Source organism: Clarias gariepinus, chromosome 10 (genome assembly GCF_024256425.1).
Source record: "Clarias gariepinus isolate MV-2021 ecotype Netherlands chromosome 10, CGAR_prim_01v2, whole genome shotgun sequence".
NCBI classification, from domain to species: Eukaryota; Metazoa; Chordata; class Actinopteri; order Siluriformes; family Clariidae; genus Clarias; species Clarias gariepinus.
The window spans coordinates 21,724,184-21,796,272 of NC_071109.1; the positions used below are offsets into that span (position 1 = coordinate 21,724,184).

General features: G+C 36.4%; 1 protein-coding gene across 1 annotated transcript; it reads left to right on the plus strand.

The window, feature by feature from the left end:
• Positions 1-24,316: 24,316 nt before the first annotated feature.
• On the plus strand, positions 24,317-26,931 carry nanos1 (nanos homolog 1). Its single transcript, XM_053506530.1, has one exon. It carries the CDS (start codon positions 24,459-24,461, stop codon positions 25,188-25,190), a length of 732 nt encoding a protein of 243 aa, XP_053362505.1. The 5' UTR covers positions 24,317-24,458; the 3' UTR covers positions 25,191-26,931.
• The last annotated feature ends 45,158 nt before the right edge of the window (positions 26,932-72,089 follow it).

Below are 72,089 nucleotides of genomic sequence, written 5' to 3' on the forward strand. Positions count from 1 at the left end.
AAACAGTACAGTCTTTAGTAAAATCTACATCTTGTGGCCAGAGGACAGGCCTGTAATAATACCTTGCTCTGTGGGGTACGGACATACTGCGTTTAACTGCATGGGCTCTATAAAATAATTCCCCTTATTTATCAGGAAATAAGGTCACAGCAGTTTACTGTTTACAGCTGAGCTGACAGCAATACTGTGGTTGTATTTAAACAGGAATATCATGATAAGGAAATACACAAATATTTTTGCATGCACAGGAAGACAGAGAAGTACGGTATGTGCGTCCAGTTTTAGTTACCTGACCATAAGCCATCAACCTGTACCATACAGGTGCCTATAGGGAAATACAAAGATTACATCACTTGCTAGTGAACTGTTAACCCGAGAATAAAAAGCAGTTTCCATTAACGGAGGCCTTCTGAGACAGCAAGGCCAATTGATAGAAATATTTATCTACAGAATGCATGAAATTCTTTCCATTTACAGAAATGGCAAGGTGAAATGTGAAAGCATAATTGCCTGAAATATGAATAGCATAAAGTGAAAAGTGACCCAGTAGCTACATCTGGGAGCTTAGCTAAGATAAAAGTGACAGCACTTTCTGGGAAATAATTTTCTCATTAGTCATTGTCAGTGTGCCCATATTTCAATGGCCACACACACACGCACACACACACACACACACACACACACACACACACACACACACACACACAGCAGAAAATGTTAATTGTTGAATTTTAAGTGCGAAATATATTTACTGTCACCTAAATGATGTTATGTTGCTCATATTCAACATATTGAATTCTGTACTCCATGAGTGCAGGCTACACAAAACTGAATTATGGATCACTAGCAAGAGAACTTTAAAAGTATTCTTTCCTTCTGTCTGTCTGTCTGGGGTCCATCGGACAAAAGCATAGTCTATTCAAATTAAAAAGAAAGTTCGAACGACCAGACATTCCAAACTGCACCATAGGTTTTTAAAAATGTAACTACCTAACATTTTTTTTTTTAAATATATGACATGGATGTCTCTCTTTATTTTCAGATGTTGTAGTGTCCTTTGAAGAACAAAATCTATGTTGATTTCCATAAACCAGTAAATTATTTATGACGATAAACATTCACATGAGTATTTCATTGTAAATGCCTTTACGCATGTTTATTAAGATTATGAAGCTTACTCTCAAAACATTATTTCCTTCAGGCATAATGCACAAATGTTCTGAGTAACATATCCTCTAGAGCATTGTGGTTGACAATTTTATTGCTGTTAATAAAACAAGCAGGGGAGTACTAGGCGATCAAATTGACATCTTTAATTAAAGTGGCAGCTTAATTAAAAATCCAATTATCTGTGAAGCCCTAATGAATAGAAAAATGCAAAATGCAAGGTTTGACCTTCAGTATAAAGAAAGCCATTTATTTTATATCAGAAACAAAACTGCAGTAAATTAATTCAAAATTTGCGCTTAAGATTTTGTCACTGGAAAAAATTCGGAATTTGTTTATCCAGTGTTAAGTTATTTAGTTGACACTAACTTACAAACATGAATACAAATATAATTTTAAAAAGTAACAAAATTTTATTGAATGAATTAAAACAAAACAAAACACAATTTATTCTAATGGTGATCAGAAAATTAGCAAGGCACAAATGCTGCTCAATAAATTATATATATATATATATATATATATATATATATATATATATATATATATATTTACAGTTACTAGGGGTGTTCAAGTCAAACTGGGACTTTTGATGCAGAATAACCAAAACTGATATAAAAACTACAGTTATTTTTCTAAATAATCCCCTGCTACACTAATGCCTTTATTCTAACATTTCACTAGTGCTTGCTTGACTGCTTCACATTTAAAATGCAGGCCTCCAAGGAACTCCTTTAATGGCCCAAACATATGGAAGTTGCTTGGGGTGAGGTCAGGATTGTACAGGTTCCTATAATGTGCAAGTGGTGTTCTTTAATGGTTGTGTGTACAAATCCCACAGATAGATGCATCTCTTCCGAAAGTTGATAAAAATTTATTTTTAGATTTTCAATTATCAGGCGTCCCACTCACTGAATGTTCATGGGAATGATGGTAATGGGCTCTGAGCCAGGAAATACGTCATTCCTCAGCCAGGATCATTCGCGGAGATGCGGCCTTCTTTAAAACGCTTGCACCATTTCAATTTTTATGCTGCAGCTCATTACCATACTGTGATTGAAGTCTACTGTAAATGTTAATCAGTTTTACACTTCAATTCAAAAGAAATTTCATCACAAGCTCTGGTTTTACTTGATCGCCGCTCATACAGTACATACACAAAAAATAGACATTTAATTAGGATATATAATCCCATGCTGTTCTTTTTTACGTATTTATGTATTGCATCAAATTACTATTTTATATACTAGTACATAATCACAGAATAAATACACAAAACATTGCATAATATCTACTACATATTCAACCATTGTTCTTAGAGAGAGAAAGCGGATAACAAAACGTCTCTCTTCACTCTGCTGCGTTTTATCTAGACAGTCAGGGCCCAGTGAGTCCATGGAGCTTTGGGACAGCAGACTCTCAGAAATAGCAGTGGAGAATCAGGACCCTGAGCATCTGCATTACTATATTCACTGCTGTAATTATTTAACTAATGACCCTGTTAATTGTGAGCAGGGTGCTTCCCTGGACACTTGGAAAGCTAATATCTCTTCTGATGCATTACTGATCAACGGTAAAACTTGCTTCATAAGCATGACATCCATCAAGAGCTAAAATTGAGTGTCTGTTCATTAAATACCTCTCATGGGCATTAAAAGAAAAAGTTCTGTGCTATGGGAAAAAAAATACACTTTTGGACTTCCAAACAGTCAACTTTCCAGAAATATATCACTTAGAATGTTTTAAAATACATAGATAAATGTTACAGTGTCACTGTGCTTTATGTGATGATACACTCAGGGGCCACTTAAATAGACACACCTGTTTAACTGTTCCCCTGATCTTCAGGGCTGCACAGCAGCCTTTCAGTCTATAACAAGCATGTACATACAATTGCTTACCTTATATTGATTTATATTTTTACCATTTTAGAAATGGTTTTGGATTCTCGTCTCTGTGTGCATGGAGTTTGGTTCTCCCCGTGGTTGGTGGGTTTCCTCTGGGTACTCTGGTTTTCTCCCACAGTCCAAAGACATGCAGATTAGGCTAATTAGCGTTCTTAAATTGTCCGTAGTGTGTGAATGAGTGTGTGTATGTGTGTGTGCCCTGCGATGGATTGGCACCCTGTCCAGGGTGTACCCCACCTCGTGCCCTAAGCCTCCTGGGATAGGCTCCAGCATCCCAGCAAAAGCTAAAAAAGCGGTACAGACAATGAATGAGTGAGAAATGGTTTCAAGAGGCATTCCTGGCTTGTACAGTATAAATCAAACATCCTCTTTCTTAGATCTGCATTGAGCTCCTTGAATCTTGTGTTGCAAGTTTTTTATATTGACAGAGAGGAACTACCAGCTCTAGTTAATCATTATTAATGCTCTGTGGGTGTGTATACGTATATATAATATTGACTGTGTTGATATGAGAAATCCCTAAATAAATGTAACATTGTGCTCCAAATTCCTAGGGGTTTCTTCTACTAAAGATGTCAGATGTACAATCATTCTTCCCTAGAAAAAATCTACTTCAGAGTAATTATTGAAGCCCAGTATTGCCGTGAAATGCATGTTCATGATGAGTGTACTGTATGTGAAGTTCTAACAGCAACTATGCCACAGTGAAACCAGTCAAAGAAATTTGCCATAATTTAAAATATTTGCTTAGTCGTCAACCTTTTTTGTTAATCTATTTTATGAAAATATTCCGTGTAGCATATGGTTTACATACCACTGAAAAAAAATCCAAAGTTTACTTGCATTGTGCTAACAGCTGACAAAACTCATACTGAACTTTTCCATCCTTGAACAGACCTCCCCAATGCACTGCTCTGTGTAGTAATTTGATTCGCATAGACAGAGCGTAGGGAATTTAATAATGTAGCCAGATAAGCCAAAAAGAAAGAGACTGGAAAGCCAAACATTTTGCCCACAGGAATGCCAAGAACTACATGACCATCTGATGTACTATCCCTGAATCAAAGACTTTTATGTGTATGCTTTGAACAGGCTTAAGCATTGAAATGTGACTTAGAACAGTGAATTATTCATTACATTGTGTATGTTGTTATTTGGTTATTAAGCACCTGAAAAATATCAGATAATTATAAGTGACAGCAAAAGTAGACAGTACTTAAATGCGTTAAAATAGTAATGTGTCACATGAAACGAACATAGCAGAGAAAAGGTGTTGCTTCTTGTAAGTAGGAAGTGTGGTTGGAACATATAAACAATCCCCTGGAGAGGTTGCTCGATGTACGTCTGTACTTTTTTCACCACTACTGAATGCCAGACTAAACTCCAGAATAGTTCTTGGCACAGGTAAATGCAATAAAATTTTAGCTTTTAATTCAAACCATGGACTTTCCATTTAAAGTTAAGTAAATTGTATACACTTTTTGGATTAACATCTTTATTTTGTTCATCACTAGGATGGCACCGATTGTTAATTTTTATTTAGAATTCAAATATTTTATCAAATGTTATGTCTGAGATGAAGTTAAGAAGTGGAACAATAGCAGTTTTGCAGTAACTGCTTTATTCTGTGTATTCACCTCATCCCTCTGGAATTTGTGCATATAGATAATTATAGCTTGGAAAAAAAAAAACAATTAGGCTAACAAAAGCATGCAAAAAAAGACTTCTGATACAAGAATCACAAAAATTATAGCTGATTTACATACCGTGTTGGTGGTCGTTTTAAAACATATTCTGTTTTAAATTCACTGCCCTGCTTATATCAGATTATTGTTGATCTCAGAAAGCATCAGGAGAATGTGGCTATTATGTTCCTTTCTAATTGTGTTCAGGACAATGAATAGTATTTATAAAAAATCTAAGACTCATGACTTAAACATTGTTGCTGAAATAAAATATGATTAACATTGTGTGGGGTTTGAAGAGAAACTTTGTGGCTGTAGAAAGCTGCAGGCTCAGCATTGTTTCTGCTATGCATCAATGGCTTTTTTGTTTGGCTGCTCTATGAACAAAGGATTTGGTTGTCCTTCATCCAATAGCTCCACATTTAATACACTTGCTAATGCCCTTGAAACTAGCATCTTTAAGATTTGGGCTGTAAACTTAGACTTATCTCTCTTAAGGCAGAGCCTATACCTAATTGTGAATATTTGAGAAGTTGAAGGTGGTAATATGCATGCAAGCTCCTCATGCAAATACTAGTTCCTGTCATTCAGACTCTGAAATATTATATTTCCTCATAACAATTATGGCAAGCTATTGAATATGGCTTGATTAATAGGTTTTATATAGTGAAATCAATAGCAGTACCAAAAGAAATCATTCTATGCATATCACATATCAAAGTGATGAGGCTTATGCTGTGTTTATAGTTCTCAAATTCCAGAGACGGGCAGAGAGAGAACTTAAACGAGCTCAACATAAAAGAGTTATATAAGCTAGTGTGGCTCATGAGAAATATTCTCAGACCTAGGTGCAGTGAAAGAATGTAGACCTTGAGGCCATGTTTAATATTGCTGTACATTTGCCTCAACCTAACTCTGAGCTACTTATTGAATTTCCAGTGGATCAGTAAATTTAGTTTCCACATTATGGATACTAGACTGGAGGAGGGAAGAGCCGTAAGTCTCTAAGGGTGGCAGGAAGATAACAAGCCTGTGAAGGGCAGTTTTTTGGACAATCCTGAAACAGTGCAACAGAGAGAGGCCCTTTGTTTTCAGGAACATAGTAGCTTCTTTGCAAATGATTACCAGATTCCTTAGATGTTTGTGTCAGCTTGTTTGAGACCAATGAGCCATGGCTTGGCAGTACGATGAACAAGATGCCTCGTAATTTACCTACCAGCTTCAAGATCTAAATTTACTCCAAATATTTATATGAATAATGCTTTGGAAATGCATACATGCAGTTACAGTATAATACTGTATATAGTAAAAAGACAAATATGTATATTGCCTAACAGCATTTTGAAAATTAAGCTAGAACAATGCATACTATATATGAGTCCTTTTACGCACCACACGTTACACCATCTATCTGGACGTCTTATCAGCAGAATGAACAATTAAATACCAATTGTATATATTACACTATATACAGTAGAAGTTTATTAATTTTATCTGCAGCGTATGCAAAATTAGACATTTCTTGGAGAGGCTTACACTATACAGTTTGATTGATAATTTACATTTTTAAGAAATAATACTAAGCAATTAGCTAAAATGAGTGCCTTAACCTCCTGAGATACAGACTTTACATTTGTGTACATTGCATTTTCTTCTCACTGATTTTCATTATTAGCACATGATATCTATATCTTAATCAGACTTAAAACTGGAAGAAGTTTGCGAAACTAATTATGCTTAACAAGGATATATAGATAATGTAGTTGGGAAACAACAATAATGATGATGATGATGAGGAGGAGGAGGAGGAGGAGGATGTAATAGATTTTTAAAATGTGACTCAATTACAGTTTTCATCTGCCGAGTTTTGGTAAGACTATGATTCCTGTTCTTCACTGATAGGAATGAAACCAGATGTTGGAACCCACCTGTTTCGAAATTTGACATATTTTGTGTTCTGTCATGCTTTTCTGCCCACCACAGTCAGTAAGGAGTTTTCGTTTGAATCACGATAGCCTTCCTGGGTGGAATTTGATGATTACTGCAGAAATTAATATGTTTCAGTTGACAACAATTGATTTAACTGTAAGTGATGCAGTGGGCAGTTTCTCTTTCTAAAACAATCATTTCATAAAATCATAATCCCATAGTTGTGAAAAAGGTATTACTGGCTCACACCATGCAAAGAAATCAACTGAGGAGACTGCTGAAATTACTGGAACTGGTTTAAGAACTGGAGGAATGGTGCTGAATCATCAACTATGTGGAAGAAATATGGTCAGAAAAAAATTATGAATATCCATGATCAGAGGTCATTTAAAAGCTAGGTCACTGCAAGCCTCTAAGTGCCCACTGCATGTCTTTGGCATGTGTTGGAGATCACAATATGGAGTGCTTTGACTCTTCCATCATAAATACAAAATCTTGGCCAAAAACTAATGCAACGCTAAATGGAAATAAATGTTGTGAGCTTTTCAGAGGTTAAGGGGTCCAACAAAATGTTAGTGTGCGTGACGTTGGAAATTTTTCTGTAAAAGAAATACTTAGATAAGACCATCTGGTACCAACAACCATGCTACAGTAAATATTACTGAGATCTCAAGGTTTGCCTACCTTCAATGTTATGTTCTATGAGATGCTTTTCTGTTCACCACTGTTATAAAAAGTAATTATTTAAGGTAACGTAGCCATTCTGGCAACTCAAAACACTCGGCCGATTTTCCTCAGATCTCTGTTACTAATAACATATTTCCCTCCACAATACTGCTGCTTCTTGGATTTTTTTTACAGACTGGTCAATAGATACTTCTTTCCTTTTCTGATGTTTGCTGTGAACATTACCTGAAGCTCTTGATTCTATGCATTGTCTTACTGGTACTTGAATGGCTGACTGAGCAAATACTGGCAGCAGTACAGGTGTGCCTATTAATGTGCTTAGTGAGTGTATTTACAAAATTAGCCTTTATTTTTCAAGATTTTTCAAGCACATCATTTAATAAAAAAAAGATACAATTGAGCTCAAATACTGGACAATCTCAGAGGGTCTTCACAATTGTTGGCTTTTATCAAAATCCCTTGCAGATATGTATGATTGATGATCCTGAAAAGCATCTTGGAGCTTGGTTTCAGCTGACTGATTCTGTAAATGGAATAGCAGCTGCTGTATTACACAGTGCTCCACCAGACTAAATGTGTGTTATTGCAGTTTTACTGAGAAACCCAACACAGAAATTGAACATTTTACCATGCATCCCCAATCTTTGATGGATACATTCATAAGTTCAAGTGTTGTTATACATGTTTGCTTGGTGTAACACCGTTTGAGTGAATGAGGCATTTAGGTGTTGTGCCCTTGTTGTTGATAAAATCCCTAGATTATTTTGTTTCTTTTCCCCTCAGTTACTGTGCCAGTTTTGCCTCCATGTATCAGCAAAACAGGAGCTTCTCCAATTTAATGCACTGGTGTATTTGCATTTAGATTACCCCTCGGAATATAAGAGAACTGGGAATTGAAAGCGGGAACAGAATAAATATGGTGAATAATGCAGCATACATTTTAAATGGATAGAGCACAGGATTTTTTTTCCAAGGCTGATGCAGAAACCTTTCTGATGTCTGAAACATGGGGAATGCTCAACTATGTGACACAGTAGAGAACAAAGTGTTTTGGTATAAATACTGACACCCTTTAGGCTATTATATCTGGTCATTAGCACCACAAACCGATTATACAGTGCATTTTTTTTACACACATAACTAAATGTTTTTTTGTCACATGGTCAAAACAATTTCCGTGTTTTCTTTCAAGAAAATAAAGAAAAACTGTAAAATATCTACTAGTCATTATGCTAATCCTTGATTATGTATTAGTCACTTCTGCAAGGTGCAGCCTATTGTCTGAGAAGAGATACTTTCCATAGTGGGTTCAGGCTCAAGAATGCAGTCATCCTGATCAGGTACAGTACTCATCACATTGGGAAGAAGGAGTGCTCTGAGACCAGCTAATCTCTAATCTGTCTCTTCTTAAAGGGCACTCTGCACACCTAATGGGGTTTTTTCCATTCAACCTAGAGATAGAAAGGCAGAAAAAGTGAGAGAGGAAGATAGGTGCATAGTGCGGAGAGCTGAAACCCCATCAGTATTCCTGTCAGCCTGGAACCTGATCGTGCAGCGGGCAAATACGTCCCTCCTCTCTCCATTCACGCCTCTTCCCTTGTTCCCTAGTGCTCTCCTCTTTCCTCTTCTGGCCTCACCCCTCCTTGCCTTCATGACCCCTCCAGCATGTTTTATTGAAACAAATTGAAGGTCCCTTCACCAGCTGCACGTTAAGCAGTTTCTAGGGGTCGAGGCCAAAGGGAAAAAAAACACATGATTAAAACCTAAGAAAAGGTTGGAGGTGTGTCAGCAAGCACCTACTCAATCAACACAAGCAAAATTATACAGCTTGAGGAGATGCCATTCTGTGCCGGAAAATGGGATAGTGGGGGCATGATGTGAAATCAGTGGAATATTAACAATATTTTGGTCTGATATATTCCATATCATACCTTTTTGTTTTTGTAATCCAAAGTTTGGCAGATATCTCTACTAAAGCAGAAAGCACATCATCAGTTTGATTTAGGGGTCATTTGAGCAGAACAGAGAAGACATTGTTAGGGGCCGGGCCAACTTTAAAAAACAAAAACAAAAAAAAAACAGAAAATAGAACACACCTGCATGGTCCACACCTGTGTGCTGGTCTATTTATATTTTACAGTTGATGTCATAGACCAAGGTGTGTTTTTATTGTTGTGGATAATTTTTGGAACAGGATAACCATACTAGTTATTTGCATTTATTATTTAAAAATTTTAGAAGAGTAAAGGTATATCAGTCCAGAGTAAAACTACAAGCAAAACAACCTTTGGTAAATCATTACCATTAGGAAAAGTCTATGATGCTATTTAGTAATCATTTTCAACAAATGAGTACCCAGTTGGCTTTACACTATGAAGATTGCCATTGTGTTTAAACGATAATAATAGCATACCTATCTTCATAGTGAGTTATTTATTTATTAGTGCAGTAATACTGGCATTCAGAAATATTGTAAATTAAGCCTAATAAAATATAACCTCTCCTTACTGTTTGAATGTACTATTTATCATTTTATTTCTGATTTTATTATGAGCCAGTAAACCAATGTTTGCAATAAATCAGTATTTATAAGTCAAGAATGCAAGACAATTATCAACACAGAAAAAAAGACTGCAAGTTTATTTATAGGACAAACAGAAAAATAGCACAAGGGCTCTTCATCATTTGCACATTTTATGCTTTTAGATTTATTGCCACCGAGACACGGGTGCATCATTGCACTCAGCTGGTTAACTGAGTGTTTCCAGCATCAGAGCACCCTTCCCCCAGTTTTTCCCCTTCATCTCCACCAATAATGGTATGGCCCGTCAACTGGGGCCTGGAGCCCAGTCGTCATAGCAACATCACAAAGGCAAACAATGGAAGGGAATGAAACGAGTGTGATAAGATGAAAAGGTGCCTACCTAAGGAGAGAGCTGATCAGGAAAAGCCTGGTATAAAAAGTGTGACTATGTACTTCAATACGCCCACACAAGAAACACATTTGCGGCATGTTATGATTACGTTGAAAAATTACATTGTACCAAACTCAAATGTAACCATGACGAAGTCAAATATACACCATGTTATTTACAGTTAGGTAATCAGAACTTTATCAGTACCAAAGATTTCAAATATGCTTTAGAACAAGGTTAAATAATTCTGCTCTACTGTGAGAATAAATTTATTTCTGAAAAAAAAAACATAATGCTATTATCTGTATTCTTTTTAACCATGATCTGCAAGCAATTAAACAAATGACACCTACTTATTTTCAGCTCCACACAAGCCTCTAATTTCTAATCTTTTATGATTCTCATGTGTTTTCTTTATTCAGATTAGGCTTTGTCTAATGCTGAACTGCTCTTCCCTCCTACTTTATATTCCGTAATTAACATATGCAAATACTCGCCGTGGAGACATGATTAGTTGAATTTGCACAGATGTGACACTGAATGTGCACTGCATGAGTGAATCCATCATATTCGGAAACACATTTGCCCTCTCCAGTTCACTCTGCCTACATGTCATTCAATGTAGCATAGCCAATTTATATTAATATGAGGTGCAGATTTGTATTAACATTTACAAAGAATAATCCATAATATGTTATGCTCCCAATCACAGCATTAAACCTGCAAATTGGTAGATTTTGCTCTGCATTATGATAGTCATTGCTTCAAAATTGAAGAATTAAAATAGCAATCTTGATATCAATTATGAGGCTCATATTCATTTCTCTCTTTCTCTCTCTCTCTCTCTCTATCTATATAATAATAATAATAATAATAATAATAATAATAATAATAATAATAATATACTTAAATTACTAAACAATGACTAAATATGTTTAGAACATTTTATTATATAATTGAATACTGATATTTGTATCCCCTTTATATGAATTAATAGCAATATCAATAGCTGTAGCAGTCAGCCATGCATTCATATTATAACTAAAAATAATATCGTGTGAGGAATCATAAAGTACCTTGAATATTTCCTGTGTAGTAGGTGAATACAATGTTAAAAATATAAAAATACTTTTCCATGCCTATAAATTCGGCTTAAACTGACTATAAGCACCCTCAATCCCCTTAAGCACTACACAGACCAACCTGTCCAAAACAAGGGTATAGCTAAAGCTTAGTGGACCCACTGTCAATTGCTATTACTGTTATCCACTCAGTCCTGACAAGCCTCAGCCATGATGTAAAACCTCCTGGAGATCAAACGGAAGACCCCCAGTGGGTTGCGTACTGGCCAGATAAGAGCTTCCTATTTACTATGACTGGTGACAGATAGACAGAATCAGACTAAAGAGGCTTGTTTTACTTATCTTTTTTTTTCTTGATTGACAGAACGCAATGGAAGGTTATGCTTAAAAGCTTGCTGTGTAAGACATGAAAGAACCATATCATCGGTTTGCTTCTCTTTTGGAATCAAACATGGTCTTTAATGCCACTTTTCCACAGACCTGCAGGACACAGAAGAACCATGTTTAGATTTAGGCCCAAACAATTCATATGGTGCATTTTATTTCTAGATTTTATTTGAAGGCAGCAATGTTTTTGATGTTTTTATGAAATTAATGAAAAAGACAAAAATTTTAAGTCTTTCAGTCCAATTTTATTAGATAATGCCAGACATCATGTTTAAGAGTAAAGAATTTGCTGATATAGAGTCAGCCTCAATTCTTGCAGTCAAATTTCATCATAAAATAAGCAAACATTTATGTATGAAATGAATATGAGTAACATAAAAATGCTGTATGTCTAAACTCAATATAAAAATTCAAAAATAAAAACAAAAAACTTGTAATTTTAAAATTAATAGCATTAATTTTGTGTACCTTCATCTTAAGAATAAGAGAATGGGCATTCTGACTGTTTTATCTAACAAGTTTACAATTCCATAAGGATCTTTTACACTCTTTCATGCCACTGCTTCAATAATATTTTAAAATTATCAATACGCAGAGAATTTGTCATCACAAATCATTGTTTTTTTCCCAACCAATCTTATGTTGATTTTAATGTGGTCTGGTACATATTATTCTAAAAAACATTAGAAGAGAAGATCAATCAATAAATACTACTAATAATAATAATAATGTATTTTTTATTTATTTTTTAATTGTTTTGTGGTGTTTGCAACTCGTAGTGGATATTTATTAAAGCATATCAATAATACAAACCTAGTTTTTATGGACTTTATTTCTGGACATACTTAAATGTTAGCGTATATTGAAACCTCAGCTACTGACCTTCACACCTTGAAACAAGTCACCATGGGGCTTCCACCTAAGCAGAGGAATAAGGACTCAGGGGGGGAAGCAGACAGGGGGAAAAGGTGTGTGAAATTGAGTTGTTTGAACTGTCAAATATATCAGCACGTGGAAGGAAGGGTAGGACATGATGGTGGTATTACTAGATTGCTCTAGGTGTTGCATAGGGTTATCTTTGCTTGCTACGATTGCTTCTCTCACTCTTCCTGCCACCCCTCTCACTCTCTCCATCTCATTTGTTTTTGCTAGACAGTCTCAAAGATTGATACCAACCTGCTACTCGAGAGCATGTTACTAATTTTAGCACTCACCCACGCTCACATATTGAGCCAGAGATGAATTGAATGCCCCAGAATTCATCTCTTAACACCAGTCAATGAATTCTGTCATTCAGCATGTGTGAGAATGGCACAACATCTATTACACAGCTGTACCAATGTAAATATGCTATTAGAGTAAATGAAAAGGTGACCTGAAACATTTCTTGCCAGTTTAAAATTAGGGTACAATAACAAGTTCAGTACCACAGTATTTGAAGACCTTTGTTTAAATGTTAAAATTATGGGTTAAAAATCCACTTCGCCTCATCCAGTCGTTTACCTTTCAGTTGGCAGTGCTGTCTAACGTGATCAATTCTCTAATATCCAAATGCAAATAAGCTTGGGGTGCTATATTCAGTTTTAGTGAAGATTATTCAGTCATTCATGCATATGTAAGAGCTAATTAATTTAGCAGGCTGACTGACTGGGTTAAAAATGAATATGCAAGACATGAAAAGAAAAGAAAAAACTAGCCACATACGTTGGAAGGAATTGACCACCTGCTTCTAATCAGGACAGAGATGTGGTGGGTAGCATGGCAGAGGAGAGCTAAACTTAAATTTAAATGTTGGGAAGTACACCTGTATACATCTCTATATCTGAACAATGTGAAAAAAAGCCTGAAACAAGGCCAATATCCACATGAAATTTCCAGCTATGACATATGCAAACAACCATAAAATTCCTACCTCACATAAACAAACAGCGACACAGAACGAACAATAATTCTAGCCTCTATTCAAGTTATTGGAATCTACTGTATTCATTATGTCAATTTGTGCTTACTGATCATTTTGTTTCATCATAATAATTACATTGTTATATAAAATGTAATGTATTTTTGTTTTAGGACACATACTAAATGTATCTTTTTTTAAATAAACATACTTTCCCTGTAAATATCGAGAATAGAGGTGTTTTGGCGATGACATCAGCAAGTTCACATCTGCTTGAAGCATTACAGTTATTCACTGAGGGCAGACTGCGACTCTGCAGAAATCTGTATATTAAACCCGGTAGATGGCTTCTGTCAGGGCTGCTTTGCGTGGACAAGGAAAAAAATACCTCAATGTGAAAATGAGTCATAGCGCATGTAATGCTCCCCTTCCCAACATACTCTAATATAACATGGCATGTGTCGGAAACACTACAGGAGCCATGAATATAGTAGCAATGTACACAGCTCGCTCAGGAAATGACTTTTCTTCAGTAATCTCCTTCAGCAGGATTGGCTGGCTGTCTCTTTGAATTAGGTCATTGGAAACATCCACTGCTTTCTTTTTTTTAAGCTTGTTATATTTTCAACCTAAAGTAAACAAATAGCAAAAATGAAAAAAAAAAAAAAGTTTCTCTAGTTTGCAGGCCCACTGTGGCCTCAGATACCTTTTCCTAGCTTGCAGGAGTAGAACTTGATGTGGTCTCCTCTTGTAGCCAGTCTTCTCATTTTTCATGTTGTGCATATAAATACCCAAACATCAGCAGTTTCTGATATGTGCAAACCTGTCAGGCACCAACAACCTTTTGATGGTTAAAGTCACTAAACACACATTTATCTCCCTTCCAATGATTGATGTGAACATTAACGAAAGCTCCTGAGCTGTATCTGCATGAATGTATGCATTGTGCTGTTCCCACATAATTGACTAATTAGATGATGACATGAATGAGCGAGGGTACAGGTGTTTTTATTAAACTGAGTGATGAGTGTGCTTGCTGTTATTTTTAGCCCTTAGCTATTTTACAGTCATGTTTGTTAAACTGGATTCTTACCTGATAGGATCGCATAAATAAAGATTATGAAATTATGTAGTAAAAAGAAGAGTAAGGTCTTAAAGCAGCAGTAACAACGTGTAAGGGGCATTCAAGTCAAATCAAAACTTTTGATTGTGCAGAATAACAGAACACCTTTATTTCTCTATATAATCCTCTGCTTCATTTTTTACTTATTCCAGCATTTCACTAGTGCTTGGATACCATCAAAGTAAAAACGTTTCTCAGCCATGATCAGTCTGCCTGTTTCTGCTCTGAAAGGCTGGCCTCCCAGAACACCTTTAATGGCCCAAACACGTGGAAATTGTTTGGAGCGAGATCAGGATTGTACAAGGGATGTGGCAATAACTCTTAGCCAAGTTTCTGCAATGTGCAATCGGTGTTTGTGAATGATTGTGTGTACATTTCCCACAGACAGATGCGTCCATCCTGAAAGTTGCCAACAATTTATGAATCGCTGAATGTTTATAGGACTGCAGTGGGTTCCGACCCACTTCGGCTGGGATTGTCATTCATGCCTATATTCACTTCTTTAATTTTTTTTTGTATCATTCAAACGTTTTACTGCAGCTTGAAGTCTTCTGTAAATATCGGTTTTATGCCTTCAGTCAAAAAAAAGTTCATCTTAAGGCCCAGTTTGACTTGAATGTACATTGTACATTGTAGACAGAAAAATAAGCTCTTAATCAATATTTTTTTGCCAGTTCATTACATACTGTATAGAGAAACAAGAACCAAATTTTGTGAAAGATTTTTTTAGTAAAACAGTATTCTGAATGAGATCCACAGAGAGCCATAAAATTTTGAGATTATATCCATTAGATAAACGTTTTTCTGTAAAACAGGAAAACGTTTATCTAAATTACAGTTTATCTGAATTACAAAAGTAACAGGGAAATTGTTTTCAGATTTTAAAATATTGTGTTGTCTTCATTACTCTGGTATGTACATTGTGTATACACTATGGTAAATAATGTGTTTCTAATAACTAACTATGTAGTTTTACATGATACTATATATACTGTAAATGTAATCACTGTTATACAATAATAACACATTATGCAAATATACATAATAAGTATCTATCAAAGGTTTGGTTCATCTCCATATATATGTAAATCTTTGTGTTTTAAAGTTTTTTTTTTTCTGTTGTAGTTGTATAATTTTTCATATAATAATCATAACATTTATGTCCAGATAGATCAGATGGATTAATGGATCAATGTACATTTTCTCATATTTTCAACAGTTGAAAGAGACCTGGTGTCCTGAGTAACTGTCAAAATATCATAATCACCTGCACAGGTATTACAAACACTATAGAAATATAGAATTTTATGAATAAGTCAGTACAATACATTAAGATAAGAATGAGTAAATAATAGTACATTACTTACTTTTACCCCTTAGTCAGTCTGTTAAACCTAAGCACTGCATTAAAAAAATAATAATCAAATTACCAAATGTTTTTTTTTTTTCTTTCATGGGAATAACTGGGGTTAAATGACCACTTAAATAGGAACAAGCTCCGGTTCCCACATGGGTAAACCTCATTTTAACCCCATCTTACCCTCTAATCTTTATCATTAGGAATTTGTGACAGCAGTGATCGAAATCCTTTTAACTGTCTGTTGAAGACTGACTGTTGACTATAATATGCACTCCTGCATATTTCAGTCATCTTTAATTTGAGTTGATATGAAATGAAAGATACCAACACAGCCCACATTAATACACACACGCACACACACATGCACACACATGCAGTGTGAATTTTCAGGTTGACATGTCTGGGTAAAGGGTGGACAGGTGGCTCAAGTCTCCCAATGAGGGCTGAGAGCGGCTATGGCTTTGAAGCTGTCCTGTCTAAAATAATACAGCTGCTATTTCACATGAAAAACAAGCTGCTCTGGAAGCTCCAATCAGTCATAACAGCACAGCATGGAAATTCAGTTCTTACCCTCTACACGCAAGCCACATCAGATGTCTTGCTTTTACAGAAGTCAAATACCAGTTTAAAAAAAAATTGGTCTTTTTTTTTTTCCTTTTTATCTAAGCAAACTAACTCAAAAAAGTCAAAAGTTCAAAGATCTGTCTGTCACTTTATTACCTGTGCTGTTAACTTTATGTGCTTTATGTGAGACAAACCAGAACAGGGAGGGGAAGGATGTTTATGGAAACATACTCCTTTTACAATAGTGTGGAACAAGTGATTGACAGGACAGAGACTGCTGTGGTTGTGTGGTATGGTGTGGTCAGGGCCAGAGAAACAAAAGCAATGAAACTCCCTTTTTTTTTTTTGCATTTTGTGAATGAAACCAAAGTAAGATTGTTCAGCTCGTTAATTCCACTGGGTTAAATTTTCCATGAGTCCTACATGTTGCACATAATGATGGTTATCTGTAAAAACTTACACTGTTTATCATCAATATCTATAAGCATGATCAGTTAACTTTTCAGGCAGTCCATATCTGACCTTTTGTAAGAGATTTATCAATACTAGTGCAAAGGTAATTGCGGAAACATCCCTATGGATATAGAATGTAGTGTAAGAGTTTCTATTTACATCAATCAATACATGTGTTTGACAAAGAGGGCATAAAGCTTAGCCCCAGACATGCAAAGAAAATCAACACAGGCATTTTCAGTCTAGCAGACAATGAACAAATTAGTTCAATTTAATTCCCCTACATGCATTTTATGCTTCTAATGTATCCACATACCATATATATTCTATATATGCAGCATCCCAATGCAAGCTACAAAAAATGTATGAAATTGCTGGGGTTGCAGGATTCACAGTGAAAAGTATTTTACTCCCAACACCCCTCCTCCCTGAGGCTTCCCACCTTTTGCACAGCTCTCTGATCAGCACTGCAGTGCCTCAGGTCTTTCTTCATTCACTGCGAGAGAGAGCCAATAGGCTCTGACAGGAACAGGCGAGCCAGCAGGTCTTTCATCTGAAAAAGGCCCTCATTAGAGAGAGAGGAGTATACAAGAGCACTAGCACCTACTCTCCATCCTGCCTACCTCAGTCATCACACACACACACACACACACACACACACACACACATACACACACACATGCACATGCACATGCACACATAGTCAGAAAATGCCACTAGCAACTACATGAGCTCTTCTGAGCACTAACACTGCTTCAGAGTCACCAGGGAGTTTGATTCATCCACATCACACATGCAAAACTCTCCGTCAATGTCTCAGAGTGGACAGTCCACTAATGATGGGAGCATGTTGACAGGTGAGCGGGCATGCTCACACAGCTGGATAACAAGGCATGGGTTATTAGTAAAGCTTTCAGTCATGCATGACAAAACACAGTCATATGGACTAATGGGCCTTTTGATTAATATATCCACTGAGTGCTGAGTGCTGGTGAGCTCTAATGCTGACCGAATCACAGTCTGCAGGTAATCACTGTTTAATGACTTCATTTTAATGCTACTGAGAATGAACCCTGGGAGTGATTTGGTAAAGCAATAAACTGTATCAGTTCCTCGCGAATGTGCTCTTATGTCCTTTGCTCATAACAGTGCATTAATGCTCTGCATTACAGTACAGCTGTCTACAGCTTTGAAAGAACAGGCCTAAGATGGGCTGTGAAGGAAGATGAAAGGAGTTAGAGAATGGTTAGCTCTGCTCTTTTTCCTTTATTAGCCAAGACAAAAAAAAGCGTGTGTTAAAATTGTGTGTTAGTGTCAGGTGCACTATACCAGAGCTGCAAGCCTGGACCAAATACAAACAAAGCATTAAAAAATGCTTTTTACACTGTGCATCTTGCAATCATGGAAAATCGCACTGAATTTGGAAAAGGATTAGGAAGTGTTAAAGCACGGTAAGGAACATGTATAAAGTAACATTTAATAGTAAGGGTTTTCATGCATCATAATTTGCTTTGACTCACCACAGCAGCAGGAACATCAAAGCAGATAAAAAAAGATAGAGCCTTTTTACCTTAAGATGTAAGTACTCCTTGTGAGTTCCAAATAGGTCATTGTCAAGTTCCCACAAATAAAGTCCATTTCACACAGATACATCTGGGCCAATTAGAGCTATTTTAAGAAAAGGTTCACATAAAAGATCAGAGCCCAGTAAAGAAGGATTATGCTTAATTTTTCCTAATACACCTAAGATTTTTTTTATGCTCTAGCACACATTTGATTGCTTGCTTAGAGTTTTCTGGCTGTTAGGGTAGAGAGACTGAGTGAGAGAGAGAGAGAGAGAGAGAGAGAGAGATGAATAGGTTTTGGTGAGTTGGTAATTAATGTCTACTGTATCCCAGCAGCCTGCTACCTGGCATGGTAATCACTCACATTGCTTCTGCTGTGCTCAAGTCTTCATCATCCTCAATATTAATAGTCCTCATTATATGAAAATTAGTTTCATTGCTGAATCACCGGGGGCTTGGAGATGGGTGGTGGTGGCGATAATATTTTAAACAATGTATTAAACGTTATGCATTTCAGATAAGGAATGAGAATGGCAATAACACTGCAGAGGAGAAAAGCAGAGCCATGCACATTAATGTCCAATGCTACATTCTCTCTCTCTCTCTCTCTCTCTGCCTCTGAATAACAAAGAAGTGCTTAGTAGCTGCTTCAACGTCTCAATTGTACATGATTTAAGAAGGAAGTGTCACTTTTTCTTTCTTTTTTTTTTTTTTTACTATCTAAGATGTCTTAAATGGCACCCCTGGAAAAAGCCATTAGTGTAGTACTGGCCATAATATCTGCTTAACTGTGTCTTATGGAAATTAAGCATTAACTCACAGTAAATGTAGCATTCGTCTCCTCATTTCACTTTTAACAGCTACAGAAAACATGGGTGCATGGAGCTGTATTAAAACTCAGCTCAAAAAAAGTGCAGCACAATACAACTGGCAGGGTTTCCAAGCAGTTTCTTTTTTATTGTTTAATGAATTAAGCTGGCAGCTGTAATAGAAGTTCATCGAGGTGGCAGGACTGCAAGACTGGGTGATTGGGATGACTCACAATTCTGTCTTAATATATTGTTTTGTGCTCTCCTCCTCAAAATGATCTGCAAATAAAGTGATATGTGTGTGTGTGTGTGTGTGTGTGTGTGTATTACTGATTTATTTCTTTTATTATTTGCTTCATAAGCAGATACAGTGTTTCAATCCAACAATCAGATATACAGCATACAAAAAAGAATCTATCAGAGAAGCTCACACGCAGTTATAGGAAGCACATTTTCATCATCTAAAAGGTAATAAAGACCCAGACAGGGGACTATCATTCCATATCATTAATCTGCTTTCTGTATTCCATTCAGCACATAAACCTCATAAACTTAGACTCACATCATTTCTATTCAAAGCGTGGTCTTAGCTATCAATTTTCAAATTCACACTAAAAACAAAAAGGCATGAGGGATAAGAGGATTACCTGGTGTGTGTATATATATATATATATTTTAAACTGGGTATGGTACAGTATATGGTATATGCTCACTATTAATTAAACTTACAAAAGATTATTTACATCATTTACATTTCACACAATAGCTGCAAAAATGAGTGCAATGAACAAACAATATTAGTATGTAAATATGCAAAAGAAAAAACTGCAAATTAAAACATTAAATGATCTCTAAATTAGGATACTTCATTTATAGATGTTTTTCTGACATATGACTCTTATTTAAATAGTGCAGGGGAGCATGGTTATAGCATGGTTGTGATTTTTGTAAGTGACTATGCTTTATAAAACACCTTCTGGTGGCAACTAACTGGAATATTCTTGTATCATCTCCATGGACTTATGAAGCAGGCAAAGGCAAGCTGCCCTTTCCAGATCAGATGTCTGAATGCCATTGCACGATGCAATATGGTGCCAAGAATCTATAGCAATCCATCATATTAAATCAGTTTAGCACAATGATTAAATTAGTGCATATGTTCAGGCTCTCATTGCCAGTCTCTTCAATCTAATAGTTATTAAATGCCCCCACATGGTTAGGCACTGGGCTGGGACTCTAGATAGAAAAAAAAAACAGACCAGAAATTACATATGGCTAACAGTGGAAAAATGGGTTTTCCTTCCCAAGTCAAACCAATAATCATCATGACATTGACAATCAATAATATATAACAAGCATTGCAAGGATGGATGTTTATCCAAAAATAAATCAACTAGAAATCATGGTGCTTCAGGAAGCTCAAACATGCATGGGCTTGTAATGAAGGTAGGTGGTATGTGGCACATTTAATTGAATGTAGCATAAACTTTTACTAAGGTTCACATTTTAGTAAATCAAATAAGCAAATCTAGTTAAATCCTGTAATTACATCCAGTAAGTGTTTGTTGGTGGACCTAGGTTTTTTTTTTCTTTTTTCTTTTTCCTATTGGTCAGTTATACACAAATGTGGAACAAGCACAGACATAAAAAAAAGCTTCCAGATACTGACTATAATGATAAAGCTGTGTAGATATCTGAACTTAAAAAACACATATTTATGTGGTTGATAAATCATCTTTCAAAAATACAACATGATTAAGGACTATTCCACATACAGATGACAGACCATGTGCTTGCCAAATGCTAACATTTCACCAACAGTGATGAGCATAACAATATACCTCATTAAAAGTAAAAGTTTGCCTTGGTCAGCAACCTCCCACATCATCACTGTCAGCTCGAACCACTAAATCAATTTGCAGCACTAGCCTCCTCACTGGTGCCATAGATCTTTCAGCATGTAATGTAATTCTGCAATCCAGTAGGCATGAGTTTTCTCCAGACAAGGGGAGAAATTAGCTCTGTTTAATGGATGGGTATTAATCCCTCCAAGTCACAACAAAATTAAGTAATAATGTGGTCATTAATATTTCAGGCTCAAAATTGAGAGCACAGAAAAGGTTCTACAGACTCACAGCCAGAATGCCCTATCATTACTTATGCTGGACATTAGAGGGAGAGAGAGAGAGAGAGAGAGAGCGCTCTGCATTTACATATCCTAAAGCTAACAAAACCTAGCTGATTCACTGATAAAAATGTTGCTGTGAAAACCAACTGAGCCTAAACTGACTTCCTAGATCTGTCTTCATGCATCATGCTTTATATTAAGCAAAACATAAATTTTAATATGTTAGGAGAATGTAAACTAAGATTCTTTTATTTCTTATTTTGCATGTGCACTAAATACTAATACAAAAACTGTAATCATATGAATCATTAGAAAGGACATTTTCTCTGTAAATTTATTCACAAGGTCAGCTGAAGAAAGACAATTAGTCAACTATGGATAACAAGAATGATCCTGTTTATATATGCAACCATTAAACTGAAAATACATAATTGCATAAATATTCAAAGGTCATACTGAATAACCAAGGTCTTGCTTCATTCACCCTGCAAACTGAATGTGAGCTTGGTAAGGGCAAAAGTTCAGCTAAAGTAGTTCTCCTGAGTAAAGAAAAGCTACTAAGCCAAGTGCAAACATACACAAAGCACATCTTCTTTATTAGTTTCCACTTGGTTAAACACAGAGGTATGGCATTCTATTGAATTCCCCTTTAAATAGACTTAATCCTCTGAGCTGGATGGGCTTCAAAAAGCTTTCTTTCACTTTTAATTAGAAATACAGTGCCTGTTGTGGTAGCGATGCTCCGGGAGCCTCATGTTCACATTCCATAGAAGTATAATTCATCATGATAGAAGAAAGTCTTGTGGGCTGAAGGTAGTTTTAGCTTTGGCTGGAGTATGAAACACTATTATCGACATACACATTACTCAGGGCCCATGAGCATTGCTAGAAAGAGCAATAGTGATAAAGATGTCATTACACAGGCATCATCTCATCAATACAATGCTAGAGGTTTTGTCTTTCACTTTGTCCAATTATTAACTCTTTTGTCTATCATAAATATTGTCTTTACCCACCTAAACTGAGTGTATTACAATAAGTGGAGTTATGCGCTGCCTGGTGTTTAATGATGTGCCCCATTACATGCTAAATTTCCTGTATAAATGAGCAGCAAATTTGTATGTGTGTGTGTTGGTTTGTTTTATCATGTCTCTTATTATGTAAATCTTTTGCCTTCTAGGATGCCCAATGACATCATCCCTGTAATGTTATACTCAGCTCACACAGACACCCAGTGGTACAATGATGCCACTGCAAAAAAGGCTGCAATATTTGTGGTCCATAGTCTACAGTGAGGGGGGAAAAGCTGACAATTTTAAATCCATAAATCACTATTGTCTCTATTAACACCTAACACATTTATCTATAATGCACATGTTAGATGAAACCATATGCAGTGAGAAAGAGAGAGATCCTTGGTGGTCATATAGTGTTCAGCTGGCCTGCACCTGTGTCTGTGCTTGTGTCTGTGCTTCAGTCCCCCATCCCACCCACTCTTGGTGTGTTAAACAAAGCACAAAAATGCAAAGCAGTCTTTTGTTTACTCTAAGATGGCTTAATCTAGCCAGACCCTTATTACAAGTTGCTCTGTGGCTCCAGGATTGGTGCCAGGAGCTTTTTGGAGAGAGAACGAGAGAGAGAGAGAGATGGCTCCAGTGCAGTTCAGTAGTATATGCTTGTAGTGAGCCAGGAGCTTGTAGAACAAAAGCCTTCCAGCACTACAGCCCTTCACTGAGAGCCAAGTCTACACTGGGCACAGCATCAAAAAGGAACTGCGGGACCTGAGCAAATCTACTGACATCTGAGCTTAGGCCATTTAACTCCAAATGATACACCAGCTCGGGGCTCGGTTAAGTGCTGTGCTGCAGAAAAAGGAGTGTAGTGTATGTGGACAAGCATCAAGAATCACTAACAGGTGTATGAGTTCGACCCATAATGCCATGATTGCTGCTACAATGAATGCTTTCTTCTCTTAAAAACTGGAAAAACAGCACTAATACACATATAAATATAAATATAGATGCGCATTGTTGAACGAGGAGTTTATGTCATATTTGTTGCATTGAATAGACTGATGTGCGCAGGTGCGATGGCCGCGCGCTCCAAGAACAAAGAGTCGCGCGTTCACGCACATAAGCCCGTAGTTGCACCGAGTTTAGCTGCTTGTGTTTTAACAGAGACATTTGGGCAAAATGTCTCGTCGTCGTTCTCATTTTGTTTTACGGTAAACGGAGTGCTGGCGGCAATAATCTAAAATGATTCTTATGTGTGTGAGGCGGGGAGGGAGAGGTCCGTGGAACGCGACAGAATGACATTTCCTGAAAAAAAGAAATAATAACCTGTTATGCAAATGTGTATTATGTACGTCTCATCAAATGCAGCTGTGTATAATCTGAGAGTTACTGTTCTTTTCCCCCTAACAGGGTTTTGATTAGACCGGACAGGCACACTGCAGCTAAAATGCTTTACGACTGCTTTACATCGTAAAGTTGCAAAGTTGCGGTACCGTTTTCCCCCTTGCGGAATCGTTTCCCTTTTGAGGGCTTTAGATCTTGCTAAAGAAAACACGCTGTTGATCTGCTCCCAAACTCGAAACGCAAAAGAGCCCCGCCCCTCTCACCGCTCCTTCCCCAGGCTTATAACCAACAGCCTCGCGCGCAGCTCGGTATAGCCAAGACAAGCGCTGGACCCGACTACATCTCTTAGCTACTTGCCGTTTCAGTCGGGACGGAATATTTATTATCAGATTTATCCTGCATAGAGAGGCGCCGCCGCGCCGCTTGGGAGTGAAGGGAACATGGATTTTTTAAATCACAGCTACTTAAGCGCGCGCACGTCCTATGACTACACGTTCAACTTCTGGAACGATTATCTGGGCCTGTCCACGCTGGTGACGCAGAGCAGCAAGCGCGGTCCCGGTGGCGGACCGAGCCCCAACTCCATCACGGAGTCTCTGAAAGCCACACTGGGCCTGGACGACTCAGCGCCGTGCCCCTGCGCTACGCACTTGGACTACTGCTGCTGCTCTTCCTCGTGTTGCTCCTCTTCCTCATCGTGCGGGTGCTGCTGCCCTCCCGCGAGCCCGCCGCCGCCTTCCCTTCTTGAGCTCAAGGAGCGCTTCTCGGTGCTCGGGCCGTTCCGTGGTCACGGCGCAGGGATTGTAGGGCATGAGCGCGACACGGGCTTCGGAGGAGGAGGAGGAGGAGGAAGTTTCACAGCTTTCGAGATGTTCGGCGCGGATAGGAAGGTGCGCAAGACGGCGGCGGCGCGCGCCAAGCAGGAACCCAAGATATGCGTGTTCTGTCGGAATAACGGCGCGCCCGAAGAGGTGTACGGCTCGCACGTTCTGAAGGCGCCCGACGGTCGCGTGGTGTGCCCGATCCTGCGCGCATACACGTGCCCACTGTGCAGCGCCAACGGCGACAACGCACACACCATCAAGTACTGTCCGCTCTCCAAGGAGCAGCCCGCGCCCCGAGCGCTCAAAGGAGGCCGGGCTGTGGGCGGTAAGCGCGTCAAAATCTTCTAAAAGAAATAATTAAAAAAGCACCGATCTACACGCGCTCAGTAAATAAATCACCTACATTTATTGCACTGAACCTTTTTTCCAGTTGACTGTTCCAATCGCGGCTTTCCGAGTCTTAACTTGCTAGACTGTAGGATTTATTAAACGAATACGATATCAATGTTTTTCTGTTTAAAACAAATTCTTTATATTTTTATAGATGCTTTATTTCCATAGTTTATTGTATACTTTATTCATAAAAAAATCTCTTTTCCACGTGTTTGTCTTAGATGTTTATCAGTTCATATTCAGTCACGTTTATTAATAAAAGATGGTATTTTTTGTTGTTTAAATGGGCAAACGTCATGAATGTGAGCATAAACAATAGAGCAAAAAAAAAGTATTTTCTTTAAGGTAAGCTAAGCTTACACATTGTGTTATGTATTTTAAACCAAAGTTAAGTTTGCCATTTTGAGAATGTTTCATTTCCAATCTGCTGAAGTTTCCTCTCTGAGTTTGGTTTGGTTTATTTAGCCCATTCCTTTCTTCCTACAGTCCACCACATGCTTTCATTCCCTCCCATGCTGACATTTGATATGGGTGAGGAAGAGAAAAAACACCACGCTTAGAAACACAATGGGGTCTCTGTTGGATGTTATATGGTCTTAGCACAACCTCATAATGAGTAGATGGCCAGCCAAACTGGCCTGTTATGAGCCCTACTGACAGAAATGGGTGTGGGCTAGTCTTTTAGCCAGACCCCTTTCGAGATGTCTTCATTAGGCCAATACAAGGTGCCCTGCTAATGTTTACACCCCAAGAAAGGGGAACACACACACACTGGAGAATGCGTCTTGAGGGGACATGTCTTGCACCCAAACTGCCCTTGGGCACAAAGCTTTCACACTTGACCTTTTTACCCTGAAAACCATCACAGACGAGCTACAGAGAAAGCAGCTGGTGAGTTTTAAAATAATGCAGTCTGATAACTCTCCAAGGGTCAGTGGTGGAACAGAATGGAATGAATGTTCTTAATAAAACAAAAAAAGCTTTTTTTCCCCTTTTTGTAAATCAATGCATTTGCCCCCTTTTTTGCATTATGTAAAAAATGAATCCAAAAGTATGATGCAAAAATGTTGTGAATGTACAATTTAAACATGCAGGACTGCACATGGTCTGACCATTTGTTTACCAAAGGAATTCAATTGTAATGAAGTAAGGAACATAGATTTGCTGTAATGTAAATAAAAAAGTCAATTCATGTCTATTCAGTATTTTAACATTTTAAAAGTGACTTTAGAGGGTGCTACCTCAACAATATTTTGTACTTACATGTAAAATGTCAATAGCAGTTTATTAATATAGCGCTGCCATTTATAATAAGGGATTTTAATAGTATTTTTGATCTTTGTATAACATAATTGTATTTTTCTTTCATTGCATTCCAATAAGCTCTTAGCATTGTTTGCCAATAGGTGATGGCTGAATATAATGACAAAATATCATACTATTTTGAGTTGTTCAATGTTACATTCTTGATGAGTGAAAGATGAAATGGAATATGTTGAAAATTTTAGACAATTTGCCACTTTTAACTAAGATTTGTAATTAAATTAAAAGAGGACTAAAAAGAAACACTGTTGGATTATTATTATTATTTTTATTTTTTTGGATTTATATTCTGTCACAATTTTCCTGTTACCAGCTGTGCACAGTTAAAGGAAATGAGTCCGGTAGAAAAATAAACTCCTTGTCGAATGTATTACTCCATGCAGTCAACGTGTCCTATGTATTTGGAGTGCTGTTTAGAGCAGAACACTGCTAGTTGCCTGTTTAGTTTTTTTTTAAGTCACTGTCACTGCCTACTTTTCTCCTAATGGGTTACTTTAAGTAAACAGACATGGCCAAACACACAGACCAGTGTTGGCTGTTCCACTGATCTAATGCAGTCTCAGAGAGAGAGAGAGAGAGAGAGAGAGCAGACCTCAGGGTTAAGAAAAGCTGCCTACAGAGAAACGAGTGGTGCTGGTTCTATTTTCGCAGGGTGGTTTTGTAAACTTGAGTGTCTAACTTTACTCCCCTAGGAGAATGAGATTAGCTGTCAGCTCATGCACACTTCAGAAGAGAGGAAGTAAAGAGGGCAAAGGGCAGTGTTCTGCTTTCTCTCTTTTGCTTTCTCTCAGTCAGTCTCATCACACCTTCAGGCCTGCTCAGTCCCTTTCCCATCCATCACACACAAATGTGCAGCACCACAAACAGCTGAGACACATCATTAAAAATTAATGGATACTAAGTACAGAAGGGATTTTTATTATAGTGGACAGTAGCCTGATGAGATTTGGTGCAGGACACACACAAACACACATACACACACACACACACACACACACACACACACAATAACAGATACCTCTGCCTAACAGCTTTTATTCTCCTGTCACCAGGGCCTATTATAATACAAATACACCAATACACATATAAACCCACTGTTATTATGGCCAGAAGTATATAGACATCTGACCATCAGCCATGTGGGAGTTTCCACAAAGTAATAAATAACCGCAAAGTAAGTAAAATTCTATATTATTATTCTATATCCATTCCTTTGCTGGAAAAGAGATCCAAACCTGATTGTCCACATGCCCAATGTCCACAGTGAGGTCCATAAAGACCTGGTTTGTCAAAGTGAAAGAAAATGAGTGGCCTGACCACCTTTTCAGGGAATCTACATAAATGGCAACTTTGCACCAGACCTCCTCATCTGACATATACCAATACACATATAAACTGTTTGTATGGTCAGAAGTATATGGACACCTGAACATCAGTTTCTGTAACTGTTACCACAAGGGTGGAAGCTCAGAATGGCCTAGTGTGTGTTTATATTCTAAAATAAGATTTCCCTTTACTGGTATAGAGATCTAAACCTGCTGCGTTTACACAGTGAGGTCCATTGGGGAGTGGGTGGGGTTGATCTGGAATGAAAAGTTTAACAATATTTAAATGTGATTTATCCACACCCTTTGGCCATATTGTGGGCTCTCCACCACCTTATAGTCACAAATGTTGTAAAGGTTGTTATAAACGTTAATAATAATAATAATAATAATAATAATAATAATAATAAGGTATAAGGTAATATATAAAAATGTGTATATTAATATATAAAATGTATTGTGATTTAGTCTTAACAAACTTTTTAACTGCAAAGGCTACATGAGGCAAGAAAACTTGTTTTAAACTAGCTAGCTATCAGTAACTAATGACTGTTGGGTCAGCCACAGCACTGGTTGAGATTATTTTTTCTTTGTTTCTTTGTTTGGTTATTTTTTATCCAGGATCTATTTTAAACCTGCCTATGTCTTACAGTTACTCAGCCCAGAAAACACAGGACTGTAAAGTTTGCAACAGTAACAATATGTTACTGTAGCCTGTTTTCTACACATGCTTAATGCCGGAGGACAAAAATACATAACTATAAAAAGGGTGATACATAACTAACCATAGTTACCTATATTTATGTGAAAATGTAAGATAAATGTAAGATTAAACATTGCAGTTGATTGTGAGCCTTATTATTGCATTTATGGTATTGCCAGAAAGTCACGTTAGATTCATCTTCAGTACCTTATGAATAATAATGAGCACTTTAGAAGTGAGTTTTCAAATTAAAATCAAATTACAATTATTCAGTCATGCATGGGTAGAGATGATCTGTCTCATATGCAGCTTACTACTTTAATATGTGTATGCTGTGTATATTCCTGGTTTTCCTATAAGTTTTTCAGTAAGGTTTTATTTGACACTTGGCTGCAATTCAGTAGAGTTCACTAAAATAGATACTGCAATTTACTTTGCCCTAACCCTGATTACATATACGAAGTTTCACCAGGACCTCTTCTCCAATGTAGACAGAGATCACGTCGATATTATAGATTATATTTATCTGAAGCACTTTTAGCATTTATTGGCAGTATGGATTGTATCCTGGTTGTAAGGACTTAATTGAACTAAATGTCAGAGCTCTGAGAGAGGCATGCAGATAATGCAGATCAGATTCTGCAGCAATTGTTGAAAAAATGTGAGCTCCAGTAAAACTTAGACATGCGCATCACAAAGCGTTAGCAGAAACTCTATGTAAACTTAATTTAGGTAAATTTCTATATTACTCTTCAGTGGCTATTATCTGACCTTATGTGCATTAACTTCAGTCTTCCCTGACATAGGGCTCAGAAGGGCTTTGGCTGCCATTTAAATTGATCACAATATTCTGCAATGTGTGAAGCAGTCAGCAAAAGCACTTTATAACTCCCATCTCATCTAAACCTTATTACTTTAATCAGTATTCTTTATATCACAGGTGTCAAACTATAGATGGGAAGGTAATAACATTGTACGGTAGAGATTTTACTACTTTCACCTACGTGATCTGACTCAAGAAAGTGCTGAAAATTAGGTGAATTGATTGATATACTAGGCTGCAAGTTTCTATGGTACTTCAGGACTGGACGGTATTACATTTCCTCAGTATGGCATTGAGGTTGCTAATTGTTTTCACCAGATCATTACAGAGAAAGAGGAGTAATAAGGCAGACACTGTCTGAGCAATGCTGATGGACTTGATAAACCTCCAGTGAGCTGAAAATTTGCTTCTCCAGACAGTGGAAATAGCTAAGAAACTCTCATGGGTAAAATTGGCTTGTAGCCAAGCGTGAAACTCATTCAAGAGCAGGGATATAGAAGATCTCTGCTTCATGACTACTTTGAAGATGTACAGTATGACCATGCAACAAGCTATGTCTAAGGAAGTGAATTCATGCAGAACTTTATAATCTTTACATAAAAGGCCAGGGGTAGCTCAGTGGTTAAGGCATTGGACTACGGTTCGGAAGATCCTAAGTTCAAACCCCACAACCACCAAGTTGCCACTGTTGGGCCCTTGAGCAAGGCCCTTAACCCTCAATTGCTCAGATGTATAATGAGATAAAAATGTAAGTCGCTCTGGATAAGAGCGTCTGCCAAATGCCTAAATGTAAAATGTAAAATGTAAATGTAAAAAATATAATAACCGTAATGTTTTAGGCCTGGACACAAATTACACAGTTTTCAGTTCTAGGATTACTTCAGTTAAAAGTCCCTAAATAAACTAAAATAAATCAACAGTTTAACAGTACAGTTCATTAATTAATAGATAATCCAAAATAAGACTTAGTCAAGTTTTGCTGTGATGCAGTCTGACATAATGTCAACCTGTTCATCAATTAATCAAAACCCTCAGGCCCAGCAGATAAAAAAAAAAAAAAATCACTAATAACATGCAGATTTCCTACTGATGGGTTGAAGTTATGAGTGCTGTTTCCAGTTAGCAAGATGCCTTTACTAATATATATATATATATATATATATATATATATATATATATATATATATATATATATATATATACACAGAACCTTTAATGTCAAAAGCTATTCATGACCTTGCATAATCATACAAAGATGATAAAAAAAGTTCCTGAGCATACTGTAGCTGACACTAATTGTACATTTTCAATTTAGGATATTTTTATTCTTCATAAATGATTCATTGTGTGGCGGTTTTACAGCCAAGGCAAACTTCCTGCACAATCTCATGGCAGGATGCTGCATAAAATCAAGCATGAAGAAAGCTACAGTACAAACAGCAGACTTGTTAGGCCTTTGTGTTAGTTTGCTGTGTATATCCAAAACAGTGAGATATGAAGCAATAAGTTCATTCAGAACGTTCATAGATATTTGTAGGTGCATATACAGTAGCTGATAAATTATAAAGGGGAAAATTAAAGTGAAAAATATAAGGTATAGTTATTGAGTCAAAAGAAGCCACCAAAACAGTTTCAGTGTATCTTGAATAAAGAGTCTACAAGTCCAGTTAAAAGCTTATTTTTAAGTGGCCATTTTGATGACAGTTAAGGTAACAGCATATGCAGCAAATGATTTAAATAATTTTTATACTCTTTAAATGATTCAGTGAGCCCTTGTGTTCTGTGGATGGTGATGGAGTCATCCTGGAAGACAATCATAAATCCACATAGAATCAAGCTGTCAATCAGAAAACTATTCCACTGCATACCCCCCTTAATTTGTTGTACTGACCTGTTGAATGCAACTACATTAGGTTGATGGTGTTCTCCCACAAACTGCAGTACTCCATTACTTCAGTAGAGGGCAGAGCCTTTAAAGTTGTACAAAATGCAGCATTCCACCCTCCTTTTTGGAGACTATTTTATGCCTAACAGATATACCATTTTTCTCTGTATAAAGGTCTGGCTTTAAATCTTGTCATATAAGAATTTCCGTTCTTGTTCATTGCGTAGATATTTCCAGTTTGTGATAATGTCAGTGACTAATCCTTTCCTGGTTTCTGGGATGTGACAATCCCTGCTGCTTGGCATTTAAAACCACACACACACACACACACACACACAGTGTGTTCGTATGTGTGTGCATGTTTACCTCAAAATTTGTCCTTTAATTTGACCCTGCCTTTGATAGTAGATCACAGGGGTGCTCTGTGGGATTACAAGAAAAATTTGCAGATGCATATTTGTCTTTGATCTTAAGCTATGAAGAGGACTGACTTTACCATGTTGATAGAACTTAGTTTAATTAGTCTGTCCTCCATCTCAGGTTTAATTGAAAGAAACCCAGAGAAAATAAACACGCTGAAAAGGTTGAAAAAAGTAAGAGTATAAGTGTATTAATTACGTAGCAAATCTTATATCTGCAAAATATTTAAAAGCTTAGTCCCATTAAATACACTTAGTATCTTAACTATGCCAACATTTCAAACACAATGTTAAGAATTTAAAAAGGAACCAAAAAATGCACAAAATTTATAATGCTTTTTTTGTTTTCAATAATGTTTTTCATTGCTATTTTTACTTGACCTTGACATTAACTATGCCTGTATTTTTCTGTCTTGTTTGAGTCCCAATAAGGTGAGGAATGCTTTCTTTGTAAGAGTCAGAACCCCATGTGGTTGTGGTTAGGACTCCAGGCACGGACGGGCGTTAGTGACGCAGGCTAAAGGAAATTACCGCAGCTTCCTGAAGCCTTCAAACAGCCTTCAGGTTTACAATACTCCCCCCCCCCCCCCCCCCTCCCCATCACCTCAAACCAACACATGGACACACATATGGTTTGTTCATATCCCTGAACCTCAGTGAACACCATTTACTTTGTAAAACACAGTCTATAAATGCTATATACTATAGACCAAAAGTATTTGATGTTTGAAATTAATTTCAGATAAATGTTTTTAAAAGGAATTTTGTTCTCTTACCTTTTTTTTTTTCAATTACCTGTTCTGGTGCTAAACATTGCTGCTAAGCAGTCTATCGTAACCATTTACAGTCCTGGAAAAAAGGATAAAGGCTTAGTTTTAAAATATGTAAAAATGCAATTAAATATTACATTTTATTTCCTATGTCTAAGATTTAGTTGCAACCGTGTTTTGAGGGCCCTTACCACAAAGCTCAGCATAACATCTGGTGTGCTGAGGCCAGAAATGTTTTCTAGAAAACTCTCTGCTGCCATCTAGTGTCTCAATGATTAGTGATTGGGTATTATATAGTTAATATAATACTTAAATAAGTTTGTTTTATTTTTATTGCAAAATCATATGTCTCATAAACCAATCGTGCGTACTGTATTATTAGCATTTGGTGAGTTTTGAGCTATTTGCATTTTCAAAATTGTAAAAAATATTTTAACGCATTGTACTAGATCCAAGCCTGACCTATGGTTGACCCATTGGAGGAGACGACTGGAGATCAGATGTCCTTAACTAGATGTGATATGCTATGTAAGGTGGAGCAACTTCCAAATTCTGATTATTATTCTCCTCTTCTTCTCTTTCTCTCCCTCTTTCTCTTTCCTCTCTCCTCCTGTCTCCCCCTTTCACTCTTTCTCTCTCTCTGTCGAGCTACACATGTCGTTCCTGAGCTGCCAGTGATCCAGACTCCCTCTGCCCTCCGGACCTGTCTGACCCATCCTGGTGCCCCGCTTCTGGCTGAAGATCTCGTCACATGGATGCCCCGTGTGTCTCTCTGGGATGCGTCTGGTGTCTGGGAATGATTCTCTCTACCTAGAAAATGGTTCTGGCCTTGACTGGTGTTGGCAACTGTTTCTCTGGGGACTTGACAGTTCGATAGTTCAGGACTGGAACTTCTTACAAGTCTACCCGGGTCTTCAATAACTACCTGGACTCCATATTAACATCATCTAACATCAGCTATTATAGCTGACCTGCCTGCCACCTAACACACTGTATAAATGCAGATCATTTACTGCTTTCTGTTTCACCCAAATGAGGATGGGTTCCCTGTTGAGTCTGGTTCCTCTCAAGGTTTCTTCCTATTACCATCTCAGGGAGTTTTTCCTTGCCACTGTCACCCTCGGCTTGCTCACCAGGGACAAACTGACCATTTTGATTCATACAAATTCACATTTCATATAAACTTAAATAATTCTTTTAATTGTGTAAAGCTGCTTTGCGGCAATGAAAATTGCTAAAAGCGCTATACAAATAAAATTGAATTGAATTAAATTGATTAAAAAAATAAACAGAATTCTTTCTAATCAAATGAAAATAAAATTCCATGTTTATTACTGTATGTGTATATATATATATATATATATATATAGGAAATTGATCTAGAAATACTTTTCCAGACCAAAGAGGAGATTTATGGATGCAGTGAGAGAGGAAGTTGAATCAAGCTGTGGCGACCCCTGAAAGGGATTAGCCAAAAGACAAAGAAGAAGGTCTAGAAATACTTTTAAATATTGTCTGTATAGCTGTTAGCATGATATATTTGACATTGGTGTGTTAGCATGTACAAGTTTAAGATTAAAAAAAAAAAATGGTATACAGCAATTTATTTACGTACTTGAATTTTGACAGTGACCTTTCATAACCTACAACAGTGCCTTAAAAGTTTATCATTTATGTCACAAGTGCTTCTATTTTATACAATCATGTTTAGTGGTTGGTTTGCTAACAAGTATTAATACATATGAATTACTATTTATTAACTTCTTAGCTTCTTAGCAGCATTGGAATTAAATTCTCAAGCTAAAAATTATCAGCTCTTTTATGATGCACTTTTTAGTCGTACATTTTAACTTGTTTTTTAAATGGCCCTATAATATATCTATATTTCTCTTTTTTTATGAAAAATTAGTTGGATGTAGTTTTGTTCTGCTAATACTTATGATATCCACAGAAATCACTTGGGATGGAACTTTACCCTTCCTAAACTCACTAATACAAATACTTTTTTTTTTATATTTACGAAAAAGGACAAAGACACCATGCACAGAATATGATTAAATGCTAATTTGATATGTAACTTGATCTACTTCATGATAAAATAGCATGAGAGAGAATGTGAGCTTGTTTCGGAATGTCATTAGAGCCACTTCTTCTTAGGCAGACCCAGAGCAGGTCAGAGCCTGTGGTGCCACAGTGATTGAATTGTCTTCTTTGTACAGGCTTGACAGCTGTTGGAACTTTACTAAATATTACAAAAATGTGTTTTGACTTTCTGAACTCATGGAATGAACACTGACGCCATCCTTTAATCACCGTTACAGCACCTGATATTTAAAACAGCCTAAGCATGATGTTAAAGGGGTTACACTATATGGCCAAATGTTTGGGAACGTAACATTTTCCCCTCTTTGCATATACATTGTAAAAATTTATACAAAACACAAAAAGTTGCTTTGGTAAGAACAAAAATCCCACTTAGCTTTTTAGCCATAAACATTTCTATAACAGCAACCACCAATAAATAAGTAAGAATAATTTTGTTGGCTAAATCATTTAGCAGAAGGGTGATAGGGGGAGGGGGTGGGGGGGTACAGGCATTTTCTATTTTGATGAGTTTTTAAACATAAACTTTGGCAAAGCATGTCTTTTGTTTGCAGTGGCTTTATTATGCTGAAGAAAAAAAAAACATATTTGAATACAGTATGTTTCTAAGGGATTGGACCAGATGATGGGCCTTTGCTCCTTAAAAACATATATGAGCATTGGGTGGCCATGATCCTGTATCCAGTTTGCTGCTATATAATTGATACCCAATTTTGTTTATGGTTGAGGGTTTGATTTCCGGTCTCGAGTCTGTTTGTGAAGTTTGCATGTCGTGTTTGCTAGGGCAGACTATGCAGGACCATGATGATGCTGACCTACTGGGACAATGCAGTAAATAAGTGGAAGCGCACTCTTATACAAAGACAGAGTTCAGCTAATATTTTCAGAAGCTAATGTATAATGTTAAAGAACAGACAGACAACTCACTCTACAATGTTGGTTCAGTAGTTCAAAGATTGGATGAAAGCAGTTTTACATTGCTGCTAGTGCAAATAAAAGTGTAGTTATGCAAACAGATTATGCAACAAAGTGTGCTGATCACCCAATTCTACCCAAACAAGCCATGATTCCATCTGCTTTTAATGTCACTGAAGCACAGTTTATTTCTTCTATCCATGATAATAAACCCAGTTGAATGGGTTCTGTTTCATAGCCAAATTACCCAAATTACTGTCTTTGCATTGGGGTCTGATGGGTTTACTATGGGTGCTTAAACTAGTCAAAACATTTCTCAAGCCCGCAGAATGTTCTGACCTCTATACAGAATGATGTTCTCAGTGTGGGCTCTGAATGCTGTGGTAAGTTTTTTCTACAGCTCACCGTTTGAACCAATGTTTTCATTTAAGCAAAGTTGTTTCCTGGCCATTACTATTGTCAGACAATTTAGGAGTGAATTATATGTGTTGTGGCTTAGTAAGAATTTGGGACAAATGTCATGCTGTAGCAAAATACAGGATTTCTGCCAAAAATATTAACCACAGCATATTATTGCACCTGTAAATCTACCTGCTTCTGCAGCTCAGAATATGCCCCAACTACTCTTCTGTTGAGTTAGGGTGCTATGCGGATGTGACTGACATCTGTCTTGCAGAGTGCCATTAAGGGGCTCTAAAGAAAAGTGCTCTCGCTACCATCTAGACAGAAGTACCTCAACAAAACAAAACAGTATGTACATTACAATCTACTATTTTCCAAAGAACCCAACGTGTTTGTAGCATGAGTAAGTAGCATGAAAGTTTAAACGTTTTTGGTTCTATGACTAAATGGATGACAGCGAGCACACTGTGGTCACTTGGGTTAATGAGGACAGCTAAAGGACATATGTGACACACTGGGGAGCCTTTAGAAGCTGCCCACATAAGGTCACAAGCGCAAGGTGAAGGTATTGTTGTACGATTTGTTATTAGGCCAGAAAACCAGCAGATGGGATGACACAACTTGTTCTAAAGAAAACACCATGGTGATCATCACAGATGATCACCATAGATACAATTGTAACTGTCAGGTTTGTAAACAAACAAATAAATAAATAAAATGAAACTAAAATATTTTTCCTGCCTTGCATTTTCTTATCGCATTATAGATGACATGTCATAATTTGTGTTTAAAACATTTGGAACAAGAGTCCTATAGAGGGTGCTCACTTGTTTCTAATTAGGAACTAGTTTGCAGAAATATATATGACGCAATGGGCCAAATAAACAAAACGTATATGCATTAGATTTTAGGATTTAACTTTAGCACGCATGCACAAGACACACACACACACACACACACACACAATTTTAATGCACGCGCGTAATCCTAACCTTCATAACCAAAAGTAAGCCTTTTGGGCCTTTTAATAAAAGCTGCAATTTTAATTTTCAAAAACGAACAATAAATAAATAAATAAATAAAGGAACAGATACATTTTCTCATGAAGTAAAAAAAAAAAAAAGTCAAATGGACAAATCCTATTCTCGTGATGACAGCTGCTTACCAACAACATTCCGTATAAAGCTATAACAGAAAATGTTGTATTAGTGAGTTAACACAAGATGGCGCCCTTGTAGAAATAGTGACGCTGTAATTAAACAGTGTTGAAGAGAGCAACGATTCAAAGTTAGTATCTTTTTTTTGTTTGTTTAAAATTTGTCTTTTCTTTTTTTTTTCTACCATAATAGTATTTAGTTAATTTAAATAGTATGAAAATGAGACATTATATCCCGTATTTCCTCTTCAAACACAAACCTGTTTCCCATGGCTTAAAACAACGTGCTTAAGTGGAGGTTAATGCAGAGACGTAGTTAGAAGGTTTAGCTTTCAGCATGAAAAGTGGTTTAGTAAGTTTAGCTGATCCACACACACACACACTATATTACCACACATTACACTATATTACACTGTATTAACCTGTTGCCTTTGTAGTTATTTTTGTGAGTATTTGACCAAAGAAAAGTTCCTCATTCTATCACGAGTTACAGCTCCACCTCAACACTTATCACAGAACTGTGTATGTTAAAGGTCTTTAATTTATAAGTCTCTGTGATTCTGACTCATCGCACACAAATGCAATGCACACTGAAATCACATGAGCATATGACAGCTACAACTTCCACAGACTACAAGGCAATCAGCATGTACTGTACTGTACAAGAAAGAAGAAACTGTTTTAATTGCAAAAATAAAGTTAACATAAGAGACAAACAATACTAACTGGCACAGTAGCTGAATTGCTGTCTAACCACTTCAGGGACCCTGGGGCGATACTAATCTTAAGTTAATGTCAGTGAAGAGTTTCACACATTCTTCCCATGTCTGTTTGCCTTTAGATTTTTCTTTCTATCTCTCAAAAACAGAACAGTACATAGACTGGCTATACAGAACTGAATGTGAACGTTTTAAAAGTAAATACAATGGACTGGTGTCCAATCCAGTGTGTATTCACAGCCTCGATCCTAATGTTCCTGGGATCCATTGTGGCCCTCACCTGTTAAAGCTGTAACTGAATGTGAATGTAACTGATATAACCAAATGAGCCACAAGAAATACATTTATTAAAATGGGTGACATTCTGCAGGTTCCAAAACTAGAAGATTGGAATGTAGTGTCAGCTGCTATATGCTGCAAATCTAGGGCAAAATAAATTAAATTGTGAGGTCTAGTCTCTTCATCACACTGTAGGAATAAAAGAAAAACAAGGCATCTATGCACTAGACAAATATCTAAGACATCAAACAGCCAGAATATTATAGTCCTAATCACTGAACTAAGGAATAAATGCATTTACATTACTTGTGGTTAATTAAAATTGAATACTGATCATTAATAAAAAATATTTTTGTTCCAATTAATTCATTACATGAATACATAAAAATACAATATTTAACACAATTTCTACATACAGCCCTGATCTCTCTGAAACCTGAACAAATTACCAAATCACCCATCTATTAATTTCTATATATATATATATATATATATATATATATATATATATATATTTCTTAGTATTTATATTGATGTGTATGATTGTAATCACTGTAAACTACCCTATTTCAATAGTGAAAATGTGATGTAAAGAAATATAAATTGAATTGAATTAAAGAAATATATGCAACACCCTTAAAATAATGTGTATTTGATTTTCATTTCTGCGTGAATTAACAGTGTGCTTGAGGATCTGTCTTTTTTATATGGGCACACTTTAGTCCATGATTTAAAAAAAATTAATTACACATTTCGCTATAGTAGTAAAAGAGTAAAGAAGATGAATGCAGACATTTTAATTCTTTCAAAAAAGTGCAGCACCTACAGAGCAGAGGCGCACAGAGAGAGAGAGAGAGAGAGAGAGAGAGAGACAGAGAGCAAAGCCTTCAGTAAAAGTTCACATGTTTTCAGTGACAGATCTTCTCCACAACAGAGAACAAGGCTTTAAGGCAAACCAGATCTATGACCAGATCTGGATACTTGGCCTGACTTTATAGAGCAAAAACGCACCTCACAGACGTCTTGCTGGGACTGAACATTGATTTTTTTTGTCGACTTGTCAATAGGAATAGTGAACTTCTTTGTTGCAGTGATTTTTGCCCTGTATATGACTTCTGCATATAGGAACTGAAACCTGCCTGCTGTTTTCATGTGAATCTCCTACATTGGTGTTGAAAAGTAATGGAGGTGAACATTTTACACAGTACTATAAAATATATTCAAACATTGCTCTTTTCTCTTTCTAGGTGCAGGCAGTGGGCAATTTGAAATTATTGTTTTATTTGGAGTTTGTTACTGCATTTTTCAATATCATATTATCACATTAACAAAATAGTTTCATGATGGAATTAAATTTTGCTTTAAATTTAAAAGAGTATTTTAAAAAATACAAATATATTTTTCAGAAATTTCCACTATCTGAAATAATAAATGATGAATAAAATATAGCTTTTTGCATAATGAGGTCTCTGTTTTGTTCTTTGGCACATTCAAACAGGTAAAAAAATTACTTGTTAACCATTTAATAATAATAATAATAATAATAATGATGATGATGATGATGATGACGATCATAATGATGATAATAATAATAATAATAATAATAATAATAATGTGCAGGCTGGCACAGGCAAGACTGGTGAAAAATATTTGTCTGGTGTTGGTATTGCCATTTTTAAATATGTATTTTACTAATACTAATCATTTCATCCCCAAATATCAATGAATTTCATCCAATGTCAATAAGATGTAAAAATACTCAAAGTACATAAAAAAGTGTATCTAAAATGTCTATTTCCGAGAGTAAAAACAATGTTTAAATCTGCGGATGAGTCCTAGCAGTTATGAGATATTTTATAATATTGTTTTCCACTAAGTTGTTAAACTAAATAATAGAAATGATCTTACAAAAAAAAATTTTTTGGGTTTTTGCATTTAAATGGAAATTATTAATGTGTATATATTTTATTCTTTCTAAACCTTAAGTCATGAAGTCAGTGTCGTCCACATGAACTCATGCAACACTGGGATTTGCCATTCATGACTTTCTTAAAGAATCCTCTAATAGTAGTGCAGCTTTTGTCACAGACCCCTATGAATGTTAACGCAATATGGTCACAGCCTGGCCAAAGCTGGGGTGGGATTGTTTTCAGACGCTTAATTCAATTTGTCACCTCCATTCTGGAGGCCTTGAGTGCCCTAATTTGTGTTAATGAGGGGTAATAAAGTCATAGCTCCTCGCCGTATGCCAGAGGGAGGGCGAGAGAGAGAAGGAGGTGGAAAAGGAGGGGAGACTCTCTCTTTTCTCTATACCTATCACTCCTTCTCTTAGTCACAGACTGAGCACACCAATCTGTTGTTGTGTCCTCCCCAGCGCCTGGCCTCCATTGTTCCCCTTATTAGGTAGCTTTTGTTGCGTTAGTGCCGTCGCCATCTGCTGTGCTGTCGAGGCCGTAGGTGCGGGCAGGGGGCATTATGGGGGATAACACTCACTCCACTCACTTCTTGCTGAGCTACAAAAGAGCTGGCGTGTCCCCAGCTCTCTCTGGCCACCCTCACATAAGGGCTCTTTCAAACTTGACGGAATTAAGGAGAGATTGATGTCCCTGTGCTGGGGGAATGCCACAGGAAGTATGGAATGGTAGCAAGGCAGAGCACTCCTGTTCACTTACCTCAGCTAGACTACAGAGGGATTGTTTAACTGTGTGTGTCTATGCATATGGCGGCGAGAGACAGAGTGCAGGAGATTAAGGAAAGTTATTGTTAACAGCACGCCTGTTATTTATTTATTTATTTATTTAAACAAAAAAGGTTTCTGCCCTGTGTCAGCTGTTAAACCGGATAAAATCACTTCAGGAAGCCTTTAAATGCTTAAATGTCTAAATGTTATTGTGTAAGTTGTCACAACTTATCCAGTGGGAGGTGGGAGGTCTTCATTATAGTTCATGGGGGTTTCTCCTGATCTAAGGTTTAACACATTTCTACAGTGTAGTGTGAGGTGTTTAAGGGAGAAAAAGAAAGCATTTTTTTAAAAAAACAAATACATGCACACATCAACATGCACACCCACAAAATTACAATACATATTGACAAAGTCAATAAAGAAAGTAAAATCACCATCTGTAAATGAATAAAATAAAATAATATTATTAAAATTATTAATAATATTAATAATAAAAAAATCACAGATAACCTTTTTAGCTAAAGAAAAACCCAGTGTGTGTGTGTGTGTGTGTGTGTGTGTGTGTGTGTTTGTGTATGAGGGAGCGTTTCTGCATGTGATTTGATTCTGTAGGTGGCAGTGTGGCCTAGTTCATATCAGTATAGACTGCAATATCACCAAACAGCTTAAGCTACAAAATTTGAGCATGACAAGAAAGTACCTAAAAATCAAAACTGTTCTAGCTCACTTATAACTTAGCAATGACTGACATAATATCAACTCAGACAAAATACACAAACAAACTGGCAGACAAATAACTGTAATTGTTCAAACAAATAAACAAATTATATATATATATATATATATATATATATATATATATATATATATATATATATATATATATATATATATATATAATTTAATGCCTTCTTCCAACTGTTGTTTATTGTAAATCTTCTTGGCACCTGTGTGTATGCTGCTAGCAGTTTAATTCATTTACAAGAAGCAGGAGAATATAAAAGGAAAGAGAAGAAAAAAAGAGAAGTGTATTGGCTTCCTGCGATATGTTTATTTGTTTTGCTGTCGTCTTTTGTCTCACTCTCTCTTTTCAGTGGCGTATCAAACAGAGTGGTGTAATGGATTAGTGTAACCCCCGAATGACCCTGTCCAATGGGGCGACGTGCTTCTGAGCGCAACCAGGATTTCTCACTCCACCAGCCACCACACCACACGCCACCAAACTGACACTTTGGAAAGCAGTATGCATGCATGTATTTGCATATATGTGTGTGTTTGTATATATATATATATATATATATATATATATATATACTGTATATATATAGTATAGATAACAAAAGTACTTTACTAGTCAGTGCACTGGTCAAGTGTAAAATTTGTAAATTGATAATAACTATGCAGTGCATAATAAGCTCTGTAGCTCTCAATGGTGGTGGACTCATGAGACAGCAGGTTATTTATCATGTAGACACTTTGCCATTTCTACCTCAGCCTGTTCAGGCAAAACTTTCGAAATATTACAGCATCTGCTTAATGCCTTACATTTGCATTTTCTAGAATAGTGCTTCTTTCACAGGGCTAAAATATGAGGTTTTGCAGAAGCTGGTCGAAATTTTGATTATTGAAAAAAAGTTACATGTTGACTTTGAGTCAACTTTATGATTTTTTTCCTGAAAGAAAAGGAAAAAAAAAATAAACCCAACAAAGAAACTTTTCCACATAAACTTGCAATAAAATCCATCACACATACTAGAAAAACACTCACAGGCTTGATTCTCGCTCATTTCCAGAACCATTACTTCCACACTCCTTTGTGATCTAGTGACCAGGAAACAGAAATTAGGTGGTTAATAAACCGCATCTCACACTGTGAGGCTTGCTGATGCATTCCTTCACTCACACACATTAAATATGCCACATACTTACATTCATACCAGTCATGGTTCCCCCATAACAATCTCCTCTAAAATCCACAGAATGTCCCGCTGACACCATTGAGCAACAAACGCACGGGAAATGTATTATTTTAGCTGCAAACGTTTGAGCTGGAATTAGGGATGGTGAATAACTTATGAGATGTTATTGGACCTCTCATATCCTCAGAGTCAAACTTCATTAAATCTGCTGACTGATCTTGTGTGCAGTCTGTTGTGTTCATGGTGCGGGTGAGCAGGCTGCGTGTTAACAGCTTATTAACAGGGAGGTGGTTCAGTATTACTAATATCAACCAACCACACCAAAGGAACTGTTCTGAACAACACAGGCAGAACAGTACAAGAGATTAAATGGATAATAATAACTGTTGTGGAGCCAAATGCTTTATATTCAGAGAAAACATGTGGTAGACGTTTGCATCCAGCCAAATCCACCAAAAGAAAACCGAAAGAAAATCATACAGTAGGGACCACAAGAATTAGTCAGTAATAGCCAAGTTGGATTTACACATAAGCAAAAAATTAAATAAAGTTGCAAACAAAGAAAAGTAACCAGCGAACTAATGAAAAAGGAAATAATGCAATTTTCTTTGAAAATAATATTTCTGTGATAAATGATGTGTCAGTGCGGTTTACACAATGTTTTTACAGGAAACAAAAAAATCTCATGTGAAGGGAAAGAAGTATGTAAAAAAAAAAATCGTAACATTTTTACCTTTTTTTTTTTTTTTTACCTTTTTCAGTGTAGAAAAGTCCAGAAACATATACAATAATCAGTACATCTAACATTCAGTACACAAACACATACCAACACCCACACAGCCACACACTTCATATCGCTTCATCCTTTGCCAACAAAAAAGAGAGACAAAAATCTTTTTCATGCCTGCAGCGACATTACTCCCATGCAAATTTCTCTCTCTCTCTCTCTCTCTCTCTCTCTTACTAGGCCTTGGCGCACCACTGCTCTCAGAGGGTTCAAATAAGCGCCAGCGCTGAACCATGCTGCACCCCCTCCTCCCCCTCCGTTCATTCACAGCCGCGTAATTGGTAGTCAATTTGCGCTCCCTCTTGGCCCATTGTGCTGCATTTTGCTCCGACAGAGTGCGGAAGATTAATGGCCAAGTGCAGCCAAAGGGGCTGCGCCTCAGCAAGCATGGGCAGCCCTAAATCCATTACACCAATTTCCCCTGTCCTGCGCTCCAAAAAATGCCAGAGAGAAGATGAAGAGAATAAAACAATCAAAGCAGTCAGATGGCCGTTGAAACCCAGGAAAACAAAAGAGAGAGTGAGACGGGAAAAAAATCACATTCAGATTTGAGATCATCCGTGCAGATTTTGTGCTCGCCATTTTGCCTTATTTTCTTGGCTTTGTCTTTGCTATTGCTGCAACTCATTCAGTTCATTGTGTAAATAATATTTTTTAGGTTGTGTTAGGTATAAATTCTGTTTATTATAACAATACTGTTTGATTTTTACTTTATTTTTTTCTTTCGATTAAACAGTCATGTACACTAAATTGTCTCTAATTCTGTTTACCCTTACTGTGCCCCACATCGTACTTTGTCCTAACTCTGTCCTCCCTGTACACTATGACCTAACTGCGACCTCTCTAATAACAGAAATTGAGTCTTCTACTGTACAGTATGTTACATAATAGTGTCATCTCTGTTATTAAATACTGTTTTAATGCTGTTCTCTGTTGTCAAGATATTGCCCAAACCTGCATCCAACAACATTTACCATACCACCACACGGCCTAGTACGAGGACTTGGATTTCAACAGCCATTAAAACGTTCTAACGCACCTGAGTGCTAATCACTGACGCCTGGAGTCAATCTCACAACCACAGCTCTTATGTCAACTCACTCTTTGCAATGAAAATACTGTATATGCGCTGCGTTCTCACACCAGTTGTTACCGAGTCTTTTATTGCAGCACAGACTTTCTGGTTTTGATCTTGTTTCTGGTTTTCTCATTTTGCTCATTGTCTAACCCAGTTTATGGTGTTTGTACATTGCCTGACCGCAGTCTGTTTTCTGACCTTATTTTTGCCTAACATTCCGAATCTGTCTGCAAGGTTTCTTAATAAAGAATTTGCATTCCAGCATCTGCATGTGTATCTGCTTCCTGACATTTCTTCATTAATTGTCATAGAGGTTTCTGGCCTATTTAAATGTAGCATTGAATACTACAGCTTTAAGTTGTTAACCATGTTGTAATGCCTTGTGCAAACACCTTTATTGTGCACTGTCTATGTCTTTACTGTTGACTGTCTCTTGTGTCTTCTGTGCACTTATGTCATCCCTGAGGTATGTCACAATGTCCTCAGTTCCCCCAATTTTGTCCTCTGTATGTTCTACCTCTGTGAGTCCTCAATGTATCCTAATCATTCTCCCCTCCATGACCTGCGTCTTTTCTTTTTACCCTAACTGTAATCTCCAAGATGGTTTTCATGTGCATGTACCCTCTGTTTTCGGTTTTACATTATCTCTCTCTCTCTCTCTCTCTCTCTCATTTTTGTCTTTAAGTGTGATTGCTGTAACAAAAAATGGCAGGCTGTAGTTTTTTTTTTTGTTGTTGCTTTTTTTAGACTGTTGTTCTTTTGTGTGTCTGACAGACAACAGCTAACACACAACAGTCTGTGTGGTTTCGAGTGCTTATGTGTATGTCACTGCACATGGGCAGTTTTGTTGTGCTGAAGTGACAGACACAGAATGCAAGAGGCTAGAAGTGTGTGCATGTCTGTGTTTGTTTAATGTCAATGAAGAGGAAGTAAGCAACATTTCTTTTTCTCCCACCTCTTCCATCTTTCTTCCACTTCTCTCAATGCTTTCTTCATTGTCCAATTTTTTAGACAAAAGGATTTGGACAACAATCCACACACGCGCATTACTGTGGCTGTCATTGTGAACGGAGATTTTGCCAACAATTAATTGTGGTATGCGTTAAGATGCATTTCTTTCTCTCTCTCTCTCTCTCTCTCTCTCTCTCTCTCTCTCTCTCTCTGTGCATGTGCATGTTTCTCCCAGTCCACGGTGTTCATAATTCTTGATCCAGGCTTCAAAGCCCTTGGCAGATTAACACAGCAATAACACAGTACAATTGGACTGGACTCCTTAATTTATGTACCTTCAGTTTGCACCTGTTGAGCCTCCACAATGAGCCGTGTGTTTGTCCGTGGGCCAGTGTGGGCTCTGGAGGTCACTGTACCGCCTGCCTAGTAGTGGCTCTGGCACATTGGGTTTGTGAAGGATCCTGACCTTGGGGCTGAATCAGAGAGGACAATCATCAGTAAACGGATGGACTTCAGCTGATCAGGCTGATAAAATCGGGCAAAAAAACGTACTGTAAGACATGAAAGGTCTGTAATGCGCAAAAGCTGTGGATTAACCAGGTCAGTGATGGGTCTCCTGGATCTCCTCAGTCTAGACTAACAGGAGAAACATAACTTCCCAACAAAAGCAACTACAAACTAATAGAAATGTGCCATATTCAAAGGTTTTCTTTTGAGTTCTTTACAAAGTTAAAACATAACAACAACAAAACTGGCAAACAGTCATTAACAAATCAATGTTAACATATATTCTTTCAATTTCAAAGGCTCTTCCCTGAACGAACAAACATCCATACTGAGAAGCTTCCACTTAGCGGTACTGAATATCTTACAAGTGTTTCACATTAAGGCCTTACCGTGGTAGAGTGTCTGCAAGAGAGAGTGATCGAGACAGACCGAAAATAGAAAGGTAGAATTATGACAGAGGTGCGTGGATGGGTGCTTAGAGTGTTAATAAAGATGTCAGGCAAGAACATCAAGAGACACAAAGTCTCATTTTCAGCCAAGGTGCTGCCCTGCAGATGTGCAGCCGTGAAACAGGCCTCTAAGCGACTCCGTCCAGCTAACAGGCCCAAATCTGTGCTGTGCTGTTTGAAGTAAGTGCCAAGAAGTGTCCAGGCCCTTAACAACCACCAATTTATTACAACACCGTCCTGCTGAGAGCAAAAAGGTCAAAGTTCAATCCTCTGAGCCCCATAAAAAAGCTTTCTCTTTTTCTGTCGCTCGTCTCTCTCTGGTATTCTCATAACCCTCTCTTCTCTCTTTACATCTTTTTGCTTTCCTTGTCTTTCCTCATCTCTTTTTCTGTCTTTTTCTCCTCCAGGTTTCCAGCACCTGTTTGGCACCAAGGGCTGTTTTATGAATGTTGTCAGCGCATTTGAAATGATTCATCTTACTTTTATCCCTGTTAAACAACTCTGTTGCCTGAGCAAGTAGAGAAGTAGATAACAGTCATACTTCCTAGTTTAAGGAGTATTTCAGCTCAATCAAATCTTCAGCTCAATCAAATCAGTATATTTGTATTGAGAAATAATGTTTTTCAGACGTGCATGTTATCATATCGGCATCACCATTTTATTTTCTTTGAGTAAGAGAAAGCCAAAAAGTGAGATGAGCTGACTATATTTTTGGAATGTTCGAACCCAGCTGGCTGTGGTAGGACATGCAGAAATATGAGAGGTGCTGTCAAATCCAGGAAGTGATTTCAACTGTGAATGGTTAAACAGGGCCACACACACGTCTGTGGTAGAATGTGAGACTATTCAATGAAATGGGTGTAACCAGCACTCACAGTAGCACAATGATCCCAAATCCAAAAACATGTTAAACGGCATTTATCTGCTACCACCATGCTCCATGGTGCCTCACTTTCCAAATGTGTGTGAGTGTGTGCGATTTTTTTTTTTCAAGATGGAAAAACAGAGGAAAAGCGATATCAAAGAGACTATCTGGCATACAGATTTACAACCCAGGTGAGAAGTGATATGTTTTCACTGCCTTTAAGCACAAGAAAGCGAGAAAGAGGAGCTTTTTTACACATGAATTTATGATTTGTTTTCTGGAAAAGATATATCCAAATTCACAGGTTAACACTGTAGCGCTCGCATGACAGATTCAAGGTTGGTCTGCATGTGTTGGCCTTTTTTAGCTGATTGGCAACTCTGATTTGTTTTGATTGTGACAGATAAAAATGGACCGTCATTTCCTACATGGCGCACATTGACAGAAGTTATTACAACCTGGCATAACGACAGTTTTCTCTCATGAGAGCTAACGCTAGAAGGCAGCCTTAAGCATTCTTGATTTTTACTGAAGAATTGAACAAATCTGAGCAGAAGAAATAAACTGCTCACACAGTGTTCTATACTTCCAAAGTAAGTTATGAGGATCTGAAGTAAGTTCTGGTGCTACATTAGCTGACACATTATGTGTTCTGAATGCTTTCAGGAATGTATTTGGCACTGCTCACCAGGAAATACCAGGAAAATTCACCTGTTACTCTACAAACCCAGTTTATTAATAATATGAGAGGTTACTCATTGATGTACAGTATGTATGCATGTGCATGCATGTCTGTATAGCTATTTAACAAAACAAACATGAGTCTTATATATCATTTAAGTTTCTTTTTAATATAACTATAAGTATCAGTATAATAAATGTAAGGAGTATTATTGGTTATATGAACAGTCCCTGGGCAAAAAAAAACAAAGTTAACCACTATAATAATTCCACTCTAATAAACAATTAACCGCCTTTAGCAATGCTGTGACCAATTCATGTGTAAAAATAATTCTAACTCTCAGGAACACTCTTCACAGTTTGATCGCTGGAATATACCCATTCCATCAGGAGAGCTTCACTGATTGGATAACCTGGTCACTCAGTACATTCAGGTTATCAGCTGACTTAATTGTATTGCCACATAACATTGCTAAACCTAGACCAGACCAACAGATCATAACACTGCCTCCAGAGGCTTGTACAGTGACCACTATGCATCACCCCATGAGGTTCCTTTCTTACCTTATACCCATTGCTCTGAAATAGGTTCAATCTGGATTTATTAGATCACTTGACCATTTTCCATTGCTCCATAGTTAAATTTTTATGCTTCCTGAAGCCTGTTTTGCTTCACTAACAAGTGGTTTTCTTATGGTCACACAGCTGTTTCCCAACTTCTACTGTCAATTTTTATGATGCAACCTCACCAAGCTTATAGTCATAAATGATATTTTATTTATTAATGCATTATAAAATAATGCATTAGAAAGTCTTAATCCAACTCCAGTAATTCCATCAATTATAATTATAATTATATATTTTAATTGTTTTACTTGCTTGATGCAAACCCTTTTGAAATGGTACATTTTGTTTTGTTTTGTTTTTTACTTAAGATCAATCATGGACAGTGGACACAAGTTGTGACGTTCACAACTCATGGCCAGAGGAAATAATAATTTCCTTGCATCTGCTATTTTGATGCTCATGTAACAAATTAAATTAAAACTAGAGTGCCTTTGTAATGATAAAATAGTTTTAAATAATATTAAGCAGGTTGACATTGAGTCCACAAGTATAAAAACTAGACTAGAGGGACCTCTATTCAAAAAGATATTCCCACATCTGGAGTATTGAAGATAGTGGAGGAGAGAACAGTCTAACACACTAGTCTAAAATGAGATGGTAACATTGGTATCCATGAATAGGTAAAATGATTAATCTTGGGATTAAGAGTTTGTATTGATTAAGAGTGACTCTTCTCTCCAAGTGGACAAAATGAATCTTGGTTTGATTCCTAGTCAATGATTGCAAGTTCCACTAGCCTGACACATACTGTAGCCCTGCTTGGAATTGACATTCTGTATGCAACCCTACACACAATCAGGTATGTTATGAGTTTTCTAATATTAAGTTAATACATTCAAGTGCACACACTACCAGCAGATGGGAGCAACTTTACACTGTCTTTCTCAAAGTCAGGCTTTTGCTCTATTTAATAATCAGGGCACTAAATACTAACAGCACACACCCAGCAAAGAGAACAATGCATATGTGTGACAGCTTGGGAAAACTATTCACATGCTCCTCCTATTATAAAAAGTTCAAACTGCATGCAGTTAAACAAATTGTCAGTGTGTAGTACTTTAATATATTATCACTGATTAAGCAAGTTTTGGTGGTGTGAATGTACACATTTTAATCACTTTCCCTATCATCAATACAGCACTTTTCTCTGTTTTGATGACGATGTGACAATTCTGGAATCTGATTACAAATAGAATTGTTTATGGTTTATTGGCTGTATATTGGCTTATGGCACATTGCTATTAAACACTTGTGTTAAAAAACTTAAGGCCAAAACTAATCTTTAAACAACACAAATTACACTGTTTGTTCTGTGTAATTTCCATGTCATTTTGGTGAGTTTTTTTCTTAAAGCAGATTTGTCAAAGTATGTTATAGTCAGGATAAGCCAATTTCAATTCCAATTTTTGATGTTTCATAATTATTTCTGTTTAGACTGAATTTAGCCACAATAAAATCTCAACACTTTCTCATATACTGCTAAAGAAAGCATTTAGAGCATTTAGTAATAATAATACTACTACTACTAATAATAATAATAATACTAATAATAATAATGTGTATGTTTGTATTAATTGTTTCTGTTGTTAAAATTTTTATTATATATATATATTATTATTTTTTATTTATTTATTTATTTTACAAAATATGACCTAATTAGGTTTGACTGCATTCCAGAGTGATTGCTTTAAATCATTTTGTCTCCAAATGCGTCTGCTTCTTGTCTGACCATTCAGTGTATGTTTGTGGGTGTGGGTGTGATCTCTGACCTTTTGTCCTCCTCTCTGACACATAGATATCACTCATTGCTGTTAATATGATGGGGCCAGTGACCTTGAGGACTACTTGTAAATACACACTCAGAGACATGCATTCTCTCTCTCTCTTTCTCGCTCTCTTTTTCTCTTTCTCTCCTGCTCTTCCAGTCTGTCTGTCATCATATTAAGTTTCTTTATGACATTCAATTTTTTAACACTCCTTGACCTCATGCAAGTTTTAATTACTGATCATTTTCATAGTCAGTGCTCTGATGCCTTTTAGATAACTTTGTCTGCTTATCGATGAAAATAAAAGTTTCACACAAGTATCTATCTACTCTATCATCCTTTCATTCATTATAATAAAATGGTTTAAAATAATATTAAGAATTTATCAAGCTTCAATTCTTTTAACAGTCTTCAAGACAGAGAAAGTCTAAGCATGTTTTTTTCTGTGTATGCATAAGAGATTTTCTTTAACCAGAGCTTTTTCCACAGAGCTGTTTCAGTGTTATACGGTAGCTTTGTTTAATACTCTGGGTGCCAAGAGAATTACAACTAAACATATGCTTGGAGTTTTTTTTTTTTTTTTAACAAGGTCCTAAGTATCCAGATAAAGTCCACAATGGCCTGCTTTAGACACACCTGTTACATACAGTATATGCACACCCAAAGTTTTATGCAGTCCACCTGTTGTCACAGAAAGGTTTGTGATATTGAGCAAGAGGTGAGCATATTACGACCACGAGATGAATGAGATCCTCTGGTGAATGCTAATGAATGCCATGTTATTTGATGTACTGTATGTTGGGCCTGTGGTATATATGTATATATATTTATATATATATATATATATATATATATATATATATATATTGGATATATATAATTTAGAATAGCCACACCTGCTCAAAGATAAAGATTAATTAAATTGTAATTAATAACCTTAACAGTACAATTACAGTACTTTCTAAATAAATCACATTATTGCCCTACATGCAAGCACTCAGGTTGGAATGATATGTTAAAATTTCCAAGTAGCATTTAAGTCTGTAGTAAGATCTGAGGTCTGTATGGCAATGTGTATGCAATTTTAGCATGAAATCCTCACCATGCGCAAAACTTAAATTATTTAATGAAATTAAATATGTTAAAATTAAACAATCAAGTAATATTTAATATTGATAGATTTAAATGTAGCCTATAACAATATTCCTAATAAAACTTTGCATACTCTTGGCATCTTTCCAACCAAGTTCAAGATAGGTTTCATCCAAGTGATGAGAAAAATAGGTGCTTTTCACTGCTTCTCCTTTTTAATGAAAACTACGGCAGTTGTTAAGGGTTGGGGATTACATAGTAAAAAGTATTTATTCATTTATTTATTTATTTATGTGAATTAACTTCACTATTGTACTTCCTAATATTTCCTAGAAGAAATAACTTTATAGTGGGCACACTAATAGGAACTGGAAAAACAGCTTTTTAAATATTATTTAAAAATCAAAAATCAGAATTAAAAAGTAAAATCAAAAATTTTAACCAAGTATAAATATCTTTAGGAATGTTAGAAATATTAGTAAATGTGTAGATAAAAAAGGTACACTTCTACTTAATGTGCATGATATTAAAAATATTTTTATATGAGAAAGTTCCTCTCTCTCTCTCTCCCTCCATAGATAGATAGATAGATAGATAGATAGATAGATAGATAGATAGATAGCCCTATATAGACTTTGTACCTCAGTTAGTTCATATTTTAGCTCTGTACCCTTCAAAAATCTCACAAGTGTTTTCATGATGAACTTTATATGCTACATCCAGGGTTTTAAAGGTACATTGATACACACAACACCATATATTCAGTTCTTCTGACTACACACTGGGACATTCTGAGAACACAAACTCTACAAATTAAACTTTCCGTACATTAACAAAATCTGTAATGTCGTATGACATGTACTCCTTTCATAATAGTTTTCCACCTGAGTTTTTCCATTAGGCTCTGTTTGAGTTATCTCTGTCTGTCACACACTAAATGTTTGAGCTAGAGCTTCACTGCTTTTTGGTGTAATTAGGGCAGATGTGGCAAATGGAATGAGCTAAGGTCAGGCTCCTAGATTAGGTGGCCTGTCCCTCTTTTCCTGAATGATCTTACAGCAGTTTAAGTGCTTCCCTTTTGTTTCTCCTTTGCTTATAAAAGAAATCTGTTGTGAGATTTCATCATTTCTCACTAACATCTGCCTTAATTAAGTGCTTAGATGTTAATATTTCCTAACCATGAAAACATTCCCATCTAACAATGCTTGCCAAAGCTTTACTATGACCTCAGAAGGTGAAATATTCAGAAATATTCAGAAATGTTCTCATTCTAGAAAAATGTAGACATGAATGATGATTAGTCTGTTTAGTATTCTCTGACAGTTAGACCTAGAAAAATAAAAAAAGTAATCATGTAATTTCCTGTCAAACATAGCAAAACAAGAGAGAGCTAATTATACATATGCATCAAACAGCACACACACACATACACACACACACACACACACACACACACACACAAGCTTGCCTAATCTGCCAGTATATTTAAAATCGTCCCAGTTTTCATTCTTTCCTCTGCTTTCTAATGGTTTCTGCAGATTGTTGCTGCCTTTTATTGTGAAGATAAATCAGCTGTAACAAGCTGAAAACACCCATAAATCTCACTCTGACTCCACGTCATAGGCAGATTTTTAAGGGTCAGTGTCGCCATGGAGACATGTCAGGACCTTCCCCTGGCCTCGGCCGATGCCGTAAAAGAGCTTTGCATTTGAAGCAGCCTTATACACTCTACATCCCGCTTTCAGCTGTCTTACACACACACTGACATTTAATGGTCAAAACAGACTAAAATTTAACACTGCCATTGAAGGCTATGCTTTTGATACTCAGTTCGAGTTTCGGCAGTGTTACCAGTGCTAGGCAATAAATCCTACAGACAAAGTAAAGAGAGTCCTGTTAAAAAGCACCTGGCTCTGTGCATCACCAGGCCTAAGCATTAGTGACAGGGCATCTGTGACAAGAGAAACGAATGGGCAAATGGCATCATCCTTTAAGAAGTGCATAGTGAGAAACATAAAAGCACTACAACTGTGGAGGGCAAAGAAATGTGTGTTTTTTTTTTTTTGTGCATTAGTCTTCTTAGTAGGCCATAAAGTATATATTTGGTGTTGTACAACATAGAAACAATGAACAATGATGTCAGACAGATTTATTTAAAAATTTGGTGCTGTTGCAGAAAAATCACATAATAATACTAATAAATACTAATACTTGTACTACTTCTCATACTACCTTGAATAATAATTATAATAATACCAATTATTATTAGATTTATTATTATTATTATTATTATTATTATTGTTGTTGTTGTTAAATTATAAATAATAATTATTGTTGTTATTATATGTTTAATATATATATATATATATATTAGCAATAATAAAATATATATTAATTTATGATGTATTTTTATTATTATTATTATTATTATTATTATTATCTTTACATTTACATTTATAAGGTAAATTCCAATTAACAAAACAGACAAGTGGCACATTTTTAATGTGTAAGGGTATGTTAGTAAGTTTTTGGTCTTTCTCATCATTATGGTTAAACAACTTGCATTTACTTTAGGTTTCCTAAGCAGCTTGGCTTTATTATGAAGAAAATATTTTTTTATATTATTTGCTGTGATTCTGGTTCTCTTTTAGCTACCAAGTCATTTATTGCCAAAGAATTAGTTCAGTACTCATGCATACATACAGTACAAGCACATAATGCATACATAAATTATTTAACATTGTTTAGTCCTTTTATTAACCTTTACACTACTGGCTTATTACAATTTCAAACATGCCTGTAAATGAATAGAAGAAAAATGAACATTTGTATAAATTTGTCAGTTAGAACTTTGGGGCAGATTCCATGGACAGTTCCCGTGAGCTGCGGCCAGAGTATGCTCTCAATAATAAAGGCCCCAAGGTTAGATGAGAACCAGATGCTTGTGCTCTGATTCAATGAACCATAAAGTTTAATGGAGAACCTCAAAAGTGACCTGGGCATAGAAAGGTGAAGTTCTCTCTTTGTATATATCAGGAAGAGTTTGGGAAACACTTCTCATAATGTAATGAGGCTGTGTGTGAAATATTGTCATCTTATTAATCCCTTTCCATTAATGCTTCTTTTACAGTATTTTATGATAAGTATCCCTTAATAAAGCCACACACAAAATACTATTACTATTAATACTATTAAATATTAATTTCTATTTGGAAAGGTAGACGTTTTGCAGTCGAGAGAAATTATTTAGATATTATAAACTCAAGTCTGTGTGAATCAGCAGCTCTATTTCTTTTTATTTAATCTTTTGTTGACTTGTAAATGTAACATTTCTCCTTATCATTCTATATCCAATCATTTTAAATCAAACTCTTGGCACACATGAAACAATGTGTTTTAGGTTTCACCTGAAGATTTCCTGCAATTTAACCACATGATAAATGCTAAAACATGGATCAGAGGAAAGGTCAATTTTTTTTTTTTGAAACACAAGATGTTAAAAGAAACAAGAATGACTGAGCAATGAACTTGGTGTTCCTTTTAGTTTATTTGTAGTCTGACTGATCCAAAGCCAAAGGCAAAGCCGGTAATTATGAATCTATGGATGCACAAAGACACAACTGGCAGTGATTAGCATGTGTTTTCAGAGAATCTCCTCATTGAGTGACCCCAAGGTCAGTGCACATGCTCAGCGAGAGCAGTTGGGTTAGGCAGTCCGAGGGGCCTGAATCTCAAGACAGCCCTCTTTCAGCACCTGATCTGCTTCTCTGCAGCTGCACCTTTAGGGGAGTGCAGCATATCCATCCTCTTTTCTGGCTTTGAGAAGGTTTGAGAAACAGTTCACAGAGTCACAGAGGACGAGATGAGGAAATATGTTACCTTGCCTGTTTTTGTCTTGAAATGTAAGAACTTATTAATGGAAAACATAAATTCTTAAAAACAAATCGTGGATCGAATAACACATTGCATCATGTGCCCTGACTTTGATAATGGCATATCCATGATCCTTTCTTAGATCAATCCTCCCACCTTTATATGGGACATGCAGAAGTTTTGTACCATTTCGAAAGTGGTTGGCATCTCAACATTGCTAAGCACTTGGCTTGGTATATCCTCAGGGAAATTTGTAAAATTTTTAACGCTCTTGTATTAGTTAAGTGAACATCCTTTACAAATGGGTTTGTGGCTTGTGGTATTGGCATGAATAAGGCTGTTCCACTTGCATATTAGAACCAAGGATAAGGTTTCACTACCTCCTGAATTTGCTTTAATCTCTGAAAAATGAATGTTTTCATCTTTGGCCCCTGACAGTGACTTCACTTGGCTGGTAAGAGATGAAGGCACAGGGGAGAATACATCTTCTAATCTATAAAAAGGGACAGAAATTAAGTCCCAGTAAAAAGCCCTACATTTAGCTTGTCAAGACTGTCAGGGCTGCAGTGTGCGGCCACATCAAACGTCTGTTTGTCTTGTGCATACCTCCTTCAGAGGCCGAATGTTGCCAGGATCCAGTTTTGTCTTGCCAGAGCTCCCCTTAATATTAATCTTAAGTGTTTTGCAAATCCCCTATCAGCATCTCGGAACTGCTGACAGCTACGCCAAGCACACATTTCCTGGGAAAAGGAGGGGGAAGGGGGTGGGGGGACTGTGGTTTTAAGGCTCCTGACTAAGAGCATCTGCTCCAGATCTGTTTTTATTTGCCTCATTAGGGCCGCCTCTGCTGCACAGGAATGGCTGCCACTCCACTTTAGTCATTACTGTTGCAGGATATCCAAATGTGCCGTGAGGGGATTTTCAAGCCAGAACTGCTTATCACCTCCATTAAGCTTTCGTCAGAGATTAAGAGCTCTGGGGAACATTGTAGATCAAAAATGAAAACCAAAAATTATTACAGATGTTGGAGATGATTATAACGGCCTTTCCAGTTCAAGTGTCAGTGATCTCATTTGGTGTTCCGGTTTGCACCATTCAAATATGCTTCATATTGCTTAGATCTACAGTTTATGGTTAATTCTGGATACTATTAACTATTAACGTGCATTTAAATGTTATACAGATATTTCTTTTACGTTACACATCCACTAGTCACACTTTCTAATGGTCCAGCAGAGAGGGGGAGGTCTTTAAGATTCATCTCAAGTCTCATGCTTCTTAATACATCTGTCAGATCTTGTCAGGCCATATATGACAAGGCAGCTCTTTCAGGCAGTAAAGTGCAATAATGTTCTGCGATTCCTCATATCCGTTTCTAATCTTAGCTAATGAAATTGCCATCCAACAGCACATTTGAGGAGGACTCCAGGATGAGACAAACAGTAATTGCTTGAAGAGTGACGCTATCCCCATAGTACCATCCATCATCTAATGTAGTTATTGCACTGGCAGAGAAGAAACCCATTTCCTCGTTTCACTGTTTTTTTCCCCTTGTAACAGCACTTCATAAAGAAAGTAAATAAATAAATCATATAAAAACATTTGGATGTACCTTCTCTTTGCCACAATTTTAAACAGAAATATGAAACTTATTCTATATGTTGCAGCTCACTTTGAGTGCAATTGCATGAGACTTATTTGATGGGTGCATGGTCTATATTAAATGATCATATCATTGCCTACGTCTCATATTTAAGATTAGATTTTTCCTCTCTCAATGTAATGATTAAACACATCATAAAACTGTTGCTTTCAGACAGCACTGCAGCAACATTGAATAAAAGATCAAAGTTTCTTTGGTGTTCTCAAGTTTCACCACAAAATATGTAGACCTTTAAGACAGCTTTCCAACTTTGGAAATGGAAAAATTAAGCGGTTGACCTGTGATTAAGTGCAAAAGGAAATCCAAAAGGCCAAGTGACTGATGCTTATCGACCCAGCCTTCTGTATTTTTGTGCCTAGGGTTAGGCGATGTGTAAGTATACAGTTGCTACCCTTATAATAACTGTATGTATGTTAGTTTTAGGAGTCTTCATTATTGGTAATAGTACAGTTTCTGTGTGGAAAAGTTTTGAGCAAACAGGGACTCTTGCAATTTATCGTCGAGGAGAGAAAAGATGGTATGGGGGGATGGGGTTGGGGAAGCACATATGAGCAAACAGACGCTACACATGTGTCTTTACACCAAACGCTTGTAGTTGTTTTAAAAGCATTCTGAACTCATTTTGCGGATATCGTAAAGCAAAAGATAAATTTGTACTGCTGTCAAAAGAAACTCTGCGCTGAGTGGTTCCCTATGGAAACAGGCAGGAATGCTATAAATACAAATATGATCTGTGCTGTCTAAGTGCATGCCACATACACATGACATTATTAAGGTACAACAGGAAATAGCTCTCTTTGTAGTACTGTAGCTATCATTCTGGCTTCCTACAGCTCATTTGAAGTAACTAAGATCTATGTGGAGAGTACGAGATTGAACATGCACTTTTTGACTGCACTGTTCACCTGCAATTCTTTGAAATGCATTAATATTCATCGAACTCATACTTCTTCCAGTGTTTTTGAACATTCTCCAAAATATCTTTGGAATTCACATAAAGGATCACTACTGGTTAACAGAGACCGATATTACTAATGTGAACATATTTTCATGTTATGTCCAATTATAATAGTGCACGCAATAATTTATTTAGCTAACACACAACCACAACAACCACATATAGATTCTTTGTGCTGCCTTACTAGGAACACTTACAGAACCACCATTTGCCATCCAATAGTTATCCAACTAATAAGCTTCCATGTGGTCTTCAGCATGTGCTCTGTCCACAAATAGATCAATAAGTGATTTGGATGCCTCAGGGCTCCAAATGTTAATGATAAGCAACCCACCCCACTCTGACCCCCTCATCCTATTGTACTTGAGAGATTATTTAAACTTGAGCTATGCCATTAAATTACATGGTGTGAAAATGAGATCCTTTGAGCTTCAGTTCAGCAAGTGAGGCTTAGGTGTCATGGGGGTGCAGTGCCACAGCGGTGCCCTGTAATCCATCCCGGGCTCAAAGAACTAAGCCTCAGATTTCTACTGTACCTGCCAGCTGAATGCTTCTACATTGTTTGAAAGTTAAAAAGCATAAAATTCCAGAGGAGCCTCTCTCTATGGGTTTAAGCATCCATTATAAGATCAGAGCCCTCTGATGTAAACAAGCATGAAGGTCTCTGGAGGGAAGTGAGCCCTGACAGCATGAACAATTAAGGCACTACCAGTGACCCAGACAGAGAGATATACCACTGCTGTTCCCTTGATGTCCAACATCTTAAACTGTATAATGCCAATTAAGATACAGGTTGGTTTGCACACAGTGAGAAAGAGGAACTTATTTGGTTGATTCTATGGAGTTTTAATACTAGAAGAATGTAATAAAGGAGGCAGAGAGGGTTGAAAAACCAGCATGTACTAGCATGGGCACTATATTATGGTATCTTGCACCAAGCCATCAGTAGCAGATCCTTTACGACCTTTAAGTTATGTGGTGGGGTGTCCATGGATCAGATTAGATTTTCCAGCATATCCCACAGATGCTAAATTTGATTGAGATCTGAAGAACTTGGGAGCCAAGTCAACCCCTTAAACTTATTGTTGTGTTCCTTAAACCATAACTGAACCTTGCGCATCCGCCTGCTGAAAAAGTCTACTACCATCAGGGAATTAATGCTGAAATGAATGATTCATTCATTTTGAATGAATCTTAAGTGTGTCTCTGGAAAAAGGAGTCGTCTCGAAAAATGATTCATTCAGTCGCCCATGCGAAATATCAATTTACTTACAATAACAGGAATTAGTTCATCTGTTTCGAATCTTCGGGTTTCCTGCATCATTCGTTCATTGCGTGACAGCCCCATAACTTAACCTATGCATTCTGAGCAGGAAAGAGAAATGATTGGTTTATCTCTCAAGTCATTTGAGTCATTATTGTAGACTAAGACCCAGGTAAATGATTTGAATTAATTTTTACTTTTTCTTATAACATTATATTTTTGTCTATTGTCATTAATGTTTGCGGAAGTAGTAGATTTTAGGGGGGTAATACCTAACATTTTAATTACATTTTGCTAATATGAACAAAACGAACAAAATGACCCAAAAAAGATTTGTTCATTTTGCTGAATGAGACTCAAAGATCTGAGTTGGTAAAATTACTTAAACTTGCCATCACTACACAGAATACCATTTCGATGAAAGAGAGTACTTGGTTAGCAACAATGTTTAGGTACTGCAGGTGTTACATGTCAAAGCAACATCCACATAAATGGCAGGAACCAATAATTTCCAACAGAACATTGCCTTGTGCCTGCTTGCCTTCTTCCCATGGTGCATCCTGGTCATATCTCTTCCTTCAGGTAAGCTATTTGGCCATCCACACGATGTAAAAAAAAATGTAAAAATGTAAAAATCCACACGATGTAAAAAAAAATGTAATTTATCAAACCAGAGCACCTTCTTTCATCGCTCCATAGTCCAATTCTGATGCTCATGTGGCCATAGTTGGCACTTTTGGTAGTATAAATGGCGTCATACCTTGACTCTTCTTTTAAAGTTTTAAACTTAACATTGAATACAATTTTTCCTGGATATTTAGATTTTTACACATTATTTATACTGTCTTTTAAGCATCATTTCTCTTAACTTTCTTTTTTTAAAAGGCAATAAAAAAATAAAAAAAAACTATCAGGAATAATTGACCAGAAACTTTTAGCCTTACTTTTTTTTTTTTTTTAGACAAAACGGAATCCCTCCACAGGACAAGAGTGTATGTAATGATGTTGAAGACATTTTATCAAGCACTGATCAGAGAAAAGCTGTTGTGGTGTGGAGTCATTGGACATTGATTGTGTTTGATGTATAAGTATTGCCATGGAGCACAAACACTATCATCATGTTTTGACTATTATGCACTATTTTTAAAGACAGCAAGATAAGTCTTCATCAATCCCAATCACAGATCTGAAACCAAACCCTGAGAATCTTTCTCTTGGCTTGGCAGAAAGTATAACCTCATCCAGAAAAGCCTGAGACAGATTCTTTGGTCACTGGATTAATTCTTGTCTGTGATGGCTTACTCCATATGTACAAAATCACTCCTCTTTGTATTTACTTCTTCCTGTGTTTGGAAGTTTTGCTCATTCACACAGCCGGTTCTGGGTCATGGGTCAAGGCGCTTTCGATTACAGAGCATGTGTTACTCCATTGTTGTGGAATGCTATATCATAATTTCTTTCATTTTCCTATCATCATCCTAAAATCATTAAAATGTCAGTTCATTTATCATTTAGCCTTAGAATTTATATGACTTTGGGCAATATGGAAGAAGATAAAGTGATCGCCACATGAAACAAAGTCGAAAAACTTGATCATAAGGCAGCTTAATTCTGTGGTACCCCACACTTTAAAAATACACATTGATGATAATGTACATAGCTTTTCCTTTTTTTACATGGCCTTTTTGTGGAGGGATGGAGGTCTTGGCAAATAGAAAACTTCATTAGTATGGCTAATCAACACTGATCAAAAAAGTTTTCTGAAGTTTGTGCATATGGCAGCAGTTCAGTTCATTTCCTCTCTGGTTTAAAGAGAATATTGATTCTGTCAAGTAACAGGGCTCTTTTTTTCCTGTTCACAATGGAATTCTCTGAAACTGCTGCTATTAGAGGGTAAACCGCATGCTTGTTTTTCATCTGAACTGTTTTTCATCAAACCTTGTATAATATTATCTTTACTATAATTACAGCCGTAAGGTGTTCAATAATAATAGGGAAGACGAAGATTCATACAGTACAAGCAAGCAGCATGTTGCTAGCAGTTTGTCTCTTGTGCATTTGCACAAATATTTTTGTTTTCCATTTTGTTGTTGCAATGTATACTGTAGTAGACAAAATATGATTCCTTAAACTCAAACTGTTCTGTGAAGGAAGTAGCACTAGTGGTAAAAATTGCTGCTAGTTCCTTCTAAGCTTTAATTTTATTTTTAATGTCTATACCCATGCAATGAGAGGTTATATACATGACAGAATCAGATAAAACCATGGATTCAATGTTTTTTGATTGTTCGTGCATGAAGCAATAAATGGTACATTAGGATAAAAGGAGCCAATCCTTTTAATTGGCACAATAGATCCATAGCCAATTTGTCTAAACTTGATGAGAAAGTCTATATTTAAATACCACTTGTTGCACTCACTAAAATGTTGATATACAGATATTCAAGTACAAGAAAACATCTGTCACCTGTCTCTGTATTGCCTGCGAGTGTATGTGTAGAGTAAAATCACTTTCCTTTTTAAATGGAAAACCAGTAAATAATAATTATTGAATCCACTATTACTGAAGTAAAGACTCTTGTATGATGCTTTGTGAAATAGCAATGTCTACCAGCAAGATTCTGCCTATTTTAGCCAATATACTGTATTTGTATTGTATTAGTCCACACAGAAGTGGTGTAGTTAGCTTAACTAACCGCATGACAACATGACATCGATCTTTAAATGTTTTGCTCAGTCAGGTTCTACCTAACTATTTAACGTTACAGTAGAAACTGGACAACTAATAGATGCATGCTCTGGATTTAAATGTTAAATTAAACTGAAAAAAAAACTCTCTTTCAAATCACTTAAAAAAAGAAACTTTAAACTTTATGTGTAATCTATTGATAGGTGGATGGTGCGTGTATTCTAACAATGCTACTTCAAACATATCTGTGCTTCCTGTTTCATTCCAGGAGAATAAAACTGGAACTGGCCACTGATAGATGTCTGGGTTAGGGCCAGATTTCCGGACAGGAATGGCTGCCCAGCCCTGGGATACAATCCCGCAAAGTCACAGCTGTCATGTCAGTCACCTGAAAGCATTCTCGCTTCTTTCAACAGACAAGTGGTGACTGAATTCTGAACATTCAACCTGATAAATTGATTTGGATTCTCTTCTGATGATCTCACTCCTACTTGCATTCCCATTGTGCTCATCGCTGAGGCAAATTTGACGGAACTTTGAACATGAGCCAGTTATTGGGGGAATTCTGATTTAAAAAAAAAAAAACTAATTTCACAAATTTTAAACCTCATATAAGGAGTTGATCAGCCAGGACACACTGTTGGCTGCTAAATCCTTGGCAAAACTTTCCACAAAATTCATTGTTTGGCTAAGTAATACAAACATCAGATTTTCCATAAGTCTTATTCCTTCTACAGGAAATAAACTAACAAGAGTAATAAGAAAACCATATTCTAATTGAGGTCACTTGGTGCACAAAAGCATTGTCATGCTGAACAAGTTTGGTTCTTAATTCCACCTAGGATAATTCTAAATGTTAAAGCGTTCTAGATATTTTAGGCATTTAAGTGCTTTCAAATTAATGACAATAGATTGGTATATGGCATTGATGGTCAGTGTCCACATATGGAAGTGTGCATAGTGTTTGTAGTGTAAATACATTGCATCAAATTAATATTTCATACACAGAACATAATCTAATAAATGTCTATTTAGGGTTACTGGTTGCTATTTAAAGTTACTGAACAATTATATGCATTTCTGTTTAAAGTATACTATTTGATACAAACAATATGGTATTTAGACAACAAAATAGTCAAAAAGGAGAGATTTAGAGAATTTATAAATACACTGACCTGGTTAAAAGAAAAAACAAAACAAAATAAAAAAAATTAATTGCGCCGCCTATTGCTTTGATTAAGGCTGTAACATTGTTTTGATAAGCTTATGCAATGTGACAACATTTATTTTTGTCCGAAGCCGCATTAAAAGATCTTGTATTGATGCTGGGTGAGGCAGGCAGGTCACTGTGTAAAGCCTTCTCTAGCACATACCACAGGGAGTCTCAAAGGGATTAAGGTCTGGACTCAGGTCCAGCTAGGTCTGGTGGTCAATCCATGTGTGAAAATTATGTCACATGCTACTTAAAACACTCTTTGAGAGTCTATTTGCCAAATGAATCCTGGCAATGTCTTTTTGGAATATGTCCGAGAAGAGGAAAACCTTTGAAGGAAAAACCTGGTCATTTAGTATATTCAGGTCAGCATTGTTTGGGAACATAATGTTGCAGGACATAGACCTGACCAAAAGAAGCAACCCCAGATCATAACACTGCCCCCACTCATTTGTATGATAGGAACAAGGATTTTTTTTTTCTTCAATTAGCCTTACTGATGAGTGGTTATATTAAAGCTACACAGCTGTTTAGTATGAATCTCTTAAATCCTCTTCATTAAATACTCTAACTTTCATTATTAAACACAGCTGTTTGTCCTACTGTTTTTTTTTTTTTTTTTTTTGTTATTCTTCTATCTTCTACCGCGCTCCTTCAGGAATTTTTTTTGACCCAATTTTTTTCTTAAAGATGGTTCACCACTATCCTTTCAGGTTTTTAAAAAGCAACTTTTAGTTTTAACCCTAATTAAAGTAATTTCAGCAATCTCCTTAGTTGTTTTCTTAATGCAGGACAATAATTTTGACTTCTAAAACAGAGTAACATCTTACCATACCATAGGATGTGTATTCTCACATGGTAGTATTAATTAATTTGTTGCCAACTGAAACATATTAATCAGTGCAGTAATTATACAGTGGAAGGCTCTTAACCATTTGCTTAGTTAAATCCAGGTGGTGACTTTTTATTTATTTATTTATTTATTTATTTATTTGTTTGTTTGTTTTGGCTGGAAAGTCCAGTTGTTATAATGTGTAGGAAAAAACTAGAAAGAAAACAAAGATTTACTTTTCTTGCTCTTAAAATTCTGTTACTTTAAGAATCTATATAGTAAGTGGAAAAAATTACAGATAATATATTTTATTAAACATGTATGACAAGTAAGTTGTTTAATAGGTAAAAAAAATAAAGTAAATAATAATAATAATAATAATAATAATAATAATAACAACAACTTAAAAATATAAAATAAAATAAATAATAAAAACAGAAAACACAAGCATTCACCCACACATTATAACATTTATGTGATACTAACATTATCAATGAAATTATAATGACATTTTGTAATTACGTGAAATTTAATTGTACACTCATAAGCGTGTTTTCAAAAATGTATGCCATCTGCTGAATTTTGGAATGAACTAATGTTACTGTATTTGGGGAATGAAGGCATGATATTACATTTATTAAGTAGATTTTAATTGCCATCTGTTAAATTTTGATATAAAATAATGATTTTTTTATGTTATAAGGGCGTTTTTCATTTAAATTTCAAATTACCACATCTTCTTTTCCCATAGGTTCATGGTGATGAAACAAAGCCTATATGTCACCTCAATCTCGGCCGAATACACCTGTGAAAACCCCATTAAAATTAGTTCAGCAATTTCTATGTGATGCATGCACAAACAGACAGACAAAAATTCTTAAAACCATTATGATGTGTTCTATTACTCATCTTATATCCCCCCAATTTTTTTTTTAATAACTTCGATGTACAGAAATGCCAACTTTACAGTTTTATTATATGTATGCATATGTTTATGTAATTAAATCACATTAACATTTAATAAAATAGATGTGGCCAAAGTAAATTAGTAAGTAAAAAGGTTTACCATAAAATAAGTCATGCGTGTGCCATGCCATGCATTGTATGCTTTAAAATGTATCACTTCCTCTTTGATACATTTTGTGAAATAGACATTAAACGATTTAAATGTTGGTTCAACACAATGTTATACATAACAAAACTATGTGGGATACTGGACTGTAACCCCTGTGGTAAAACAGAAAAATAATGTCACAACACTTAAAATATGCATGAGTGATTTGTGTGCAAAAGACATGATTGACACACTTGCTTTGTGTGGAAAACTGATGCATGTGCTTTGTGAGGAAAACTTATCTTTGTGCTATAATGGAGAGCTGGCATGATCACAAGTTATGGCTTTTTGAAGAATAACAAAACAAATTCCCACTTATAAAACCTAAACACATTCGACACACTAAGTTGGCATTAATGCTTTTAACACCCTTGTGACTCAAAGAAAACTATATATTTGTTTGCAATATTTCTTGTTTTTAATTTTTAATTTTATTTTTCTTAAGATAAAAAAAATGCAGTTAGCTCATTTTGCTGTCAAATTGTTCAAGTAAATTGACCACATGGACAAATATTGGTTAGCTACTGTAGCTCTGGATAGAAACGTACTGTACATGTCACTAATTTCACTCAGGACGATATTAGCCAATTTCAGCATAAGATTTAGTTTGGTGCTTTTTAATCCCCTATGTCTTAAGATCATACGGGCTCGGTTTAGTGCCGATTGTATAAATCCCTATAGGAGGAGTATATTAAAATCTATTGGATGCTCTTTGCAAACAACCCAAAATATCTTATTTCCTGTTGAACTGAGTCATTATAACATGCAAAATTTTAATTGTTAAGCTCAATGAGATTTAAGTTTACAGAGTTTCACATGCATACAGTACGTGTGTGCCGATGTCATAGTCCCGATGTCATAGTTTTTGGGCCCTAATAATAAAAACAAAGCTTAGACATGTTCTTTTTTCCATTTTTGTATTAGGATTTTGTAAATCTATAAAATTACATTTTCCCCCCCTACTGTGAATTCATATAAGGAAATGCCCCTTCCCAGTTTGCTAAGCTCTGCTATTCTCTGGCAGGTGTGACTCAGCAGTAGCTTATTTACTGTATATACACTGAAGGGACATGTTTGGAGGCAGAGTGAAACAGGAACATTTTGAAGTATAAAAAATTGCTGGAATACTATTAGACACACTATAGGGCTCCTCTGAGACCTATGTTAACTTGTTAAAGAAATATTAAATTATGCGACAAGTAAATTTGACTCTAAAATATTTTTAGATCAGAAAATTGGCTGTATGTACAGTTTGTATGTATTGTGTGGATCTATGGGTTAAATATAACCTGATGAAGCTGTAAAGCAGATTTGCCAACAGACAAGAATTTAGAACAAAAAATACACCCCAAAAAAGGCATAATTAAGTTCAGAACTCAATTTTACATTAGACCATATACATCCGCAAGCAAATTTTAGAGATGGAGAATGCACATCCGTAACAAGCTCTCCAAGCTGCTCATTTAGAAGAGATTGTACTGTCAATGTGTCAAAATCTGACTCCAACAGGAAGGATAATATGTAAGATATCCAGTTCATTTTTCTCTCACTTTCACTGTCACCCTTACATACACATATTCACAAAATTCCTCTCCTGCCTGAGAAAATTACCAGATATCTTCCTTGACTAGTTAAATAATGATGTCTAAATCCACACAGCTGCTATGGCAAATTTCACTGCAGAAGTCAGTTAGACTCTTTGAGACGTTGTACAACTCTCCCCTAAGTGCAGCTCTAGAAGAAATACTGTGAGACTAGGATACATGTGTGTGTGTGTGTGTGTGTGTGTAGTAAATTACATGTGGAGCTATAAGAAATTTAAAAACTCACATCCTGAAGGGAATTTGTTAAAAACATAATAACACAAGCATATGTGCACAGAGACACAGACACACTCTCACACAGGTCCTTAACTCACACACCATAGCATAATTTGGTTTATTGGCTTGATAGGTGGCACATCTCCAAGCATAACATGTTTCCTCAGGTTGGCGAGTGCTGTAGACTTGAGCAGGTCTGGAGAAATCTGAGAAGGTTGTAAAACTTAAAAAGTGAGAACTAGTCTGGCCCTCACACCACAAAGAGGCCGTGTCTTTCACAGATTAAAATGTATAAGTTAAGGGGGAACTAAGGGTGTTTTGCTCCATGGCCACATCATTTTCTCAGGCTCTTTTTTTTTTCTTTTTTTTTTCAAATCCGCATATTCTGAAACATGGGCCTAAAAGAACAATTAACACTATGCCCAGAAATAAACTGGCAACAATACTTTTTAATTTTTTGTTATTATTTCCAGAAATAATAATAAAAAACAAAGTACACAAATGTACTTAATGCACTATACCTGTAGCTTTGGTATTACAGAAATGGAAGGGTCCATGAGTATTTGTATACTTCTTATCTTTAATTGTAATTTTATCCTTATTATAACAAGATCAAGATAACGAAATCAAATTGCAAGTTATGTTTGCATGACTTGAAAGTTTCCTATAGTTTCACTATGAACTCCAAGCAACTAACCCCACTCCCATAGATCTCTATTTTTTGTTCTTTTAAGCTCTTTCGCCTGTAGTTTACAACTGATTGTTTTGCATGTTGAACATGGCCAATTTAGCAGAATCTCTAACATTGCAATTTGGAGCCGATAGGTTTTACCTCTACAGGTTGATACAAAGTAAAATTAGAAGACGAGAAACATGCAATCTGTACAAATTATTGACAAAAATTATCCAAATGGGACTAAATAAATTATACATATTCTATTTTCCGGACATCCTTTATTTTAAACTATCGTTAGTACCCGTCGTCGATGGCTACAGAGTTTTAGAAATAGTTAAAAAGTTAAAGCTGATAAGTCTGAAAATAAGCTGATCAGCTTTAATGTAATCAGTGATATTATTATTTCAGGATGAAACTCACATACATGTCTGCCTGTCTTACTGTAGTCTGTAACTTACTAATTCAAAGAAATAAAAAAAAGGTTGAGCAGCTTAATCCTTGTTTACGCCAAGTTGTACTTCTTTTTTGTCAGCCAAATACACTCCCAGATTAATGCCCTTGGTCTGAGGCCTTTCTGAAGACCTGTGGTGATTAGGCGCTTTTCTCAAATTTGTGTATGTGTGTGGAGATGAGAATCTGATATCGAATGCAGTAGAAATTATGGTGCGTTTGGAGATTACTGTACATTTAGAAAGCTCTTGCAGTCATATCATCCAGAATCAAAAGTTTGGCCATTTCGCCAAGCAGTCATGTCTGTTACAGATAATACCGCCAAGCTAAATAATGATGGATCACTGGGTAAATTTACTCCCACATATTTTACTGAAGAGAGATCAGGTAATCTGGTATGTTAAGAAACTTTACTCATGGTATATTAATGATTTTTAACAAACTCCAGGTGTTATTTACACTTTTAAGGGCATTAAACATATCTGACCTACTTTTTCTCCAGTGACAAGTGACTAGGTTTGCTTTATGTGCTGTCATTACACATAGCTGTTTAGCACATACGCTAAAACTGTAAGGAATAGACAATTAGCCTGGGATTTTTTTTTTTAGCTAATTTAAGCTTAAAGTAAACAGTGATGATCTTTCTCCCAAACTTCAATTATTTTATAAGTGATTTATTTTGCAAGTTTTTAAATGGTATCAAAGGTTGAGAACTTGTGCAGGATGAGCAGGATGCTGTGCGTGTGGTGAAAAGTGCTAATAAAAAAAATTTTAAGGAGTACAGGACTGGACTTGGTCAGGAAAGGTAGAATCCTTTCTTCTCAGTGCTTCTCAAGTGCACTTGTCCCAAGGAGGGTCTATGATGGAGTGATGGAGAGAGCATCAGTAGTCCTCAATGCAGAAACTGATTAGACTGTATGTCTGTGATCTTCAGGTAGGAGGATGAAAATGGTGGCATCTGCAGTCCTACAAGCTACTTTATGGGAACATTTGCTATCTATGACAGGGGGATGCAACTTGAAGAGAGACAGAGTAAAAGAGTCTTTTGTCTGCAATCCTTGAGAGATGGAGAGGCTGTGATCCTCATCAGTTGGAAGGGTTGGATGGGTCCCTTAGAGACAAAAGGGCTGCAAACATTGAGAGACGATTTAGAGATGATCATGAAGACAGACACAAAGGGACTGCAACCATAGGAAAGGTTGTGTCCACATAGAGACAGACTACAGTAAAGAAATGTGAAAGATGGAAATTTTTAGGAAGTCAGCTTCATATAAAGAAGGTAAATCTGTAGTCATGGTCTTTTCCTCAAACTTCAGTTATTTCATAACTTCATTAAAACCAGATTTATAGTTTATAGTTTAGTCCTAAAGACAGGAAATTCTCTCTCTCTCTCTCTCTCTCTCTCTCACACACACACACACACACACACACACACACATGTCTGTTTCCTGGAGACTTGGCAGACAGGAGAAAGTTTTGGATCATATGCTCTTTGTCCCTGTTTCTTTTCTCGGCACCTTATTAGCCCTGCAACCATCACGCAGAAGCACATTCAGTCACGATAGCAGCCTTTGGCTTAAAGCCATACACTTTTGCAAAGTCTATGTATAACGTGTCAAAGTGTGCTTACCTCTTAATAATGTAAACCTGAGCCATGGAGGCTTAGAGGCCATGCCAGATGGACATAGAAAGCACCATACAGACTTTGCTACTTTTCATCCCCTCGGCTCAGCTGCTCTCCTCGGTCAGGCCAGTGAGTTCTTTTACATGCTTTGTGATGGAGTGGCTGGTTGGGGGTTCCCTCACACATCTTAGGTGTGTGATTGCTTCCCTGGATTATCAATGATTGGTTTGCGAACTTCTGCACTTTTGAGTTGGCTGTAAGATTTGAGGCTCTTGGGTTGTCTTTGTATTATTATAAACAATTTGTACATATATAAACGTATTCGACATTGGATTCTACATTCTGGATAGTACGTTAAACATTTATGTGTGAACATAAGAGAAAAAAAATTATTGGAAATGCATAACTATCAAATAGAGGCAGACACATCATACAGATACTAACCACAAGAAGCTATACACATACACATGCAAGCCCCCCCCACCCCCTTGCTGTGTTTCAGCGGCTCCTGTTACTGGTTTAATGAGGAATTTGAGATAGTTTGGAGGCCTTAGGGCTAAGGCTGTCTCTACACATGATCAGGCGCAACTAATACAGTGCACAACTGTGCATAAGGAGTGCTGTGGTCCTCACACATAGTACTGCCAAAACAGGTGCTCCCTCTCTCTCTGGCCTACCAGATGTCCCACACTGCCATCATGGCAAGGGTTCTGTCACAGTCTTCCTGCAGGGGAACAAAGCATGAATCCCAGCCAAGGTGGTCCTGCATTAGTTTTATGCTGATATATTTGTGTGTGTTGGAGTGATTTAGATTTTGTTCTTTATTTATTCATGGCACAGTGATTGAGCTCTCATTGTGCTTTTTTAAAGTTTTCTTTATAAAGGAAGGGGTGCCATGGTGCACAGGCCTAGTGGCAGCTGGGTGTTAAGTGCAGTGCTTAACTAAATAACAATTTGATAATGGTTTAGAGAAGTACTTGAACTTGTTTCATATAGTTATTTAGCAGAGATCATGATCAACTCAGTATTTGTTCAAGTTCATATAAGATTAGTAATAAGTTGCACATAAAAAAGCATAATACTAATGTAGCATTCACACCAAATAAGGGAATTGTAAATGTGGAAATGTTAAGGGTTGTAAAGTAGGAGCATGTTACAGTAAGTACAAACCATTAGAACATTTCGGTTGATCTGACTGTGGACCACAGGTGAAAAAGAACATTTTAGAAGTGGTGTTTTTTTTTAAATACTCTGGAAGATTCTACCACTCACATGGTGGTTTTGGTCAAATGATAAAGCCATTTTAAATGTCCGTAGGTCTTAATTTAAATAATTATGGACTGCCTTCTGGAATCTGCCATGAATGGCATGCTGCATATTTTTTCGCTTAACTTTTTAGATCAAGTCAACAAATGTATCTTTTCTTAATGTTTATAGAAAATAGCCTGTCATTTTTCTCGTTTGTTGTATAAACCATGCTACTAGGCCTGCTGCTAAGGCCATTGTGTAAAGTCCATTGTGAGCCATTTGCTCTAATAATATAAATAGTATCAAGTATTAGCGGTCTGGTGAAAGTAAGGTTGTGGCATAGCGCCAACCTCCGGAAAATACCAGCGCCAAAAGGCACAGCTGACCCCACCCACCCCGAACACACACACACACACACACACGCACACACACACACACATTTAGTTACATGCACAAAATTCATCGGCATGCTTTGGTTCTCTACAAATTCAGAAGATGTGTGTTTAATGATTTGCCTTGCATTGTATCCTTGCTTTCTTTGAAGTATAATGCATTTGTGAGTTAAATACGGAGGTGTGACATTCTTCTTTGTGGATAATACAAAGTTACATTGTCCTATAACAACTGCCAGACATCAACAGTAAATCTAGTAAAGTAGTGGTCACTGAAATGTTTTGTAAGCCTTTAGCGACATACTTTAAATAGGATAACATAATAATAATAATAATAATAATAATAATAATAATAATAATCCAATGACTAATAAATAAATAATATGTTGTGCATTATTACCAATGAATTATGGATAGATTAGTAGTTGACTATAGGTGATGCAATTATTATTAAATAGTATTGGGAGTAATTACTTCTATTTAGGGCACATCTTAAGAAGGTTTGTAGTCCCAAACATATTGTTTAATCAAAAGTAAACAATAAATTCCACCTCTATTGTAGGTATCATCCAATAAGTTAAACCTCATTTTATGATTTCCAAAATGTAAAGTAAAGTCATAGTGTGATATGTTCCTAACTGCTATCAAAGTTGTAAACCTAGCCTGGTAAAATGGACAATCAAAACAAGATTATAGGCTGATTGGTGAGACAACACAGTTCTGTTTTTTTTTTTATGAATAACAATCACATGGCAAATAGGTGTATAAAAAATGTATGAAAGACTTCTGGGATAATAATAATAATAATAAT

Coding starts and splice junctions, on each gene's coding strand:
- nanos1 (XM_053506530.1), top strand. CDS start 24,459: ATGGATTTTTTAAATCACAGCTACTTAAGCGCGCGCACGTCCTATGAC.